At 45.6% G+C, this 72,089-nt stretch overlaps 3 long non-coding RNA genes across 4 annotated transcripts; 1 reads left to right on the forward strand and 2 right to left on the reverse strand.

Annotated features, from left to right (window-relative positions):
- Positions 1 to 9,331: 9,331 nt before the first annotated feature.
- LOC306669616 lies at positions 9,332 to 10,825 on the reverse strand. The gene is made up of 4 exons (XR_013766173.1): positions 10,471 to 10,825; positions 10,222 to 10,335; positions 10,019 to 10,093; positions 9,332 to 9,624 (listed from the first exon to the last, which is right to left on the reverse strand). It is a non-coding gene; the product is annotated as an uncharacterized lncRNA (long non-coding RNA).
- Positions 10,826 to 27,474: 16,649 nt separating this feature from the next.
- LOC306669598 lies at positions 27,475 to 50,009 on the reverse strand. 2 transcript variants are annotated; one of them, XR_013766165.1, is made up of 3 exons: positions 49,781 to 50,009; positions 33,827 to 33,975; positions 27,475 to 28,148 (listed from the first exon to the last, which is right to left on the reverse strand). It is a non-coding gene; the product is annotated as an uncharacterized lncRNA (long non-coding RNA). The 2 variants fall into 2 exon arrangements; XR_013766166.1 differs by having other exon boundaries at positions 27,476 to 28,148; positions 33,827 to 33,970.
- On the forward strand, positions 49,275 to 55,502 carry LOC306669599. Its single transcript, XR_013766167.1, has 3 exons — positions 49,275 to 49,682; positions 54,873 to 54,995; positions 55,423 to 55,502. It is a non-coding gene; the product is annotated as an uncharacterized lncRNA (long non-coding RNA).
- The last annotated feature ends 16,587 nt before the right edge of the window (positions 55,503 to 72,089 follow it).

The raw sequence follows: 72,089 nt of genomic DNA on the forward strand, positions 1-72,089 counted from the left end.
TAAATTTTAAGAAAATTGGTCTTATGCATTCACTCTTCACAGACCACCCGCCTTTGCTGCCAGGCTTCCAGTCATGCATGGCCAGGCCTCATGAGCTCCCCAGTGGGATTTCTCTCTGCCCCTTTCCTCATCTACTTCTGCCTCCTCATCTTGCCAGGAGGAGGGTAAACTGGGAAGATTGGCCTCATCTGTCCCAGGAAGCTGTTGGAGGAAGCACACTGCCCACTGGCTGCATGCTATGACAGCTCATGCGAATCTTGCTCCACAGCCTCAAAGTCTTTCTCACTTGTGTGTGTGTGATATGAGCAGCCCTGAGTGGCTGAGAAACCATCTTCCAGGTCGAAAAACTAATGTGTAGATTAAGCAATCTGGAGAGTAAGAAATCTCCAGCAAGGGTTACGATGAGAATTTAGGGCACAGAGCACCCAACGTTCAATGGAAAACAAACTGCTCACATCCAACTCAGGATAGGTCACTGTAGGAGTTCTTAGGCTCATCCTGTGCACTGCGAGTTCCCAAGAGAACCAGGGATGTATTGCTTCCCAAACTGACTTGCCTGAGAACTCAATGGGGTGGAGGCAGCTTTTGCTGTAGTGTTCTGCAGTTCGCAGTTAGAGAAATATCAGTCTGTGGGTCTTCTGCATAATGTTAATTCAATAACTTAATTTCACTCCATAATTGATTCCTGACTACTCAAAGCACAGGAGCTTCTTAGAAACACAGAATCTGCCTGCCTCCCCATCTTGAGATCCACAGATTCAAAATGTGCTTTTTCATGATATCCACAGGCATATCTGTCTGAGACGGTTCAGGACCAAAAGGTGTCAATAAAATGGAAGTCACTATCCACGTTTTATTTACTCTCTTATAGTGTGCTGGCTTCCTGAATGCAAGAAGGTCATGAACACTGAGTTCAGGAAGCAGCAAATATATTTGAATCTCGGGCTTTCTCACACTGGCAGCCAATGGAACGTGTCCTCTGTGGGCAGCATATTGTAGTGCGGGCTTAACGTTGACCCCAAACAACTGGGAGCCCCACCCAGGTTCCTCCTAGGTCCTTGCTCTTTTCCTTTTTAGGAGCGGATGCAGTCCCCTCTCATGGCCACAGTTGGAACCTGAGCAACGTGCAGCCACATCCCATTAGCTAATAGCGCTGGGCCACAAGGCCCCTGGAGAGCGGCTTCAGCTGGGACACACACAGCTCAAGTCCCTCTAATGGCCCAGTCAGCTGTCAGGGCTGTAAACACATTTCTTCCCATTCAGTGCCGTTTGCCCCTCTCTGTGACCTCTCACGGCTCGGGACCCTGGCCACGTGGCCCAGATGGCATAATCTGTCAGGCCAAAGCAGGTGACAGTTAGACTTGCTGTTAGGTAATCAGTGACTATAATTAGCTGGGGTGGAAGCGATAATGGGACCAACTGCAGGGCTGGGGGCAGGGAAGGGGTGGGGCTAGGGGAAGCTCCAGAGGGGTGGGCTACCAGCAAGGGAGAGGGGCTTGCTTCCTCCTGCCCCCTTCGCCCTCCCCTTCCCTTTCTCTCTCTAATATTACGTTGTGTAGCATGTGGAGCGTGCATGGACTGGGGGCTTTATCCTCAATGAGGAAGGTCAGGGCTGAGCGCTGGCAATTCAGTAAGTGAGCTGTTTGGCAGCTGATCAAATTTATTTCAGGAGCCATTCCAGAAGCCTAGAGTTTGGTTTGATAATTAGTTGGCTATAAGGATCTTGTGGGAGCAAGGGTGGGGGAGGGTTGTAGGAGACTAGACTTGATTCTTAGGGGTCAGACATAGCAGCACTCACATACTGGTCCTGCCGTTCTCTCTGTGCCTCTGATAGCAGCAGATCCCAAACCCACTACCTGGACACATTGCTGGGGTTAAGTACATACCGCTGTGGATACTGCCCCAAAGATACTTAACTGAACTGGGGGCTCTGAGGGCCTCACTTTCCCCCTTCTTGATAGGTGTGATGCTGTACATGAGATGGCTAAAACAGAACTAGTCAACCAAGACATCGCCAAGCGCAGGTCTCACTGGTGATAGAGGAACTGAGTTACGTTCATCAAGGAGGCCGACAAGTGAGGTTGGCATCCTTTGTGAGTTACATCAGGAGGAGAGTGGTTCCTTCGTTTTCTGAATCAAAGTGCAAGAGAAGGGGAGAGCAGGCAAGGAGTAAACACTGAAGCTTTGTGTTTATATGACCCCTTTCATCAGATTGGGTCATATTTGCTTACTTGGAACATAACTTCAGTAGATATATTTCCATAACATCTTTTTTTTTTTTCAGTTTTCTATCATAGATTGTCTGCTCATTTACAAAGAGTTCTTCTCCAATTTATTTTACTACTACTCTTTTTCAGATGAGATAACTTACATAGCCCAAAATGCATCTTTTTAAAATATAAGTTCAGTGGCTTTTAATGTATTTCCAAAGTTGGGAAAACATTACTATTACTCAATTCTAGAACATTTCCATGTCCCTCAAAAGAAATCTCATATCTACTTGCTTCTCCTGCCTACTGGAGCCCCTGGCTAATAGTCGCCAGATTTCTGTCGTGGTGCCATGAGTTATTGACCCAACTCCTCACAGTGAGTTGCTTACAACCATCTATGATTTCAGAGGCTACTATAATGATCAGTCTGTGAAATTCTCATCCAATTAGATTATACTTTTTAGGTCAGAGTTAATGCACACATGCTTTTTTTCATCTAAAAAAGAGTGTCACATTTTTAAATGATGTGGTTTCGGGAAAATTCAGAATTAAAAAAATCTCTAGATCTGCAGAATTTTAAACATTGGGGATTTTCCAAGGAAAAGACCCAAAAAGACTTAACAGAGAATGAATGTGGTCATTGCAAAATTGCTTGTGCAACTACTGCCTGTGGAGTTTGCCAGACGTTGGAAATTATGAAATTATATTGCTCTGCAGTTGCACAGTAGAGGTTAATTCCTGACTCCATCCTTTGAGTGACAGTCAGAATTGTGTTCTGTGTCTGAACAACATGGGGACTGGTTCTGGTCATAATTTCTAGGACTGACTTGCAAATTTGACTTAAAAAAAGATCTTAATCTGTGCATTGTTTCACCAGTCTTGAGAAATCATCTACTGGGTCATTTACAGAATGGAGGTCAGAAGTTTTACATGACATAAATGATAGGCAAGCAACAGACCATTTGTGGTGTCGATTTGGCACATCTATTGTCTGAAAACGTCTCCCTTCCAGTGCAGATTCACCTCCTGCAGGCTGCTCACCCCACCTCGATCTTTACCTGAGGTTCCGCATCTGGAAACCAGAGACAGCTGTACCTTAGTGAAGAAGAGAGGTCTGAGGTTCCATATGTCACATGTACTTGTGATGAAGGTTGAAAAAATGTATGAAATGAAGCTGGGAGTGCTCAACAGTTATGGTCTGGCAGCGTGGGTCTGGCCCTGAGGTGGGGGCATGGAGCCCACTCCTGAGGTAGGGACAGAAGAGATCTCAGCAGGCTCCATCCAGCATGCCACATTAGGGAAAGGGAAGAGCTGGGAGTGGAAGTGACTTGTCTGGAGTCTCTGCCTGTCAGCAATAGAGCCTAACTTTATCTACTCACTTTCTGCTTGTGTCCCTCCAAGGCAAAGTCTGCAGTGGCTGGCTCAGCAGGAGGCAAAGGCCAGCACTCTATTTCTGCACTCTGTGCTCCTGGGTTTCCCTTATTTAGCTTTTGTTTTAACATAGTGCAAAGTTTGTTGAATTTTCTAGCAATGTCTACCACTTGGATGGACCACATATTGATACTGCAAAATCAGGCACTGAGACCTCAGTGCATTCTAACAACTCAGAAATTTTGTCCTTGTGAGGGAAGCCCATTCTTGTTCATTTCGCAGATGTGGAAAACAGAGATGAAAAAAAAAAAAAAAAAAAACCAACAAACAAAACAAACAAACAAGCTATGTCCAAGGCCACACAGATCTAAAATGTGTAGAACTTGAGAAAACAGCTCTTAATCAAGAGTTTGGCAACTACCTGGTTGAGGAGTATGGGTCCAGTTCCTTAATCCTCTGTCTTCATGTTTTCATCTGTAAAATGGAGAAATAACAGACTGGCCTTAAAAGGATGAGGCAAAGATTACTGATGCTTATAAAGTGCTTGGAAGAAGGCCTGCCATGCAATATGAGCTCAGTAAATGTCAGTCTTAAACAAAACAAAATAAGAACCAGTATAATTTGTATGGTTTGTCAGCTTTTAAAGCTTGTCTTCTTCCTGCTGCTCCCTGATACCTTACTAGGACTCAAGGAATAGAATTCCTATTTGGACACCCCCCTGCAAGAGTAAAACCTGTAAGACATCCAGAAGCGTGGCCTAGTTAGGAAGTACACGCACTCACACAAGCCTAGCTACTTTTAATAGCTAGAAAGAGCCAGAGAAAATCCAATTACAGATGAATCGATCTCTTAAAAAGAAAGGGGGAGAATAAAAGAAAGAATGTTGGAAAGACAGAACCAAATTACAGCCGCATAATAGAATTAAGGGTCTGTAGAACAAACTGGGAAAAATAACAAAGGGATATGGAGTTGGGGGCTCCTTCACGGCTCCGTGATGATTCGATTCTCTCAGGCCTGAGACTCCCGAGTGGGTGGTATTGGGCCAACGCCCTAAAGAAGTGAGCAGATCGGGAAGAGCCAGAATCGTGTCTGGCAAATCATATTGTACAGAGAAGCCAACCACCGCTGCCCCCACCACGTGTGGTCTCTGGAAAAAGACGATCGTATTGGGGTTAAACATGCTTGCAGCTAAGGATGAGAGCAGGGGGCCCGGGTTTTGGATTGCAAAGGTACAGCCTTGCTTCGAGGTTTTCTCTTTCCTGAGAAATGGCAGGGCTCTCAAAGGAACGTCTCACTGTTGAACAGCATCGCTCTCTCGCATGCAAACACTGAAAACAGCACGAGCACTTTTAATTTTATTTATTTTCTATTTTGGGGGAGGGGGCGAAGAGAGGAAGGTGGGGCTGTTAATCCGGCAACAACCTCTACAGCTGTGTCTATTATTGGTGGGTTCTAGAATAACATCCGTTGCGCTGTATTTATGGAAAGGCCTCCTTAACTAGGCCACATAAAGAGCCAGCGCATCTATAAATAAATTAAGGAGGCTGCGAGGCGCGGGCGGCCGCCCCTCTCCTGGCCCTGCCGCGCAGCTGTCGTCTTTGTGCGCGGCTTCCCTGCTCCATTGTCAACGCCCGCGCGCCCGGGCGGGGGCGGCGCGTGCGCGGCGGGCGCACCTTGGCCGGCGGCGTCTGGGGCTGCGCTCCAGTGGCGAGGCTGTGCTGCTGCGCGGCTGTGGGCTGGCCTTGCTGGGCCCTAAGGTTCCAGCCCCTGACTCGGCCCTCGCAGGTGACCTGCCTGCGGTCACCTCCTGGGAGCCAGCTGCACCAGCCTGGGCTCAGGCCGGGCTGGGCTGACAGATGGTGGTGTTGGAGTGCGTGGGGGAGGGCGGGGTGATGGGAGGACAGCGCCGAACACAAGAGCAACCAAATCACCCTGAATATGTAAGACCCAACAGGCCAAAGGTGGGGGCGATCGGTAGGCCAGCGGAACTTTCCCCCAGACCCGGGAGCCCCGTCTTTTCTTTCCGTTCTTCTGCCCGTCCTCTCTGGGACAAGCACAGAGGATCCTGAGTTGTAGCAGGTGTTTTGCTGAGTACTCAGATGGGAGGTTTAAAAATAAATAGTAAGTAAAATAAAATCGTAAAATTGGCAACCCTTCCCACTGTTGAAATGGGGCAGGGAACTTCCTGTTGTTTGGCAGTCATTTCTGGGTTCTGTGGGACTTCTGACTTGAAAAGAACTGCACCACTCAAAGAAGGACCTTGGATCTGCAACAGCAGTATGTCCTGGTTCCTCAGGCCCCAGGACCCTCTGAACAGAATCTGCCCTTTCACACGATCCCCTGTGGGTTCCCAGGTACATTCCCTTTGAAAAGCTCTGGCCTGCAGTACTGGTGGTTAACCCTGGCTGCACATGGAGATCACCTGGGGTTGCACTGCATCCTTCCCAACAGCGGTTAAGTTCTGAGTCCCAGTACCTGTGAACATAACCTTATTTGGAAGTAGGGTCTTTACGGAAGATCAGAATCAAATTAAGTCAGTAGGGTGGGTGCTAATGCAACATGACTCTGTGCATATCAGAGAGGCAGACACACATGCAGAGAACGTCATGTGAAGATGACCTCGGAGGTGGAGATGATGTATATAGAAGCCAAGGAATGCCAGAGGTTGCCAGCAACCACTAGGTACTGGGAGAGAGGCACACATTCTCCCTTATGACCTCCAGAAGGAACCGACCTGGATACCCTTTGATCTTGGACTCCTAGCTTCCGGAATTCCAACAGAAAAAATACTGTTTAAGCCACCAGATTGTGAGATTGTGATACTTCATTATGGCCACCCTAGCTAACCAAAACACCCAAATACTTCCAAGAACAAGCCAGGCATCTGAGCTTCATCTGAAATATTTGCCATCAGAATACACAGGGGTGGACCCAATGGACCTGCATTTTCTACACAGCCCGTGGGCAATTCTGAGGTCGTTGGGCATGTGGGAACCAGGGACCTCATCCACCCCATGATCCAGCGCTCACTTCAGCCTTACAGTGCCCTTCCTGAGAGTAGGGGCTCGGGTGTACCAATCCATTCAGAAACTTCAGGGATGGAATCATTATCCAATGGGACGGCTAGATCCATCGTGGAAAGTTTTAGTTGTTTAGCGAAATCTTTATTTAAATATAAAGTCCCCTGTGATTTTCTCCATTAGAAAGGAGGACACTGAAGCTTCAAGATGTTAAGTGACTCACCCAAAACCAGTCACTACAGGACTGACGGTGAATTTGAATCCAGGGAGGGTGTCAGAATTCCTTTCTGACCATTTAATATACCCAGACTGCCCAATCGTTTACAAAAAACATCACAGTGGTGAGAGCAGGCTTCCTTTGGTGCTGGGAGAGAGGCTCCAGCATAGTTCCTTGAGGCTCGAGGCTCTGGGATTTGCCCAGATGAGTTGGAAGTGGAGGCCAGAGAATGAATTCATTTCTTGTTTAAGTGCCTGCTCCTGACCCTAGATCCTTAAGTGCAGGTCTCTCTTAAGGGCAGGTCTCTCTTGCTCCATGGTCCTTGTGTTCACGCCTTTGCAGTGAGATAATAGGTTCTGCCTTTGCTACCTTATAGCAGTCTTGAGGGTCTCCAGTGTGATCACAGATGGGGACCACAAATTCAATGGCATGAGAAGAGAACTTATAACTGTTTTCACGAGAAGACTTCTCACCAGGGCGACTCTGGCCATTGCTCCTCCCAACCCATCATTTTGATTTCCGCTCAGTTTCTACCAAGTTGTTTCCAAGCTTAAGTGGAAGTGGGACGCACTGGGGAGGACTTTGAGGGAGCTGTCAATCCAGTCACCTACTCCCTTCCTTCCAGGACACACCCACAATGGACCTGAACTCCAGATCAGGAACTACGTGTGCCCCCTTCCAGTAAAGAGCAGCTGAGCTTCATTTCCTTGGGAGAGGGGCTTTCCATTTCCTTTATCCCTTAGAAATCTAGATTCCCATTCCCCATCCATCTCATCTATTCGGAAGGATCTGACTTACTCAGGCTTTAAAAGTCCTGATATTGTTTTGATTCCTACCCCCCAATTTTTTAATTGATTTTTGTACCCATTCATTCTACTGACGTTCCCTTGGAGTTATTAGCTCTGTTCCAGGTACTCTGAGCACATGGTGATTCTCAAGGCTGTTCTGCTCACAGGCCTCACAGCTGCCTTCTCCCTCCCCTTACAGTATGGGGGAGTGCTCTTATTCCTAGCTGTGTGACCTTGGGGCAATTCACAGCCTCTCAGAACCTGCATATTCCTCTGCAAAATAAGGTCAGCGCTACAGACATAGAATTCAATAAATATCAGCCAGCCACTATTCTAAGAGCTTCATTTATGTCAATTGTTTAACAACTTTAGGGATAAATATTATTAGTGTCTCTCTTTTATAGAGGAGGTAACAGAGGCACAGAGAAGTTATTTACAACACATCACAAAACTCATTGCAGAACCAAAAGTGAAGTCTAGACTCTTTGCCTCCAGATTTCAGGTCTACATTAACCTATCTTCCTAAATTGTCCCATAAGTATGTCAACTTATGTCTGTGATCAGACAGAGCTATTCAAATTAATGCATGGAGCAGGAGGAGGAGTGGGGAGGAAGGGGAGGAGGGGAGAAGGGAGGAGAAGGGGGAAGAAGAACAGCAAATTCCTTTTTTTAGTAAAGAAGTCTGAAATTCATCATGGGTCTTCTTTTTAAAACTGCACATATAGCACCAATTTTCTGTATTAGGAGAAAATGAAAGGAAGATGTTGAGAAAATATAAAGGATGAGGTTTTTCCCAATTAAGGGATTTAGGGAAAGAAAATTTCAAATGCCTAGTATATGAGAGACCCTGCATTGAATATTCTCATATGAGTAACCTTCTATCTATCTATACCTACAGAGAGAGAGAGAGAGAGAGAGAGAGAGAGAGAGAGAGAGAGAGAGAGAGAGAGAGAGATTGAGAGAGTTATATATAGATGGTATGATCCCACACAGTTCAGAGGTACTACTGTCCCAGTTTTATAGATGAGGAAATGAGGTGACGTTGACATGCCTAAAAGGTTGGCAAGTGGCAGTGCCTGAGTTTTAAGAAAGAGCTGTCTGATTCCAAACCAGGGCTCTTCTTATGCTTCTCTCGACTCTTGGGCAGACAGGAATCAGCAGTTCTCCTCTGCAGTTAGAATTCACCTTCTGTCCCCTTCAACTTTCATTTATCAGTGATTTGTGCAGCAATCTCTGTGTGCTATTTATCTACAGATCATTGAACCAAAACAATCCCACAGTCTCTTCTGTCAGGATCTGTAGTTTTAAATTATTGTATAATTTTATCTTCTCTAAGGTACAAGATGTACCCAAGGAATCCTCACTTTTAAGGGTGAAGACATCCGAGAGGCTTCTCACTACCCCTGCCCGCCGTCACTGTCCTTGTGAGAATCTGGATTTAAGTGTGCTTCCTGTGCCAAATAGAGTAGGTCTGTTCAACCCGAAGGTAGGTTGGCAAAGCCAGAGGAACCGTTCTAACTTACAAGTCTTTCAGGAATAGGTAGGACACAGAGAGGGATATTCCCAGTTCTCCTTGCTGCTTGGACAGATTTGACTTCTCACTGTTTTGTTCTCTGTTAATATAAGACATTGAACACCACAAATCAGAATTAGGATGATGTGTGTGAAGTTAAATTCGGCAAAAAATGGACAATGCAGTAAAGTTTTAAAATGACTAAAATTAAAGCCATTTTATTTTTCTCCTTTCTTTTGTAAGAGAGATATGTAAATTCTACTAAATTCCCTGCGTTGTACTAGGTGTTAGATTCTTGTGCTGGGTTATTCCATTTAATCCTCATGACTGCCCTGAAATGAATGTATTTTTGTACAGAAGTGACATTTTAGCATATTTCATTTTGCTATAATGAAATGCCTGAGGCTGGGTATTTTATGAGTAAAGGAAGTTTATTTGGCTCTTGATTCTGGTGACTAAAGGGTCCAAAAAGTGTGGTGTTGGTGTCCTGGTGAGGGCTACTGGACTGCATCAAAACATGGTGGGGAGGTAGAAAGAGAATTGTTCATGTGCAAAAAAGACTAAGCCTTGCTTTATTAACATCCCACTAACTTCCTCCAGAGTACGGGCATTAACCCTGTCAGAAGGGCAGAAACCCATGACCTAATGACCTTCCACTAGGCCCCACTGCCTGAAGTTTCCACCACCATAACCCTGGTGGGGACCGTGTCCAGCACCTGAACAAATGGGGGACAAACCACACCTGAACCACAGCACACTGAATTATTTGAGATAATATATATAAGAAAGCAAGTCCAGTCCAGGCCTGTAGTAATTGTTCAAAGGTGGGGATCATGATTGGTACTTAAAGTCCATTTGGTGGTGAGGAACGTTAGGCTCAGAGGGATTTAGCAACTCACCTATGCTCACACAGCTAAGGAGTGGTAGAGCAGGGATCCAGCACAGACTTTCTGATCCCTAAGATCACTCATGCGCTTACGGCAGCAGAAGTCACACATTGGTGGGGTTGGGGATGGGAGGGAGAAAGACAAAGCACAACTTTAATCAATTTTTCTGAAGAGATCTAAAATTCTGGTTCCCCAGGACCAGCCCTGTCTCTCACCTGTGTGTGTCTTCTTAGCTATTTTCCCGCCTCTAGTTATCTAGAGTCACCAATAAGAGGCCCCCATATAGTCCTTTATGAGCTTCTGGCTCCACTCAAAGTCTTCAAGGTAACCTGTGAGAAACCGGAAGGCATCATTTCCCTGGGCTTCAGGTCTTTCTCAAGCCCCAAGCTAATGAGACTTCCCCTCCATCATGACTCACAACCATCTCCCTCCCTGCCCCGTGGCTAACTAGGCTTGTGACTCACCCAGGCTTCTGACAGTTTCCAAAGAACTATAAATTTGAGCCCAATCCTTAAAGGTCAAGAAGCGCCATGGTTAACCCATCTTCCTCCTCCTTGACCAAGGGGAACTCCATGTCCTTGTGGGTTTCCCCCATCAGCTGGCAGCTCCCTTGGTGCTCCCGCACTGAGGCCCTTAGTCAAGGGGGTATCCCTAGGTCCAGTGAGGTCAGGTTGCAAAAGCTTCAGGACCGAGACCTTGGGTGAATTCTGGGGTTTTGCAAGACAATTAGAGACTGGAGAAACCAAGTCCTCTGTCAAGTCAAACTTATTAGGAATCCTGGCAGAAGCAGGGGGCCCCAGTGCTGTGTCATTGCCTGTGGTTTCAGGGCCAGTTATAATTAGCAGATGGCTCATCCTGGAGGAAAGTGGAGAATGAGCCTCAGAACTGGGCCCCCTGCCTCCTGTCTGGCTTCCCTCCAGCTTGTCCATCATCATGTCACTCTCAGGCTTAAGATCTTTAATGACTTCCCTTTAACCTCTATTAAACAAGAGGAAGAATTTTTTATAGCTTAACTAAAAAAGAAAAATTTTCTTTTCTCCTTCTCCTGCCTCTCTGCTTTCCCTCTTCAACTGTCCCTGTGTCCCTATGGCTTAGTTCTGCTGCTGTCTCTTTTGACTTGCCAGACTGGGCTGGGCACCAGGTCTGTGCCTCTGTTAAACACCTTGGAATTCCTCTGAGCCCAGTCCTCACTAACCTCCACCATACTCTAGCTTTGCATTTATTCATCCACCTTCTTAACCATGCCTGAGTTCTTCAAGGGACAGGGCCCTGTTAGTGCTAGCAACATCAGAGCTAGCTTACCTGTGTGTCATTTTATGCTTGCGGAGTTTCATTGGAAATGAAGAAAAGTCATTTCTCCCTCTTCCAGAAGGGTTAACTAATCTGTTCTGCTGAGATCTGAATTTTCTTTATTCCTAATGAAGGCAATTGATAGCCTTTTGGGGTGTCAGGGAGAAGGAATAGGCAGGACACTTTCCTACCCAATTCCACACCTTTTTTTTTCACTTGAAGGCACAGATCCACTTGAGTTAGAGTCTAAAGTGGAAAGTGGCTTCTTCGACCAGCTCAACTCACCTGGTGAGTTGGTTGAATCTTCGGGTGGGTCAAGGCATCTCGAGGGGAATGTGTACTGAGTTGCTTTGGTTGAAATGTGAACTTCCAGAGGCTTTCTGGTGGCTTGTTAGGCCTGATGGTTGCATGCGGTGGCCTCAGCAGCATCTGAGCAGTTGCAGTGGGAGAAATGTCTGCCGATATAACCACCCACTTTTTGGTGGTTCATGACAGCTGAGCGAGTCAACAGCAGGGACTGGAAATGAGAATGAAGACTTGTCTTCTCACCCTCCCACTCTGTCCACTGTTGTTCTAGTTCTAGGAAGCTCTAGGTTTCCTATATTCCAAGTGAAAGAGGGATCCCATTAAAAAGTGACCAACACCGAACTTTCTTGATAAACAAGGCTTCCATGGAGTACTTCTCTATACCAAAGAATCTCAGTGAACAAATAAGGCACACCACTAAGCTTGCAAGTAAACCGGCTGGGATGAGAAAGGCTTCAGTGCCTTGATATAAAGGGTGCTGACCCTGGGCTGGAGCTGGAATGCTGAGGTAGATAGGTCATGGCCCTTCCTCAGGGTGCCCCCTTGCAGCCTTTGTAAAGACCAGATGGTCACATAATCAGGACTCTTGGGTATACACTGAGCTAGAGGGAATCACTGAGGGGACATAAACTTAGCCAGGACCTAGGGAGGCAGGAAAGGTTTTTCTGAAGCTGATGGTTCTTGAACTGGTCCTTGAAGGTGAACATTAACAGAGTTTGTAATTAAAAAAAAAAATAAGTAGAGTGTGCCAAACACCATGAGGCAGGTAGGGATAGACAGAAAGGTGTGTGAGGAGATTGATGTGTGACTGGGTGTTACTGGCAAGTGACATGTGTGATATTAATGGTGGGAGTTGAGAGTAGAGGGTGAAGAGACAGAGTCAGGATGCTCTGGACTTGATTTCAAGGATGATGGGCAGAAAACAAAGAGTTTCAGAAGGTCAAATTTCTGCTTGAGAAAGATACATTAGTGAGTGCAATTAATTATGGGGTTATGACAGATAAATCCTGAATTCATTAATGCCATGCAAGATTATTTCTCAGAAGCATATATTCTAGTTGGCGACAGAAAACAATCTGCTCAATGAAGTTACTCAGTCTCAGGTTGACATTGGCCTTGTCATTTTCAAGACATGGCTTCCAACGCTGTCTTGTGACTGACACTGAGTCAGCAGACCAGGCAATGGAACAGAGAACAGTGGTGCAGAAAGCTTTGAAGGATTAGGGCAGGAGGGGGGCACAGGACCCCCATCTGACTCCACTGTCTGGAAGTAAGTAGGCTCAGTCACACGACTACTAATGGCAAGGCAGCCTGGGAAACATGGCTGTAGAAACAAATAATCTCCTCTCTGTCCTTTATTGTTCTGAGTTGGAAAAGACCTCTGTAACAAAACATAATCAACAAGAAAAAACCAAAGAAGGTTTTATCAACATACATATGTCAGCTGGGGATATAGCGCAGTTGATAGGGTTGGTAGAATGCACAACAAGGTCTTGGGCTCAATCCTCAGCACCACCAAAAACAAAACAAAACAAAACAAAACATACATATGTCCATGTGTCCATGGTGGATGTGCATGTGCATGTCATGTGTCCACAGTAGATGTGCAAGGAAAAGTGAGTGGATGCAAAGAGGTGGCATTGAATGCAGGTTCAAATGCCTTTGTCCACTTACACAGCATCAGCACAAAAACACAACGGCCTGTGGAAGACCAGTTATGGGGAGACTCTCAGTGCTTTGGTTGGAATGTCCCTTCAGAACTCAAGTGGACATTTAATTGGTATTGTGATCATACTAAGAGGCAAGGACTTTGAGATAGGATTAGATTATGGAGGGATGTGATTTTGGTTATGCTGAATTTGTATGGCTTATGGGAAAAAATGGTCATCTGAGTACAGTCTGGGCTCAGAGAGAAGACCAAATTAGGCAGTGGGCTGATTAGGGAAGATTAACACTTAAGAAGCCACACAAATATGATTTTCTAGAATAAGAAGGAGAAGACAGGGAAAAAAATATAAACGGATGGCAAGAAGGGAGAAGGAAGGTAATTATCCAAAGGATCCATAACATAGAAGTATTCTGGAGAATTCTCCTTGTCCTTCTTGAGTCCAATGTACAGGTGATCATCCTTGTCAAGTGTCAGGATCCACATTGGTGATGACAGAGCCACTTTCTACTCCGAAGGAACTTGAAGTTCAGTGGGGAAAGCCTTGGGTCAATCATGGATGACTTTTCCCCACATCTAAGAAGGTTTCTTTTTCTTTTTGACATTTTTGATGAACATATATTTTAATTTCATATTATAGTTGTACACATCTATGGAGCACACTGTGGCATTTTGATGCAAGGATGCCTTATGTGATAATCAGATCAGGATATTTAGCATATTTGTCACTTCAGGTATACATCATTTCTTTGCATTGGGTACATTGAAAATCTCCTTGTTAGCTGATCTTAAATGTCCAATTCATTTTTGCCAGCTATAGTTACCCTACTGTGCTATAGAATGTCACAAATTACTCCTCCTATTCAACTGCACCTCAGTACCCCTTCACTATTAACTCTCCATCCCTCTCTGCTCTACACTCTTCCATGATTCTGGGAACCACAATTCTATTTTCCTTGAAATCAACTTTAGCTTTCACATATAAGGGAGAACAATCTGCATTTGTTTCCTTCAGTTACATTCTGTTGCAGCAAATGACAGAATTTCATTCTTTTTTATGGCTGAATAATATCCCATTGTGTATGCATACCTCATTTTCTTTATTCAGTCATTCGCCAATGGACACCTAGGTTGATTCCATATCTTGGCTATTGTGAATAATGCTGCAATAATCATGTGAGTGCAATCATCTCTTTGACATACTGATTTTGTTTATTTAAATATGTACCAGTAGTAGGATAGCTGGATCATATGGTAGCTCTATTTCTACTTTTTTTTTTAGGAACTTCCATAATTTTTCCAGAATGGTTGTACTAATTTACATTTCCACCAACAGTGCGGGGGGTTCCCACCAACAGTGCGGGGAGTTCCCACCAACAGTGCAGGTAGTTCCCACCAACAGTGCAAGGATTTCCGTTTTCTTCACATCCTCTCCAGCATTGTGATTTTTGTCTGGTTGCAGGTTTCTCTCTTCCCTGGTGATGGGCCACCAAGAAAGACATTTCTATCTATGTGCCAAAAGTTCAACCATTGCAAGCTCATCATCTTTAATTAGGCTTTTTACCTTCTTTTCTTGGAACTAACATGGGGAAGGGAAAAGACTGCCTTTGGAGGTAAGCTATAAAAGGTGCTGTCCAGGAGCTGATAGACCTTCAGCTGGGGACCTGTATTCTCCCATTCTTTATTTAATGGGAAGAATGATACCAACTCTGCGCTGAGAGTAATCTGCATAACTGAATGGAAAGTTGTTGATCTTAAATATTCCATACTTCAAAATAAGAATAATGGTAATGTGATGATGATGTTGAGGATGATAGCAGTTCACAAAGAGATCATGCCAGGCCCCTGGATCACTCCAAGTGATTTAAAAATATTATCTCTATTCATCCTCAAAACAACCCTGTAAGACAGAACTCTGATTACCTAATTCCTTTGAACAGGTAAGAATGCTGAGGGAGAAGAGACCTTGGTTTGAAGCTGGAACTAATTCTGGATGGTAACATTGGAATTAGCTCTGAACAGATCCCTGAGGATGAACAACTCAGGACCCAGAGGACTGCGCAATTGGGAAAGCATCCATCTCCCGCTGAGCAGGGACCTAGAAATAGGAAACAGCTCGGGGTGTTGAAGTATGTGCACTTCCTTGGTGGGAGAGAAATGGAAGACACATCACTCCTCCACGTTTACCCAGAACTGCAGAGAATTCTGGAAACTGGACCAGGCTCCAGTTTACCTTCTTCTGTTCCTGGCCTTTCCAATCTCCTGGCTGACTCCAAGAGGGGCAGAGTGATGAATGCTGAATGGGCAAAAGTTTAAAAGAAGTTTCCTTTACTTACCATCCTTCCCATACTATGCATGAGTAGTTTTATGCCTGCCTAGCCTCCATTTTCTTTCTTTAGATTTTCCTTAAAAATAATAAGTGGGTGTATAAGCATATATACAACCACTTAGATTTTTAAATTTTTAATTATTTTTCTATTTATAATAAATTTACTTAATTGGCCACTTTTTTTTCTGTTGCTTTGCAACTGAAGAAATTTAACTAGTATGTGTCCTCTTCTGCCTCAGTTTTTCCACCTATGAAGTGGGGATAGTAAAAACTTGCTACTTACCCTCAGGAGGTTGTGCAGATTAAAGCTGCATGTCAGTAAAATGCTACCGGATGCTTGCCTGAAAGCTGTTGTAGAACTACAAAGTCTCGTCCTCAATCCTGTCTGTACTGTCAAACAACTTTCCTTACAGATCATAAAGCAGCTTTTATTCTGAGAAGAAGTCCCTCCTGTCACTGTCTCTGTGAACCGTCCTGCTTGCTGCAGTTCCAAGGCTCCATCCAGATAAAAGTCCAGCACACCAGCCTGAGCAGTAGCTGCTTGGTACACCCTGTGGTCATTGTGCCTTATTTAATAATGAGGATATCAGCTCAGTTCCTCAGGTTGTCACTTGGTTAGTTTCTAGGGTTAAGCTCACATTCTGAACTCAAATCAAAATAACATGTAAAACCTCACAATTTCAGAGTGGGAAGAGCAGCCTCTAATTAGAGCATTTGGCAATAAAAAAAAAATTTAGAGAGATATAAACCTTTATTTCACAATTCTGTCATAATTTGCTTTTTATCAGACATGTACTGGGTTTCAGAGTTTTAAAATACTGGGGAGGCTAGATGCTGGGTGTCTTCCAGGCTGGAGCACACACGTGGTCCCTCCAGGGCCAGGGGCTCCTGGGGTTCCCAGGCAGCGCAGATCTCTGTGCCAGTTTGACTTAGAGCCACCTCCTTTTTGGGGCTATCAGTTCTTATTTCATGCCAGATATTCGCTTGAGGCTACCTATGCTTCCAAATGAGTTCATGACCAGAAGTGATATGCCATATGCTGAAGAGCGCTCCCCCAAGATGTGCTGCCTGATCAAAAAGTTTCCATCCCAGGATCATTCTGGCTTATCCATGGCAATAATGGCTTCTACCCTGGGAGGAAGATGATGGCCAGCTCTGCTTCTGGGATCCTTGCGCCGACCGAGGTGGGCACAGTCATCGTTGCACCCCAGGCACCAAGAGAAGGTACAAATCTTATTTGTGTCAACTTCTCACACACTACTGGCAAAACTGGAAGCCACACCTGCAGCTAGGTACACTGCCATGAACTGCCTTTGACCTAGAGTGTTGTCAGTGCTGGAGGAAAATCTCCACAAGACATATTTGTTGCCTTGTGGAATAAGGAGAAATGATGGAATGTGACAGCAATGTTGGGGACCAAAGGACCTATGAGGCTGGGTTGGCGCGAAATATCTGATCATCTGCTGTAGAGAAGGTCCTCTCCATAGACAGAATACAAGGACATTTGCGGCTATGGTACCTGTCACAGTCCCTGTCCCTCACTTAAGTTATTCCACCACTTGTTAATCTCTTTCTGAGGTCTCTTTCTTTTTGTGGTTTCATGCTGTCCAATCAATCTGCTTTTACACCATCAGAATAACTGCACCCCAGGATTCTCACTACTAGAGTCAACCCTACATGACTCCTGAGTTATTACTTATAAATGAACCATTTTTTAATAATGTGCAAGCATTATCAATGCATGCTCAACATTTGCAAATGTGGAAGTGTAGAAACTACCTCAGTATTTCAGTAAACTCGTGGACCTACAATGACTGTTCTCACATCTTCACACATTCCATTTTCCTCTGGTCATGCTTATTTCACATTTGTTGATAGAGTTTTTCTTTGCTTTTTTCTTTTTATATTACATTACAACTCTATCAGTTATCTATTGCCACTCCAACCCTCAGTAGGTTAAAATAATGACCATGCAAGATTACAGATGAGTTCAGGGGTTAGTTGGGAGGTTCCTTAATTACTCTGGTCTCAGCCAGTCTAGGTCATGGGGAGAGAGAACAGGAGTGACTTTGTCCTCAGTCCCACCTATTGTTCATGCAACTTACAAGGCCAGCGTGGATTCTAGGGTGGGGAAATAGATGAAGTAGATTTTACCTCTGGTGGTAAGGGGCTTCCATGTCATTTGCAAAGGTCAGGGATAGAGGAGGAAAGAATTTCAGCTAGTTTTCCCAATCAGTATAGCACACTGTCAAGTACACTTGTATGGTTTTATAGACATTTGTAATGGCCACATAGTATTATACTGAGTGATTTCATTGTTGTGGTTTAATTGTGCCCCCTAAACATTCATGTGCTGGGACCTTAATTCCTCAATGTGACCCTGTTAGGAGTGGGCCCTGGTGAAAATGTTTGGGTCATGGAGAAGGAGTCCTCATGAGTGGATTAAAGCCTTTCTTGAGTGATTTCTTGCTCTGGCGGGACTGGCTTAGTTACCCCAAGGGTGGGCTATTGTAAAGCAAAGATACCTCATGTCTTTCCTCATCTGCATGCACACTGTGACTTGCAGCAGGACAGGTCTTTGGCCACAAATCGAGTAGATGCCAATACCAAGATCTTGGATATCCCAGCTTCCAGAACCATGAGCCAAAATAAACTTCTTTCCTCATAAATTACCCATTCTGTTGTTACTGTGATAACAACAGAAGATGAATGAAGACAATCATCATAGATAATTTTAAGTATTTTCAATATTAAGACATTTAGGTTTTTCTATTTTATTTGCCAGGGCAAAATAATATGGGACCATAGAAGTTAATGCTTTGTTTAAGGATTTATAAATATTCCTATTGGTTTATTTTTTATACTTGCAAAGAATTTTCCAAAAGGCCGACACCAATTTAAGTTCACATCTGTAATGGTTAATTTGAATTGTCAACTTGAATGGATTAAGAACTGCCAAAGATTCAGAAGCTTCTGGGTGCGTCAATGAGGGTGTGTTTAGGAATGATTGGCATGTGGGATGGTGAACCAAAGTGGAGATCCTCCCTAAGTGTGAACAGCACTGTCCAATAGGATGGCTTAGGTAGAATAAAAGTTGGAAGAACAAGGAAGCAGCAGCAGATGCAAGCTCAATTCTTCTTAAATGGGTTCTTATATCGGACTTGTTTTTTCGTTCTTCCAAAACAGACTCTGTCACTGATTCTCCAGGGAGTTTCCAGAAACCTTCAGTATTGGGCTAGGGTAGCACTGTTGATACCTCTTGTTCTGGGGCTTTAGCCTCTTGGAAAGCGCAGCTACTGGTTCCTCCAGCTCTCTGGTCTGTAGACAGTCATTGTGGACTGTCCAGCTTCTGCTTGTGTGAGCCAATTTAATAAATCCCCTTTTATAATCATACTTCCTGTTGATTTTGTTTCTATAGAGAACCCTGACTAATACAACATCTGTGGTATAGGAGTGCTTATTTCACTGCCCTGCCACTAATATTAAGTCTGTAAAAAACAATCTCTGCTGAAACAAATAAGGAACCTCTCCATTTCCCGATCTTATCAGTGTAATTGGCATTTTTTAAACTGCTTGTGCAGAAAGAAGAGAGCAGAAAGAAGTCCACAGCCAGGAGAGCCTGCAGTCCAATGGAGAGGGCACTGTGCCTGCTGTGCTGCCCTCTCAGTTATTCACGATGCTTATCAGTGTGGACACGCTCTGGAGTCACTTAGTTAGGAAATGCACTCTGCCTCCTGGACTTCACTATTTTCCTAAGTGATTTAATCACAGGACTCATTTTTGCATCAATGAACACTTTAGCATAACTGTTTTGAGTGGGTCATTTTGGGGAAATGGCATCCTAATAAAATATAGCTTTTCTTCAAGGTAGGAATTTCAGACTCCCTGGTAAGGCAGGGTTGGTAGACACAGCTGAGATTTCTGATCCTTCCTACAATCACACTAACCATGAAAAAGAAACAAAACTCATCAATGGAAATACCCAACATGTCTTTCCTCGCAGTCCTTCTCTTTGCAGAGATGTGTCCATGAGCTTTTAGGCACTCAGGGACACATTCTTTGCTGAAAACAGCATTCCAACTTTTTTCTCCTTCTCAAATCTACCCAGCAAAACAAATTCTGGCCCCACTGCTGAGGGGCTGGCCTTTGTCAAGGACTTCTCTGCTCCAAGTGTGCTCTGCAGAGCAGCGCAGTCAACAACACCTGGAGCTCAGCCACAGAACGGTTCAGGCCTTCAGAACCCAAGTCTGTGCTTTAACAAGATGTCCTGGTGACTCCTGCACTTTACAAATTTGGAAGCACTGCAGGGGCCACCTGGGCCATCTAAGAGATGTGTCTCTTCCTCCTGTTATTTGGTCTCTCTGAAGTCTATTCCAGCCACCACCATGTACTGCAAAGAGTTACCTGGACATGTTCTACTTTCAATCCTTCAAACTGTCATCCAAGCAAGGTCGCAACCCCATTCTTCTGGTTCCTTCCCAGAGGTTAGACTCACTGGAAAAAATAACCAAACCAAACAACAACAACAACAACTGCCCCCCCAACACCAAATATGGAGGCAGAACAACATGGACAAATAAAAGGAAAGTATTGAATCAAGTCTGGGAGGCAGGATACAGACTCCTGCTCCTGCACAGACTCATGCCTGCCTTCAGATCAGTCATAAGACTGAATCCATTCCTCAGTCTGTCTTGGGGGACTTGCCCCAAATGGCCTGCACAGTGGTCCAGGGCTCTCTCCTAGTCTCTCCTCTGTCCTGACTTATGAACCCTGGTGTCTCCAGGAAAGAGTTTCTCACAATTCACCTCATGGCCCTCATAGGCCTGAAATAATCTTGAGTATTCTGTGGTCAAGAACCAGAAGGATAGATCCTCAAGCCTATCCCTGCTCCACCCACTTTCCTGTGTCATTTCCTCAGATGACTAGTAACAGGCATCAACCACAGGCCTCAGCGTTCTTTAAAAGAGACCCTCCCTGAAGCCAGCTTACAGGGAAGTGGCTTCATTGTGGCAGACCTCACAAGGCCCTGTGTCCAATAGTCATATGCATCTGCCACATGGGGTCATTTTTAACAGCTTCTGGTCTAAGGGTCATTGGCTCAAGCATGAAACATGACTTGGACAATAGGAAGTAAGGATGGCAAGGCATGGAAGCCACTTGGAGTTATAAAGCACCGATTACTGCCTTTTCAGTGAGTTCTCTTACTAAGAAAGCATTGTCTGGAAGTTTTGAAAAGCAAGGATCACAAAGAGACATCCTTCTTGGGCCACTTATTAGCTGTGTGAACTTGGAAAAGTTAATTCTCTCATCGGTAAAAGGAGGATAAGGGTGACTCCTGTCTGCCAGAGCCAGAATTGGCTGCAAAAAAAAAAAAAAAAAAAAAAAAAATGGAGCCCTTTTTGAAAGTGAAGAATTTCAAGCTGACCTTTCTGAGTTCAGAGTCCCTCACACTAGGCAGGTGGCACGCTGTGAAGATGGTTGCTGTGCCCAGGAAATGGTAAGAAGGCAACACATTCTAGCTATAAATAAAGACTTGACAGGTATACCGTGTTAGTGGTGTTTAACCAGTGGAAGAACTGAGGCTCTGAACCATGGCCCTGTCTGCCAGGGCCAGACAGCTGAGTGGCTGAGCTGTGACGAGGGCAGATGGTCTCTAGAGAAGTGTTAGTGGGGAGAAGGCAACTGTGTCCCTGCCCTACTGGAGGTGGAGAGGGCTCAGGGATGCATCCATTCTGCTCTGTGAGTTGCAGGAAAGAGTTGCAGGTCCATTTATGTGACACCTGCAGACATCCACTGGGTCAAAGCAGGGCTGAGAGGCAGTGACCCAGGATCTGTCTGCATGGAGACTCCCCAGGAGAGTTTCCAGCTAATTAAAACCATGTCCTGTTTCTCAGGTCTCTGGTTTCCTGAGCCCTTGAGTGACTCCATCACCATGTCCATCAATTTCTCATAAATCTCTCTGGATAGATCCACATGGATGTGTTCACACAGTATCAATGGGAAATCACAAGGTCTAGTTGTAGAGTGCATTAAAGGAGGAAGGGGCTATCAGGTCAACATCCTTACCTTCTCCATCAAATCTCTGCCCATCACTGCCCAGCAAGGACTTTCCAGGTAACCAACCTGCACCTCCAGGCACCCCTGCACCTGGCTCATTATTCCCTTCTGCAACTTATTCCTATCTAAATTTTACCATCCTATGACTTATAGTTTCCTTACTATTCATTTGTTTATTGTCTGTCTCCTTGACTGGAATGTCAACCCCCTGAAAGCAGAGCCTTTGCTCTGTTTTACTGTTAGCATACAATTAATATTCAATAAGGACTCATTGCATGAATGAAAGACCTCGTCTAGCAAATAGTTTGCTCTGAAGCAATGTTAAACATCGTGAGTGAGGTGAAAATTATTAGTGTTTTGTCCTTCCGGGACACACACTGCCACCACGGAATCGAACTCCACTCCATAGGACAAGACATTAACCAACTTTAAAAGACTCTTCCAAGACTCTAAAGGCTTTGAAAAGCTCTAAGTAAGAGTCAGGTGATTTTGGAGGTTTTAGGATCTTTTGGACACCCCTCACCAAACAGGCCAGTGGAGTTGTCCTTCAGATGTGACTAAGGGGTGTCATCCTTGAGTGTGACATAGTCCACTTCTCTTTCAGTTGTGAGATGCAAGAATCAGAAACAGAGATTTTATGCCTAGTGTAGGCCATGAAGATTCTTGTGACTGTAACAGGTCCAGGAACATCTTCATCTGCACTTGTACAACTACCAGGCAACAGGTGAAACTCCGAATCCTAGCGAGACAGAAAGAGCCATAGCTTATTATATGGTACGGATCCATTAAAAAAAAAATGCTGCTAAGTCATCTCCAGGATATATAAAGAACTCAAAAAACTTAATATCAAAAAAACAAATAACCCAATCAATAAATGGACAATAGAACTGAACAGACACTTCACAGAAGAAGAAATACAATCAGTCAACAAATTTATGAAAAATGTTCAACATCCTTAGCAATTAGAGAAATGCGAAATGGCAATTTTCAAGAATAAAAGTAATAATATAAGTGTTGGCAAGGATGTGGGGGGAAAAATACACTCATATGTGGCTGCTAAGACTGCAAATGGAAATTGCAACCATTCTGGAAATCTCTATAGAGATTCCTCAGAGCACTTAGAATGGAACCGCCATTTGATCCAGCTATCCCACTCCTCAGTATATACCCATAGTACTTAAAATCAGCATACTATAGTGACACAGCCACCTCAGTGTTTATAGCAGCTCAATTCACAATAGCTAAGCTATGGAACCCAACCTAGGTGCCCTTTGATAGATGAATGCCAAAGAAAATGTGGTATGAATACACAATAGAATATTACTCAGCCACAAAGAAGAATGAAATTATGGCATTTGCTGGTAAATGGATAGAAATGGAGACTATCACACTAATTGAAATAAACCAGTCCCCTGAAAAACCAAAGGCTGGATATTTTCTCTGATATGCAGATGCTAACACACAATACGGGGAAGGAGGGAAAAATAGGAGTTCATTGGCTTAGATGAAGGGATTGGAGGGGGGATGGGAATAGGAAAGACAGTGGAATAAATTGGACGTAACTTTCCTATGTTCATATATGAACACACAACCGGTGTGACTCCACATCATGTACAACCACAAGAATGGAAGTTATACTCCATGTATGTGTAATATGTTAAAATGCACTCTACTGCCATGCATATTTAAAAAGAACAAACAAACAAACAACAAACAAAATGCTGCAAAGTGGCTGCTTATTGAGGATCCACTTTAATTAATGAAACTTTTTTTAAATTTTTTAATTAACTTAAGAAGGAATATAGACACCTCCTCACCCTGAGTGGTGTCTTCCCTCTGTGTGGCTAGCATAAGGCAGGTGGTTACATTTGGGCCACATGGTCAGGGAAATGTGCCCTGATGGTGGGACATTTTAACATCCCTGGTGTTCACCTTGCAGGCTGGTGGGATGACAGGTGGGGGCACTTAGTGGACAAGGGATGTGCTCTGGGCTTCCTTCCTGACCTGCATTTGAAGAATCTGGTAGCTCTGAAGTCACTCTCAAGCAGTGAAAAGTTACTGCCTTGCGGGGATGAATGACAACAGGGGTGAGGGCTCCCACTGGGCGCTCACTGCAGGCCAAGGTCTCTGGTGCAACGGATGACCCATTGGCTTCCCACTGACTCTGAAAGATCAGGAGGTGCTGCCGCCATCCCAAGTGCACAGATAAGAGACTGGAGCTTAGAAGATTCAAAAGTCCCTTCCAAAGCCACGGGTCTCACAGGGAAGTCAGGGCTCATCTGGGGATTCTGACCCTGCCTTAGTTTGCCATGCTGCCCCCATAGTACACTGCGGACTTGGTGGTTTAAAAACCAAAATGTGTTTTCTCACCAGTTCTGGGGGCTGGCAGGATGGTTGTCCATGAAGCCCCTTGCAAAGGCTACCCTCTTACAATATCTCCAGGTGGTTGTACACCCTAGGGAACTTTGTGTCCCTGAATCTCCTCTTGTGAGGACTCCAGTCAGATTAGATTAAGATCTACCATAACAGTATCATTTTAATTTCTATCACTCCTTAAAGGCTCTACTTTCAAATATAGTCTACTTCTTGTTGCGCCTTCACAAGGCAGAAGGAGAGACAGAATCTTTCTCTTTTTATAACCTCACAGCCCTATCAAGTTAGAGTTCCCCCTTAGGACCTCTTCGCCTTAACTACATCCTAAAGACACTGTAGCGGATATGCTCACGCTTGGGACAGGGTTTCAATATATGAATTTTGAAAGAACACGGCTTAACTCATAATAAGCCCCCATAGAGGGGGTCTATTCTTAGCAAGTTTACAAGCTAGAGGATGAGAGCCAGGGACCACCACATGTCTCGCTGATGCTCACTCTCCTTTTGGTCAAGAAGGGGCTTTCAGACTTCCTTAGACACACAGGCAGAGGCAAAAGGGTCTGTCCTTCCTTGATCTCCTATGGCCAGCAAGCTGGGGCAGGATAATTAGTTAGCTCTTCCTGGGGAAGACAACTCTTGGGCAAGTTGCCCAACCTCTCAGGAACTCTCCTTCCTCATTTGTGAAACAGACATAATGATAGTGCCCAGCTCCTGGGGATATGGTGAGAATTAAATGAGATACTGTAATTGAGTGCCTGGAACATGGTAAGCCCTTAATACATTTTAGATGGCATGAAGGAAGTGGTATTTTGTTTTCCATTAGTTACTTCCTTTCAAAGAGGCTTTAGAATATTATTAAATATCTCAGTTTCCTATAAGAGCATTTTCCAAATCCTTTGTTCTTGTTATTCTAGAGCCTAAGGACCCTCTGCTCAGAATGAGTTCTAGAATCACTTATGTTTGTAAATATACTTATAATTTCTCTCTCTTGGCAAATTAAATGCTCAATAAAAATCTTGTTCGACTTGGTTTCACATTTCACCTTCTAAGTGCTTTGATATAAAGTTTATTTTTCACACAGCAATGGCTGATATTCTTTGGAATACACTTTGGAAATGGCATCTTATATAAGTTCTCAATTATTCCCTTATATGAAGTTCCTAGATCATATTACTGATGTCTCCTGGTATACACCATAGCATGTCACCCAACCACATCATTAGCTTCTGCATTTTAACTCACCGAGACCCCAATATGAGATGACTTCACCTCTAGGCAGAAGAGACTGTCATGGAGGGGAGCATTGGATCAAAATCTTCTGCATTTCACTGACCTTATTTGTAAGTTCAGTGTGACAAGTTAGGGAGCCCTGAGTTATTTCTACTTTTAAACTCTATGAAATTCTGAAAGAGTGGCATTAAGGTTGGTGGAGTTCCATGATATTAATAGAGGAACGTGTAACCTTATGGAAATAAGTGACGACGAGTCAAGTGAGAACAGAAAAGGCTATTTCTTCAGGGTGTGCTCTAAGCAGATGCATCGCTTGTGAGACTCGAAGACAAACAGAGGCCTGGGGAAGCATTCAGGGGGGAAGAAGAGGTGGGCGCTGGGCTTCCACTGTGCCCTAGCCGTAAGTATTGACCTGGGGAACCTTAAGGTGGTCTTATGTGAAGCAGGACACCCCGTGCGTTTGGGGCGCCTATTTGGTTTTCTCTAGCTGTTTCTATGTCAGAGGTAGAAACAAAAATTAGGGAACCCAACAGTTACTAATCAAGTCCTGGCCATTGTGGACAATCATTTGGCTTCTGGGACCAACTACTAGAGATTCCCGAACACAGCTGACCCCACTTCCTGTTAGGCTGATTATGGATGACAGGCTCCTGGACGGGGGCCGTCCTTGGTAGGTCCCTGAGCTGCTGCAGCTGGAGAGCCCAGGTGCTGTTTTAGTGTGTGGTTTGACCATTGTATGTTTGCATATTCCGTCTCTTACCCTCATTAGCTCTTGGGTAAAATTCTCAGTTCAACTCAATCCAAACATCCAAGTTGAAAGGGATGAGTCTGGATCGCTGTGAGTTTCTGATCCACATGAAATCACGGATCTTTTCAGAATTTGTTTCCTGTCGTTCATCAGTGCTACAAACCATTTGTTAAATGCCAATTGTTTCCAATACTGGAAAGGTTTCTCTGGAACATTAGTAGGACAGGTATGACAGAACTCTGCACTTGAAGTGGCTCCGACGGTGACCAGTGGTAGGCTCACAGTATTTAGCTGCCGGTGCTGGCTCTCCCCAGACAGTCAATTAAGACTGGCCTGGACTTCATCTATACGTCTCAGAAATTTTGGAACTATTCTCAGGATCTCTACTGATTTTATTTTATTTTTTAATAAAAAGAGAAAGAAGTCCCTGTTCAGTGGCCCACACACTCTGGCCTGTTTCCTACCAGGAACCTCTCTGTGACTACTAGGGAGGGGCGGGGGTCCCTGGCATCCCCACGTAGTAGCTGTGGAGGATAAACAGTAGAACATGTCAGGTTGGACAAAGAAGAAGGAGAGTCTCAGAGCCTCCATCACTGGTCCCCAAGAGACCGGGACCTGGCTGCTTTGCTCTGGCTCTTAGGTCCTGGTGCCTCCCAAGTGCCATCTCCCTGGGTGTCCTGCTCCCTTTTCCAGACCAGCCTGCCCCAGGGCATGTGAGCAGTCAAAGCCTTCCAGCCTCACCGTATGCTGACCCCAGAGCAGGTCCCTTGGAGGAAAGTCCATGCCCCATTGTCCTTACTGTGTCCATTCCCACCACATTCGATTTTCAACCCTGGGTTCAAGATCCAGGCTGAAATTCCGAGGAAGTGCAGTGCAGTTATCAGACCCGCAGGGTGGGACGAAACAATACCCCTTAAAAATGCCAACAGCAAAACATTAAGTGAAAAAGTTGAATATGAATACAGATAAATAGCAAGCCTTTCCTAGTTAAAGCAAGTGAATCAAAAAGGCAACAAAACATGCCTTGAAACAGTGTCAGAAAGCAGACACGAAAGTTAACTTATTATCACCAGGATCGGGAATTCTGGGTATATATTCTTTCTTTATGGATTACTATACTCTCCAATTTTCCTGTTAAAAAAGCGTGTATGAGTATAAAATCAAATTAAAAATATTTTGTCCAAACACTGCTTTGGTGTGTTTTATTCAGAAGAAACGTGTATATTTGTGTTTCAGTGTCATCCTTGGAATTGACGGAAGGAAGATTCCTACAGATGGGGTTTGAACCAGACCATCACAGTTACCAGAAACAGGTAGAAAATAGAGGGAAATTTGACATCCGAGGGCCTTGAATTGTTCTGGAAACTACTTCCCTTCTCACTTTACTTTGCAGGCAAAGACTTTTTTCCTTGTTTTAAATGTTTCCATTTTGGAGCTCCTAAGAATTATAGTTGTTCTAATCTTTAATATACTTAATTTTCAAAACCTGAAATTTGAAGTAGAAATAAAAACCCTGAATGTATTTGAAAGTCGCTGATACCTTCTTTTTCACATAGGACAAATCCATTGCATCTCATATTTATTTTTATTGCATCTATAAATCGATTGGGACAATAAAAACCCAGAAACCTGAACATCAGGAAGAAATGGAGACTTGGGCACAAGTTGGTGGTAAGTTTGAAATATACATTTGTTCCAAGCCACAGAAGTGCAGAGTGTGGCATCTTTTCCTGCTTCGTAATGGAGGGAACAGTGTCTTCTCTGATGGGCAGCTGGTGACTTGGTAATGCTGCTGTCCATGCGTCTTTGCAGGGCAGAATCTCCACTTCATTTTCACCGTTCTTGTTCCTGTTGATATTTGCCCCTCCTCCCTGCTGGGCCACCTCCAGAAGTGTGAGACATCAGGACATACTTTTTTGCATTTGCCATTGGACTTATTTTTTGCATCTGCATCCGACTTATTTTCCTCTGGGCCTCCCACAACACCCCTGGCTTCTCTCCAGCAGCCATGATAACCTGCTCAGGACTCATTCCTTTCCCTGCCTGACTTTCTTTTCAGATTTTAAGCTCTTTGAGAGCGGGGATCAAACCTGTCACCATGATGTTCTGAGCAGTCATCACGGAGCCGGGGCTTCAACACACTCCTGAAAAGAATAAGTAAAACCAAATGAAATACTAACGGAGAGTGCTTTTTGCTGCGTTTCAAGTGCTGTTTTAAGCACCTTACCTGTATTAATTCCTATCATCCTCATAAAACACCTCGAAACACTTCTACTATTACCGCTGACGTGTGAGTGAGGTGGAGGTGCGGGGGGCTTGCAGACGTGGCTTCAGATCAGCAGATGTTCAAGGCTGTGCCTAGCACCTCCCCCAGGGCTCCTTGGGGTAGGATGGTGGGGACCACCCTGACCTGGATGAGGGCAGAAGGGGACTGCTTGGCCATGGCCACATGTCTACACAGTGACCTCCTCTCTGCAACTCCACCCAGACTACCCCTAGATCCTCACGCTGTGGTGTGTCAGGGTGCCTCTCATCCACCCAGATCCTTGGCCACCGGGACAGGCTGATCCAGCTGCACACTTGTCATCGGGCCCAGAGAAGCAGCTGCTGGCATTCTGGCCCATTGTGAGCATTCATCTCAAACCCAGTGCTTCTTTTCCTCTCTGGCCTCTCTCCGTGTTTTTTTTTTCCTGTCCCCTGAGTCTCTGGGCTTTAATTTTAGCTCCAGGTCCTCCCCTTTCCATTTAGCAATGGCCCTGCTTTCCCTGGGTGAGCCTCACTGCTTTCAGCTGGCAGCCGGCACTCACCCTGGACTCTCCACCCCACAGCTCCTGGCAAATCTCCTGCTGGGCCAGGCACCACCTTGAGCCCCAGTGCCTGGCGTGGGCGTGGGCGTGGCCTCTAAGGCAGGGGTGGGGTTTTCCCTGGAGTCTCTCACTTGACTCTGCAGATAAATCGTGTGACAGGCTTTATGTCTCTGGTTCCAGAGGGGCAGTGGGACAGGGTGGCTGTACAGTTTTCATGATCAGATTTCAGATTTAGGCTTATGGTGGCTTATCTCCCCAGTCCCTCCCGTCAGCTCTCTGTGGCCCTCGTCTGGGACCATTGCACACCCACACCTGCTGCCAGGGAACTTTCTCACCCCCCAGCCCTGTCACCCTTCATCTCTGACTCCTGCTCATACCTTGGGCCTCAGTGTTGACGTCACTTCCTGGGGAAGCTGACATGGCTAACCCCCACCCCAGCCTGGGTCACGTAGGAACGTCCATTCTCAGCATCACGGCCCATGTTCACGAAGGGCTCCATCTGCAGGCGGCATCTCAGCTTTATGAGAACGCGCTCCACTGATTCCACACAACAGCCCTGAGCACACACTATTTTTATCTCTGTTTTGCAGAGGAGGACATCTGGCACAGGAGAGTTGGGAGTCACGGCTACGATGATGCACGGTCCTTAGTGGCAGAGCCAGGTTCCGAACCCAGGCTGGCTGGCTGGCTCTGGAGCCACACGGTCAAGCTGCTCTTGGCTGCCTCTGGGTAGGGCATTTGTCATGCTGTGGTGCCCTGTTTGGATACTTCTGTTTTAGGTGTAGCTGTACCCTGGCATCAAGCTCAAATCCTGGCAAGAATTAAGCTCAATTAATGCCTTTGGTGGAATGAATGCCTAAATTCTAGTTAGGGATATCAGAGATCTCACATATTGGAGTAATACATTCCTGATTCTTGATCTTGTCAGATCAAGTTTGAATAAAAACAAGGACGGCTAATTGACTGGTGTCTGGGCTCTGGGCTCCTCTGTGAGTTCTGTGTCAGTCTGAGCTATTCGATCTGAACGTCTGAGCGGATGGGGAGGCATCCTTCCAGCCCCCACACTGAGTACAGCTGGAGACTGAGGCTGGAGCATTTGGGTGACTTGTTGAAGGTCACACATGGAGCAAGTGACAAGCAGGATGCCAGGCTGCCTGGTTTCCAATACTGTGTCCTTTCTCTGCACCTGGCCAAACAGAAACCACAGTCACATGAGGACATGTGACTTAACACACACGTTAAGTCCTGAACCGATTTGATCACAACTTCGAATAGCATGAGGGGACTCGTAGCATCCCTGGGTCTGTGATGACCCACAGAAAGCACAGGGGTCTGAGAGAGAGGCCAGAAGCACCTGGCTGTGGAAAGCCTTGGGGTGTTATGCCAACAGAGGGGACTTTCTTGCTGTGTGACTGCCCACAGCACGCCCATGGCTTGCTCCTCTGGTCTCCAGACCACGAGCTCAATCTTGGAGGCTCCTTCCAGCTTGAAGTGGTAGCACTCTTTCTCCCGGTCGCCTGTGCTCTGAGCTGGGTCGTTCTTGCCCCTCTGCCTTCCTCCAAGACGCACTCTGCTGCTTCTTCCCAACCCCCACCACTCACCAGGATCACCTCAGGTGGGGGTGGAGCTCACCTCTCTGCTTGCAGGTGCAGAGGCAGAGCAGTATTTTGGGGTGAAATCCAGATGCTTCTCTTGGCTTTTCGGGAGACTGGAAGCAGTTACTTCGCTTCTCTAAGCATTCAGTGTGAAGACTAGAATCACCACTCCTCAGCGGGTGAGGACCTTAGCAGGACTTTGAGGATGATTGGATGTCAGCAACGTTTTCTCTGTAAAAGTCCACGCAGTCAATATTTTCTGCTTTCAGGGCATATGTTTGTTCTCTCAGCTTTGCTGTTGCGGGGCAAACTCTATCACAGACAACATGTAAACAGACAGATGTTACTTTGCTCCAATAAAACTTTACTTATAGAAGCAAGTGGCAGACTGGAATTGCATCCCTCACCCCCGCGCTGTGCTTCGCGAGCCTCAGCAGTAGATTATGAGTCACGTTTTTGTTTTTCTATTTCTACTTAGACAAATGTTAGGCTGTATGTTCTGTCTTTGTCTTTCTGTCCATCTCTCCCTGTCTCATTCTTCCTTCTGCAAATGGATGTTTTTATTGACATCTCTTCATCCAGGGTTCTAAGCACATGCTGTCATAGATGTACTTGAAGTGCTGATTGAAATGAGATAAGGAGCCCTCCCTCCTCATTTCAGGCCCAGGAGCCAGATCTGAGGTCCCCATGTGCTGTAGCCAAGGGGCCTGGCACCAGGGGAGATGACGGCCTTCCTCAGGACCCAGGGAGGCACAGGCTGGGAGGGGCCTTGCCTTCTGAAGACACTGTTTTGACACTAGTGAACATCTGCAGCTGGCACATGGTTTCTGGCCAGCAGGCCTGGTGTGTGGCTCCAGTGCAGAGGTTTCCTCCTCATGCCGGCCACAGGGTTGCCTCTGCTGCCAGCAGGATCATTGTTCTTGCCATTGTGTGGAAGCAGGGTGCTGGGCATTGTGAGCAGGGTTGGATGCAGCCACTTATCTCACAAAGCTCAGTAAGAAAACAGAAAGACAAAGGAGAGGAGAGAAGACAAGAGTGTCTGCCACAGGTATGTGTTGGTTTGGAAATGGAAGTGACCTGCTGAGCTCAGGCTGTCGGGTCAAGGATGATATTTTCTGAGTCGCTCTGGGCTTGGAAGGGGACTCATGCTTTTAGATGCTGGTAACTGGAACATGCAGAGGTTTAGTAAAGCATCTGGCAGTTATTCTGCTAATCTCAGTGTCTTGGCCAGAGGCCAGGAGGAAGAATACTCTTCTCTTAATTCCCAGTGTGATTCCAACTGGCCTCAGCTGACCCCAGCCTCCAGAAGCACAAGCTAAATAAACCTCTATTCTTTATAAAGGTCCCAGTTTGTACTATTCAGTTATAGCAACAGAAAATGGATGAAGTAATAGCACCTATTACCTGCCTTCCACACCTGACTCATTGGACCCTCAGGAGCCACACCACCCCGGGTTGCAGAGGAGGAAGAAGGGCTCAGAGGAGCCTACCTGGACAACATCGCACAGCTATGTGGAAACAGGCTTTGCTCACCGTGCTCTGAGTTTCCAGTTGGCCTCACGGCACGGGCACTTGGCCGGCAAATGGTGGAAACAGATGAGGCCACAGCCTGCAGGATACTGGGTGGGGGAGTGGGTGAGCGTCAGTCCAGACGGTGGGTGTGGGCACACTGCCTTCACCTGGGCCATCTCAGACCCACCAGAGGCCAAAAACAAATTACATAACCTCTCTAGGTCACAGCTGCCCCAGGCTGGTGGGGGCCCAGGAGAGTCGCCTCCAGGAAGGCCCAGGAGAGCAGGCCCGTGGCTCCCGCTCAGGCCTCCCAGCGCTTGGATGTGAAGAGGCAGGCATGTCATATTCAAGAAAAGCAGAGGACGGAGACCCAGAGGCCCAGGAGAAGCCTCCACAGTGCTTGGCTCTGGGTTATAAGAAAAACTACACTTTTCAAATGACCTGAACCTTTCTTTGGGTGTTTCATGCACTCAAACCCTTTGGAAAGACCCTAGGTCAACCTCTCCAGGACTCTCTGGAGAAGAAAAGCAGGAGGGCATTGCACGTGGTGTCTGGGGAGCCCCCTTGCTGTGATTCCCAGGATAACTCACCAAGCTCAGGGCAGGAGCCGCCCGAGAGCCTGCTTCCAGTCCAGCGTCCCCAGCACTCAGGGGGCTGTGGCAGGGCCGGGCTTTGAACCTGCGTGCTTCCAGCCTCACCCTGGACAGCTCTGCTGACTCTACTGCAGGGGTCTCTCCCCTTGATGTCACAGGGCAGGTGTTGCATGACTGTCACTGTTGCCCGGTTCCCTCCTGCTCCCTGACTGCATCCACAGAAGCGCTTGCTGTTCCCAGACCTTCTGAGATCCTGATCGCCATTGCCGAGGCTTCGTGCCGGCCTGGATTTCGCTTTGCAGAGTCTACACGTCCATTAGCACTCTGTTCACATGTTTTCGTCCTTGGAAAGCTTTTCTTATTTTTTGTGGGCTGCTGGATGGCTTCCAGCCTGATCTTCTGGAATTCGCTCTCGCTGATCTGCTGCTTCCCCTTCATCAGTCAGTAGCTCCCCACTGTCCCTGAAGGTGCCTGGCTTGCATGGTTGGCTCCGCCTGCCTCTTGCCATGGCTCCCTTAAGTCCTGCCCTGCTGGTCTCCCTCTCACGCCCCAAGCTTCTTCTCATTCTCTCACTGCCTTCCCTTCTCACATGCCTCCCCCTCTCCCTGAAGCCCTCTGTCCTCAGTGACAAATATTTCCTCCTTCCCTAGAGTCTTGGTTTAACCACTTCTTCCCCAGGGAGACACCCTAGAGTCTTGGTTTAACCACTTCTTCCCCAGGGAGACACCCCCATCTCAGAAGCCAAGACAGCCGCCATGTCCTGGAGACACTGTGGTCAAACTCATCACTCTGTGCTGCTGCTATTTATGAACATCCCTCTTCCCTGGAAGACAGTGAGCTCTGCCAGGGCAGATGCCAGGCCTGGTACGTGCAGAGTTTCTGGTTCTTACCATGTAGGTGGATGAAGAGTGGGGACAGTGGTCTGCCCACAGTCCTGGAGAGCTACGGGTGGAGTCTTGGGACTCCACATTCCCCCTCCCAAACGGTCTCTCCAAGTCACCTTGTCCCTGGACCCTGCTCACCTTGCAAGCTTATTTCCTCCCCAAATCATCTTCACTGTTATTCCCACAATAGGTCTTGTCAAAGAATATAGGGAATGAGCCTCTGTGCTTTTATTTGCCCCTTCCAAATATTTGTGGTCTCTTACACTCCTTGTATTTGTCTGCTAGCCAAGTTATACATTTTAGCTCCTTTAGACTTTCTCTCTTAAATAAATCTCTCCATACTCCCGTTGGACGCCCTCCAGTTTTCATAGTATTTGTTTTCCCCCCTCCTGCAACTTCCTTAAGTACCATTTAAAAAAAAAAATCCTTACATTTAAAAGCACTGATTTTAACCACACGGTTCAGTTTAAGTCCAAAGACAACTCCTGAGCTTGTGTCTGGGAAAGAGAGATGAGCTCAGCATAGCTCCAGTCTTCACAGAGCTATGGTCCTCTACCTCTGGATTCTGCAAGCACCTGTGCTGGAAAAAAAGGTGACAGGACAGTTCTTCATAGTGGACATTCAGCAGGAGTCGAGCCCCTTGTCCCAGCCCAGGATGTTGGGGGCCTCCTTAGAATCATCCCATCTTTTCTCCTCATTTCACAACGCCTGACTTCCTGGCCACCCATTTCTCGGAGAGAACAGATGTGGCCATGGATCAGTGTAGTTTCTCTTGTGCTAGGTTAGTTCAGACGCGGGGTAAGGGAACAGAGTCAAGACCCAGACTCCAGGAGTTGGGTGGAAGCAGGCTTGTGGTAAGCAGCCTGCAAATTCGTTTATTGGGGGAACAGCTATACATTTTATAGGTTTCTTGCCCAATCACAATGCGCCATGGGGGATCAGACCACCAGATTCTATATGGGTTCCCTTGGTAACAGTGAGTCAACTTGGGGCAGTCGTTTACCTTCCTAGGTAGCCGAAGCAGAACGCTCCTCCCTGCAAGTTTTCCTTACACACTTGAGACATTCACTGCTGCCAGTCAAGAACTAGGATTTCCCCCAACAGGTCAAAGACTTGGTCTGGGGTTAGGTTAGAAAGTTGTATACTTTTGAGTTAGGAAGTCCTGAGTTTAAATCCTGATCATATTTATTGTTAACCTTATATTTGGGAGCAGGATTTGCCAAGCCCTGGTCTTTCCTCATCTATGAAATGAAAATGATGGTTCTGTGTTACAGAGCTCTTGCAAGAATAAAATGGTGGGACAAACCAAATGTTTCCGGTTCAAGGGCTCAGCAAGCCACAACTCCCAAATCAATGGAGTGGCATCTCAATGGAGTGGTCTACCTCTATTGCGGCTGCACGGTGTCCCTGCTAGTGGCCATGCATGTGAATTGCCGTCTTCTGTTTCGGTTACCCCACAGCTTTAGAGAGGTTTAGGCAGGGTTAGCCATTGTCTCTTAAGACTGGTGCAGGTGCAGCCAAGTGAGGAATATTGGAAAGAGTTTTGTATTTGACCAAATATGAAAGATGCATTTAGATGTGTTATATCTTCTTTATAAAATACCTTGGTTATGTCAGCCAAACATAAAAAACAAAAAATTGCCATTTCCAGTGGTGTGTCTAGCCTCGACTCCACCTATGCATTTGGCTGTCGGACTGGGTTTTATTGAGTCCTCCTTGGTGCCAAACACTGCACTAGTGAGTAACTGATGTAGCTCCTACTTGATAGGAGTATGTGAGGGTGCACAAACACTGAAAGAAAAAATCAGAGAAATTATGGGTCAGGGAGCAAAGAGGGGTTGCTGAGCCTGCTTACGGGATCAGGGAAGGTGACCTTGGGAAGAACATCTACTAAAGAAATTTCTGTCTTCTCTAGTTCAGGTCAAGGGGTGAGAGCCTGATTCTTTGATGCACTGTGGAATGTCAGGCAGTTAACCTTTGATTGCTGTCTCCCAGGACCCTCAGGGATGAAATAAGGAGGGAGGGGGCAGGCACTGTTACCTGGGGGAACTCAGTGCAGTGGCATGTACCAACCATATAGGAAGTTTTCTGTGCTTTGCCTTCTGACTTTCATCTTGCCTTCACCTATTCTGTTTATGAAGTTCGGAATGATGTCATCAGGGTTACAGAATTCCTGAATCCCTATCAGGGATGGTGAACTGAATATGAGTCATTTTAGTTCATTTTCACTCTCTTGCTATTTAAAAATTAGCGCTTCAGGCTTTCTTTTTCCATCAGTTGTACAGGTGTTTCTTTATTGTGTTTTGCTAAACAGAATTCCCCAAATGGTTTCCAGCATCTCATCTCTATAGCATCCTGCAGTGGTGGGTGTTTTGTGGCTCCTTCTCCACGGAATTCTGCCCAGGACACCTGTAAGCTTCTCATCTTATCTTTTGACCCTCCTTATGCATTAACTCAGAATCCTGAGGAGCTTCCTCTAGTCTCTGCATTTTTCAAGAGTAACCCAGGAAGTGCCTCTTGCCCTCTTCTAGTCTCTGAAAGCACTTCCTTGCAGTAAGGAAACAGGCAGTTCCAGGAGATGAACAGGACAGAGAAGGCACATTTTGGTCAAGAGAAACTGAATCCTCATTGACTCTTTGGCTGTAGGCTACTTAATTTTCCAGGAATTTATTTAAAAACTGGAGATAGGAATTACAGACTTCAACGAATGTACCTGGGCTGATTCAGGTCCACAAGAAGCAGCCACCAAGACAGGATTAAACACATGAAGCTTCATTAGAGGAAATGCCAGTGAGAAAGGAAGTGGGGTAAGAATTTGGAAGGGTGGGGAGAGCGTTAGAAGGCAACACGAGTCTGCGCTCAGGGAAGGGAAGAAGGAGAGGAAGTGGGTGGAAGAACTCCAGACTACTGTTTAGTCTGTGGAAGGGTGCAAGGCTTTTGAAAGTCCTCAAACCTAAGTTGAGGACTTCCCGATGAAGAAGTTCTGGAGCTCTGGGTCTACCAGGCCCTGGTGACTCTGATGTCCTCTTGCACTTACTCATTGGGGGACTGTGGTTTCTTTGTAGATGTGATGGATTCCAGGTGCAGGCTGGGGTGGGATCGTGGGTGAGGCCCCAACAGCACCTATTACATAGAGCTTTCTAGCTCACAACTGGATCAAGTTTGAACCTCTGAAATGTGAAATCACAGTTCATGTAGTCCTGAAAGTTCCGGCTAGGTATTACAGAAGTGTCATGAGGCATAGAGAACAACCACCTGGCAAAGACTGTATGTTCTGGGGTCAGTATAGACATGAGTGCTAGCTAACACTTATTAAACCTTACTATGGTACAACTGCTGAGCTGAGCACTCTACATATGTTGACACAAGAACTCTATGAGGTCGTTGATATTTTTTCTCATCTTACAGAAAGAGAAACATCTAGAGAGTTTTTGCAATTTGCTCAACAAGTTCACACCTGTTGCATAGCTAATAAGAAGGGGTGCTGACTTATGAACCCAAGTATTCTGTCTGCAGGGCTCACTGTTAAAGATGGAGTTGGAAGGAGTTGTGGAGACACTGTACATTCTTCTTTTCTAGGGCTGCCATAATGAAGAATCACAACCTGGGTGACTAAAGACAGAAATTTGCTGTCTCACAGTTCTGGAGGCTAGGGGTCTGAAATCAAGGTGCTTGTAAGACAAAGCTCCCTCTAGGAGAAGGCTCTAGGGAAAATTCTTTCCTGGCCTCTTTTTATCTCCTGGTGGGGACCACCCATCCGTGGACTGCAGATGCGTTACTCCAAAGTCTGCCTCCACCTTCACAAGGGATTCTCCTGTGTCTCTTCCTCTCTCCTTGTAAGAGCACCAGTAACACTGGATTAAGGACATGCCCTAATGACCTCATATTAACATGATTACGTCTTCAAACCCTATTTCCAAATGAAGTCACATTCACAGGTATCAGGGATTAAAACTTGTCAAGGAAACAAATCAACCCATAATGGACCAGAACTGGACCTACACAGCACTGGACCAGAAGCAGGGGAGCTGAGATAAATAGGACATGGTTCTGCTTTGGAGTCAATCATGGTTTAAGGGGTCACTAGGGGAGATTAAAAAAATGAGCAGCGAAAGTGAATCTAGTACCGTCTGTACTAGACTAGCTTCATTTACAAAGTGCATCTCTTCCAGTAGTCTGTTTGGCTCTCTTAATTTTCACATTTATCCTTATCTTTTGTCCTCGTATCGGTCATTGATTCCTGAGGCTGGTTACACAGTAGTGGGATGAAGTTTGATTTTCAATGATGGCAATAGTTACTTTTAGATAAGGATGGCTTCTTCCTCTGGGCTTCAACTTTCTCATCTATGAAAGATTCAGCAGGACACATTGGTGGATCTTAACTCTGGCAATCGCTAGAATCACCTGGAGAGAATTTAATGGCTATTGAGGCCTAAGCCCACCTCTAGACACCCCAGTTCAGGTATTCGTTGGGGCCTAGGCATCATATATATATATATTTGTACCCAGGATTGAACTCAAGGACACTCATACTGAACTAAATCCCCAGCCCTTTTTTATTTTTTATTTTGAGACAGAGTCTCATTAAATTGCTGAGGCTAGCCTTGAGCTGGCAATCCTTCTGCCTCAGCCTCCCAGGCGGCTGGGATTAAGGAGAGTGCCACTGCACTTGGATGCATGTTAATATTTTTAAAAAACCTTTTTATATTGTTCTATTATGAAACCAGGCTAAAGACTATGGCCCTTAAAGGTTTGGGAGCTCACCGCCCTGTCACACTTGGGTTCTAATGAGTTATGTTATGGGGCGCAACTTAAGAACAGACCGATCACCACTGAGAAGTCCAAATTTGAGAGTCTTTATTAAGCCGGCTGGTTGACTGTCTCACACAATGCCCCCCAAAATGGCTATTGGGAGAACAGCCCTGATCACAGGGTTACAGGGGTTCTTATACAAAAATCACATCAATCATAAGTGTCTGTTGTTATGATTCGAAATTATAAGCTAACAACATGAGATCATCAACAGAGGGGGAAGTGGGTCAGAATGACCCTTACCTAGGTACAAACTAAAGAATGGTTACTAACATCCACACAATCACTGTTCGCATGGTACATTGTTTAGGAGCAATAGGAATCAAAAGAGAGCAATTCTTTACTACATAGGAGTTGCCATTGTATATTATTAAACATGTCACACCAAGTAACTGATCATGGGTACAGAGGTGGGGTGTTCCCATGGGAGAAGCTTATTTCCTACATAACATGGAGTCTCAGAGCAAAATGGAGTCTGTTTAGTCATTTCCCTTAGAGTCTGACCTATACCATTCTCTTGGAGTCAGATCTGTTAGCCCATCACAAGTTATACACTTCCATTCCCAGACGAAAGGTATTATGGACGGAAGGCTTATCTCCCCCAGAGTCCACACTCATTCCCAATGTGTTGTCCTTTGGAAAGGGGTCTTTAGGAGGTGATGAGGTCACGAAGGCAGAGCCCTCATGACTGGGTTGGTGAGAGGACACTGAGAGAACTTGCTTCCCCTCCGTCTGCTCTCAAACCACAACCGGAAGCAACCAGGAAGAGAGCCCTCGTAAGAACCTGGCTTTGCTGGCAGCCCGATATTGGACTTCCAGTGTCAAGAATTGTGAGGAGTAAATCAGCCACTTAAGCCACCTCGTCCATGTAGTTTGTTGACCCAGGCACATGGCTTCCGTCAGGGAGCCCAGTGCTGCTTCTTCCTGTGCTTGAACGCCCACAATGCAGGCCCCGAAAGCATCACTAAAGATGTTCACAAAACGCTCCGCTTAGGGGGAATTGCCAACAGGTTTAGGGAACAGATCCAGAGACGCTAGCAGTTGTGAATTAGGGATTAATTGCCTCCTGGCAGAGCCGGCCCTTTGATGGGCCAAGGCTCAGACACTATGAAGATCACTTGGGTAAACAGGCTTCCTCCTTTGCTGGGCTTTGGAATCCAGGTGGTCGGGGAGCTTGGGGAAAATAACCTGGTTGGTGGCCAGAAATTGGAGTGCTTGTGTAGGTGGAAGGCCAACAGAGTCGTAGAAAGCTTTAATGCTTTTTAAAAAATCATCTTTTCTTTGTCATGACTCTAGGCCAGACTGTTCCTAAGTTAAGAGCTCAGTCTACCTAGATTTCAATTCCCTCTCTCTTTATTTCCATTGTGACCTTGGAGACATTCCTTAACTTCTCTGAGTCTCAGTTTTTGCATCTGATAAGTTAGTAGAATAGGGGGATGTACATCATTGGATCGTTGCAACACCTGTAAGGTTACAGGCAAGGATGCTTATGAAGTGCTTTGAAGGGTGCCTGGCAGGTAGACACCTAATAGATGTTTGTTGTTGTTGAGTTGTTTTCTAGTTATTATTGCATCATGAGCTTGTAGGTGACTAGGACAGAAACTAAAGGGCATTTACAGGAAATAAGTATCAGATGTTGGGCTAAGCAATAACAGATACAGGCTCTCAGCCAACGTGTATAATAGTCATGCAGGGTAGGTAGGTATCAATCCCTCCACTTTATAGATGAGGAAATTGAGGCCCAGGGAAGTTAAATAACTCGCTGTAGTTTGCACGGTGGTGCCTGGGTGGAGTCTGACTCCAACCACGCTCCCTCCTTCTGTAGTACGTATATGTGGTGAAACTGGGTTAAGAGGAACTGGGTTAAAAGGAAAGGCGAAGCGGGAAAGATTTCATAAAGGAGCAGCCTAGGGTGTGGTGTGCGTGTGTGTGCACACGTGTGTCTGCTAGCAGTTATCCCCATCAGAGGGTCTAATTATGAACCTCTTACTGAGATTTCAGAGTCTACGCCTTGGTGTTGGGAGCTGGAAGGAGCAGCACTGCGTAACAGGAGGAGGCGATGGCACCTGGAAATCTGTTTATCACTCCACCATCCTCCTGGGGCATGTCATGGGCTACAGGAGATGCTTTGGCGATCCAGCACCAACCAGAGCCCTGATTTCTTTGTTACAGCTCTAAGTCAGGCTGTTCTGAAGAACTCAGGCTCATTTTGTCCACCTGGATTTGAATTCCTCCTTCATCTTCTTTTCACAGTGACCTTGGAGTTGTTACTTAACCTCTTTTTGAAATTTTTTAAAAATTTTATTTATTCTAATTAGTTGTACATGACAGTAGAATGCATTTATACATTTTGACAGATCATATATAAATGGAGTGTAACCTCATTTTTCTGATTATACATATTGTAGGATCACATTGGTCATGCAGCCATGCATGTACATGAGGTACTAATGTCTATTTCACTCTACTTAACTTCTTTGAGTTTCAGTTTCTTCATTTGATAAATGGGCAGAACAGGGGAATGTGCATTATTGGATTATTGTGATATGATATAATATGATATGATATAATATACCTGCAGGGCCTTTCTCAAATCAAATTCAAAGTCCCAATAGGAGTTTCTTGGAAGAGAACCAAATTTGGCCTGGTAGACCTGAGGACAGACTCTCAGAGGGTGTCCATGGATTTATTGATTTCTTATTAACACTAGTTCAGTTTACCCATGTATGCTGTCCACCTTACAAAGGCCAAAAGCAACACCCTTCCCTCTTTTATTTATTTAATTAAAATATTTTTTTCTCCAACAAGTAAATCAGAATTATCTCATGGTTCCTATCTCCAAATATGGCCTCTCAGCTTGCTGAGAAAGAGCCCTGGATGCTTGGTGTATTAGGAGGAATTACAGTCTCCTGTGAAGATGCCCACATCTGAATCCCCAGAACCTGTGAATGAATAAGCTTAAATGGCAAAGGGGACCAAGGCTGCAGATGGAACTCAGTGTGCAAGTCAGCAACTGTGAGATGGGAAGAGAATCCTGGATTATCCAGGTGGGTGCCATACAGCCAAGAGAATCCTTTGAAGTGCAGAGATTAGGAAGCTATCAAGATGGCAGCACGAAGAGGACTGGACCTCTAACCTACAGGACTGTCCAATAATAAATTAGTGGTGTTTAAAGCCACCAGGTTTGTGGTAATTTGTCATAGCAGGGATCAGAAACTACCCACTTGACATTCACAGGGAAGTGGCAGGGTAGGGAGACTGCCAGAGAGCTGGAGCTGAGGAGGGGACAGTGTGAAGGTGACACTTGTGGCCTGTCTTAGCACAGGGAAGCATGGTTTAAACAGGAAACAAGGTAACCAATAGGTTCTTAAATGACAGGAGAGTAAATATCTACTGGAGATTCATTTTGGGAAGCTGGGAGAGCTTGGGTTTTAGAACTGAATGATCTGGTTTTCTATCCTGACCTTAGCACTTGAGCTCTGTGGTCTTGGGCAAGTTATTTAACCTCTCTGGGTCCCAGTTTCCTCAACCAGAAAGTACTTCCTTCAAACTCTCAGATTAAGATGTCCAGTATCCCATTGATTAGCTGTAAATTTAGCTATTTGCTAACTAAGCCACTGTTCTGAGGATTTATAACATCAAAGAGGAGTACCCAGAACAAGAAGAACAAAAATTGATGACTGATATATTCTTCAAAGGTTACATACCGCCAAGTTCACCACTGTTTTATTTCTCTAAACTAAGCCATCAAACACTCCTAATAAATGAATCTACATTTAGTGCCAATGCAATGCCATTTAGCAAAAGCTTCAAATGCAGGGAGTAAAATTTTGATGGGAAGGGAAGATGGCACTTGAACCAAGAAGACTCAGGATTAGGTCTAAGGACTGAAATATTCTTTGCAAGAATATACATCTAAATGAACCTCTATTTCTCCCTTATGACTTTCAGATCTTCTCCTTAATCATCCTACCCACAAAATCCCTGAGTGTTACTTCTTATCTGTGCTTCATGCCCAGCAATGATGGTGATGTGGCAGGAGGGGTGACAAATGGGGCCGGGACATCCGCATTGCCTCTGAGTCAGCATGCCTAGCTCAGAACTCATGGCTGTCCACCTCTGCCCCCAAATCTGCTCCTCCTGTGCTCCTCATCTAGGTGAGTGGCACCACGCTTTGTCTGTTCCAAGTCCAAGACCGAGCCCCACAATACCAGTTCTTGGTGAGGTCACCTCCTTGCCTCTTCCCACCTGTCCTCTCCACTTTATGCTCAAATCCCCATTGCTTTTTAAATTTTTTTTTCCTAAAAGGAAAAAATGTTGCTGTAGTGCCTCCAGTTTCACCCCAGCTGCAGCATGAACTTTCTAAGTTAGCAGAGTCACTGTGTTAACTTCTTGCTTAAAATCTTTCAACAACTTTCTGCTGCTGATGAGTGCCGTGGACAGAACTGTGTCCCCCTAAAATCCGTAGGATGAAGTCTTAACCTCCAGAATGACTGTATTTGGAGACAGGGTCTTCAAGAGGAAATCAGATGAAGTGAAGTCATGAGGGTGGGGCCCTGATCTGATAGGATTAGCGTCCTGTAAGAAGAGATGCCAGAAAGCCTGCTCTGCCACGCCAGCACCCTGTGAGAAGGTGGCTGCCTACAAGCCAGGCAGGGATCTCTGCCCAGAAACTAAGCCTGCTGAACTGGATCAGGGACTTCCACACTACAGGACTGAGAAAGCGAATTTTCATTGTTTAAGCAATCCAGCCTATGGCATTTTATTACAGCAGCCAAGGAGACCAATGCATTGAGATAAAACCATTGCTGGAGGGTTCTTTCCTTTCTATCCCCACCCATCTTGCAGGTTCCCCCACCCTTGGGCTTTTCCCACTCATCACTGAGGTTCTGGACCTACAAGGCTCTTTGTGTCCATGTCCTTCCCTTTGCAGGGAATAGCCTGACTGGGTTCCTTACATTCTTCATGATGTCCCTTAGTACATGTTATAATTCCATCTTGTGTTCTCTTAGTACTTGGCATGAGCCTGCTTCACCACAATAAAATACAATTATTCCTTGTCCTATGTCTCCCAGCTGACAAATTGAGGATAGAGGGGGATCTGTCTTACTCATTGCTGTGGGGTGGATCGTAAATGTTCCCCAAAGGCTCATGTGTTAGAGCCTTATTTCCCATCTTGGTGCTATTGGGAGGAGGTGGGGCTCAGTGGAAGATCATAGATCATTGGGGATGTGTCCTTGAAGGTGATAGTAGGTCCTCAGCCTCTTCCTCTGCCTCTCTTTTGCTTCCCCACCATGAGGTTTTGCTCCATGCTGTGCTCCCTGATTTCTGTTCTGCCTCACCTCGGGCCCAAAGCAACAGAATCAACTGATGATGAACTGGAACTTCAGAAACCCATGAGCCAAAATAAACCTAGACTCTTCATATGTTGATTATCTCAGGCATTTGTTACAGCAGCAGGGTGCTGACTAACACAGCATCTTTGCTACATCCATGGAATTCAACACAGATCCCGGCTCCTTGTATGCTTTGCAGAAGTGTCATTGAATGGATGAGTCAGTGAATGAATGGCCAGAGAGCCAAAGCTTCCCCTATTTTGATTGTAAATCCCCAATCCCCCCATGGCCTGATACCTCTCAAGTCTTGTTTAATTCCACCTCCTCTTGGCACCAGTTACAGGAGCTGTCAGTTGATTTCACTGGGCCTCCTGTCTTGGAGACATTGTCCATTCCCTTCCCTCCACCTGGACTGTGTCCCCTGCTCAAACCAATCATAACCCATGACTGGTACCCGTCTTTCAACTAGTGGCTAAATGGTTGCCCTGGAAGGTTTTCTTGACCCGAGACAAGCTCACCTCCCTTATCCTTCATTCACATAGCACCTTCTGTTTGCTTCCAAATTCTTACTCCAATGCGCTGCAGGGTGCGTCTGTGATCATAGAATTAAGGTTGGGCTTCCTGACGAGGCAGTAATGTCCCTGGGAGCAGGATGGTTTTGTTTGCTTGTTTGTTTTGTTTTCAGCTCCCTCTCTGCGGGGCTTAGAACCGTGCCGAGTACACAGCACACGCTCATACTAACACTGCAAGGTGCTAGATAACGGATGGCTGCAGATACACACTAGACTTGATTTGAGCCCTTTTTTCCTACCTCATTTCATTACTTGAAGTTATCTAATAACACGTCGGCATACATCAGACCTCGTCTCCCAGTGGCTTTGCCCTTGCATGGCTTGGTTTTCTGTCCACACTTGAACAAAGGCTGACTTTCTGGCTGTTGCACAGCAGGCTTGAAGGTGAAGGCCATTGGTGTTGCTCCAGATCCCTGCAGGCCCCCTAAGACAAGGGAATGCCAGGAAGCTCCTTCAATGGGGAGACCTGGGAGGAACTGGAGCTTGTGCCTAGGCCTCTCTGTAGGCAGAACTGGCCACAGAAAGGGAAGCATGTGGGAAGAGCAATATTGCAGCCATGGGAAATTTTGAACCCACCGGGTTTGGCAGTTACGAGCCTTGGTTCTGGGCCTTGACTTATTCAAAACCTGACTCCGTCCTGCCTGGCGTCATGAGCCCAGGAACACTCTTTGCTTTAGTTTCTCATCTGTTGAAACAGAGGTTCGCCGTGGTTCCTACTCAGCAGGTTGTTAGGGGAATTGAATGGGTTAAAATGTGCAATGGGTTTAATAGTGCCTGGGAGGGAGGATGCATCTGGAAAGGCTCACGCTCGTGGTAGCCACTCTTGGTGTTTTTGGTTTGTTATGGTGTGGATGTGAGGTGTCCCCAAAGTTCCTATTAAAGCAGGGACATTCAGAGGTGCAATGATTGGATTGTGAGAGGTCTGACCTAGTAACTCCACCCTAGTTTCAATGCACTGACTGGGTAGCCACAGTGGGCAGGTGGGGCATGGCTGGAGGAGGTGGTCACTTGGGGTGTGCCCTGGAAGGGTGCATCTGCCCTGTGACTGCTTCTTTCTCCCTCTCTCTCTGCTTCGGGCTGCCATGCGGGAAACAGCTTTCCTCAGCCACACCCTTGATCCCTGATGTGCTGCCTCACTTTGGGCCCAGAACAAAGGAGTCAGCTGTCTGTGGACCAAGATCTCTGAAATCATGAGCCCATATAAAACTTTCCTTTTCTAAGGTGTTCTTGTCAGGCTTTTCGGTCACGACTACACAAAGTTGACTAAGGCGTGTACATCTAGAGAAGCATCCATTGCTGATTTATTCCCAGCCTCCCCCAGGAAGAGAGGAATAACCAGACCATTTGAGAGTTAGAAGGAGGAACGGACCTGCTTGGGAGCTTCTCTTCCTCTTAGGGACTATCTCGGGGGACTTGTACTCCACGCAGCTCCCGTGGAATCAGGTGTGCCCTGACAGTGCTGTGACTGGTGAAATCTTCAGGCTGGTTCTGGGATTCAGTGCAAGGCAGATCCTCTCATGTAAGCTCAACGGCACAGTTTGGCACAGTCTGCCTGACTCTTTTTTTTTTTTTTTTTTTTTTTAGTCCAAATTGGTTTGGAACTTAATCAGGGTGACTATTTACTGGGTCCTTTTATTGGGGGACAGGTATTAGGGATTTAACGTAGGGGTGTTTAACTACTGAGCCACATCACCAGCCTTTTTAAATTTTTTTTATTTTTATTTTGAGACAGGCTCTTACTAAGTTTGCTTAGGGCCTTGCTAAATTGCTAAGGCTGGCTTTGAACTTGTGACCCTTCTGCCCCAGCCTCCCACATCATGGGATAGCTGGTGTGTGCCACCATGCCCAGCTGTTGGGTCCTTTTAAAGACCTCAATAAGATCAAATTTAAATTGAGTAGAAATGCATGAGAACTAAAGGCAGGAGTCTTACTGTCCCATGAAGAGAAAATTCATGCTGAGAAATGGGAAGATCTAAAGAAGGGATGGTCAGTGTGAACAGCAAACCAGGGTCTCCGATGAGACTGTGAGTGTGACATTCCTAAATACCAGAATCCCTAAACTCCTGGAGCCACAGGATGCAAATGCTGATACTCAGGAAGTGTCATGACAGCTGTTTCCATCTATAAAGGAGCTATTATTAGCACAGACCCCCAGCAGTGAATCTGAAGAACAACATGAAGGAAACATGTGCAGAAGCCAAGAGTGTGGCACAACGAGCAGGACAGCTCTTGGGGTCCAGAGTACTTCTATTAGAGAGACATACACAATGGACTGCAGGACCAGGCAAAGAGAACAGCCATTCACAGGCAGAGGAGCAATCGTGGGTGGTATTCGTCTAGCATTGTTAGGACCCAGCTAACTAAGCCAATTGTTTGAGATGATTTGTAAACCAAACCAGGAGAACACGTGCAGCAAGGACTGGGGGTAGGAGCCTGAGACCAGGGGAGGCTGTGCCAGGGCAGATTTGCGTGGCAGTGTGAGGATGGAGAGAGCGACCAGCAGACTTGGTCAGTGCCAATGGCAGAGCAATGCAGTCTGCACAGACTCTGCTCTGCCATGCCTGGCTAAATGTTTTTGGGTGGCAATCAGATGCAAATGGTTGACTGTAGTGTAAGTATTTAGTACTGCAGGAGTGAATAATTTTGCTTAAGGCAGTTGTTTAGTGAAAAACTTTTAATGTTCTATACCTCCCAGTGCAGGGCCCAATGATTCTTAAGTAAAGCCTGGCGGTTTGTGTTAAAGGGCCCACCAGGTACATGGGTCTAGAGCTGGGAAGGCCACATTCAGCTTTAGTCAGGTAGCTGGTGGGCCTTGTGGGCAAAATCACTAAGCTCACAGACACTCTTCACAATGTTATATTTTAATCTATGAATAATGGTATTCCTAAGCATGGAAGTTAAGGTTCTCATCACAGAACATGTACTTGACCAAATGTTCAAATTTCACTGGAAATAATACCACAGTGGGACTTTGGAATAGGATGGAAGATCCCTCCTCTCCTTCCTTCCTCTCTTCCCTCCTCCCTTGTTTCTTCCCTCCCTCCCTCCTGTTGAGAGGCATTGTATGTTGGGTATCTGAGAAACCAACTCAGAAAAACAGTTTAACAGGCAAATGTTTATTAAAGAGTTTCCTTGGAATACAGACCTGCGGAAGGTAGAAGAAGTACTAGGACTGGGTGGGTGGAGAGGCTGAGCTGGGACACAGGCCTGACCGCCTGTCCAACCCCACAGAGACCCTGGAGCTGGGGTAAACCTCCAGAGTTGTCCTGAGGTAGGCCAAAACGGCTGGATGTTTTCTATAATCTCACATTAATCCATCAATGGAGATGGGCCTGGTGGGGAGGGTGTGACCTCGGATGACCTTGGATGACCTTGGGGCATCTGCAGGGAAAGAATTCCTGAAGGGGCTTAACAGCTGCAGACTTCTGCCCTTTGTACTCCCAGGCTTGGACAAGGACCCAGACGGTGAAGGGGCACATCGCAGGCCACCAGAGGGCCCTAGTGAAATGTCTGCGGGAGACTGAGCCAAGGTTGTTACGTAAGACAGACATGAGGGAGGGGCAGGGAAGGCCCGAGAGTCAAGGAGGCCACCGCAGTGGGGCTGCACAAATCTGGGACTCAGATGTTAAGGTGAGAACAGACAGGGAAGAGGTTGAGAAGCTCATCTGCAGTGGAGACTTACAGAAAACCCTGCACAAAGGATGGGAACCAGGAGGGCACAGGGACTGGATCACGCACCTGCACCTCCAGTGCACCTTTGAGTCTAGCTGTCTGGACCCTCCCAGAACTGACAGAACCCGCGGCTACAGTATTCCTTACACATTTCCTTTTAATCTCTTGGTTTTCTTTGTTAGATCTAGAGGCAGCTGGGTGTAATTAATTTCTGTATAATTAATTCAAATGCTGGCTTTCACTAGTTTTAATGTTTGATTCTGGTCAAGTTTTTTAACCTTTCTGAACCCCAGCTTCCCTATCTGTAAAATGGGATCAATGCTATTTACTCTTCTTTTCCGTCATAATATTAAGAAGTACATCACAAGATTGAAAAATGTTCAATGAATGCAAAAAAACAGCACAGTGCCTCATACATATTAGATTTTCAACAAAGTCAGTTTTCTTCTCATGAAAAAGCAGACTAGATCAAACATTCCAGACTGTTCCATGAGACCCAATTTGAATAAGAATCTTGTGGGAGAACAGTTTTTGGCTAGCTTTCATGTGCAAAGCCCTTGTATTGAAAATGCTTCTGGTTTTGAGGTACAGTAAATGCACACAACATTCATCTTTCTGCTCAGACTTCGTGTGTTGAAATTGCCTGGAGCAAAATTTCATGGCTGAGAGCTCTAGAAAATGGCATTCTAAGTCTGAAGTTCTGCATGAACCTTTACATTGCAGCCCTATTTAAAGGAACATCTTAAGTCTACCATGAAGCGGCGTTTGGGGCTGATGTTTTTTGAAGGAGAGAAGAATGCAGGTAGCAGGGTTTGAGTTGCTTTGTTTCAGAGGCCTCCGCCTGAAACAGAGCAACTAGAAAAGGTCTCTGATAGAGAATGCAACAGGGAGAGGAAGTGTCTGGGGACCCTGTAATGTTCAGGCCTCTGTCCACCCAAGTGTTGTGCCCACAGTAGGAAGCTCCTTCTGCAGACAGCCACAGCCCCTGGGCACATCTGCATGAACACACACTTCCCTCCAACACACTGGGTCGAAGGGGCTGTGTTCTGACCCTTATCCATTAGACAACTGACACAGAGGGCCTGGGGCCAGTACTTTTCTATGGGCTAAAATACAAATTGTCTCATAGCTAAAAAAAATTGCAGCTTCTAAGAGAAAAATGAATATGGCAATTTAAAAAAGTAAATGATAAGTTAAAGTTTAAAATTTGAGATTGTATCAACTGGTCTACTGCATCTCAACACATGCCCACACATTTATCATTTATGTAATATAAATATGAAACAAATATATTATATTATATATTTAGATAATATAATATGAAACAAAGCTTCATAAGAAGAAAGTCAGTAATCAACAGTAAAACCAATGCAGAATTATTTTTATAATTTTTCACACTTTGGCAAATGAAACAATTATAGTTAATATGGAATGCAGAGATTTTTATTTTCATATCAGGGGCCTCTGAAAGCATCAGTGCCCAGATCTTTCAAAGTTCTAAAAATGGACCTTGCTGTGGCAGCCCCTGAGGATGTCCCTCCTGGGGAAAGACCCTAACCCAAGGAAGGTAAGGTAAGAATCGCATGTGGAACATGAAGTGAGCTTGGTGACACATCACATCCTCAGGCCAGGAGGGTTTCAAAACCAGTCCAGTTGGTCCATCTATCTTGCAAGAGGTCGGGCACTCTGGCCTCATGGAATGCAGCTCCGTGCTCAGGCCAGCTACGACTCGCACCATGGGGGACCGGGGCCAGCTCTCAGACTGAAAAGAAACTCAACTGTGCAAGTGCAGAGTGATTTAATCTCTTCCCAACTGTTTTGTGATTCTCTTTTGCAAAGAAACTAATTCTCTCAGACTCAATTGAGGGCAAAAAGAGCAGAGACCAATGGGACAGGTAAGTGGAAAAACAGGTAGCACAAAATCAACACGGAGTGCAGCGCCAGCCCAGTAGGGCTAGGACCAGCTCTGGGATGCGCTCCGCATTTTACTTACCTGCTCCAGCTGTGTCAGGGCAAGAGTTTTCATTAATCCTCCTGCCCTTTTGCCTGGCTCAGGCAGGAAACGGAATTGGAAGGTGGAGCAGGATGTCACAGTCGCAATTTGTTTTTCTGAACACTTGGAAAAATCTTGACATATTAAGTTTGTCTGGTTAGAATTTTGGAAGGAAGATTCACTTTCAATGGCAAGGCTCAGAGGAAGTGTTACTTCTGGGGATGATGGTTCTCTGCACACAGCAGAGGTCATCTATTCCTCCCCGGAGGGAGTTGATTCTGTCCCTCCATGAATCAGTTACCTTAGCCAAACTAAAACCAGACCTGTGTATGGTGGGACAAGGTTTAATTACAAAACTAGTGCATCGTAAATTCCAGTATTCTTATTTTTCTATATGTGCTCAGGTATTTATCCTTCCTTGTTTTCATATAATAGAGGAGGATTGAAAATAACAGCTATTGAGCTGAGTGCTTGGCTAAGTGGCTACAATTCTATCATTTACTTTCCACCTTGTTCTTACAAATTAGGTTGTATTGAGCCATTTTGGAATTGAGAAAGTGAAGCGCAGGAATGTTAAGAGAATAACCAGAGGTTGTAGAACTGCGGGGGGCAGAGCTGAGATTCCCAACCGGGGTTCCCAGACACTTACTCTTTCTCATAGCACAGAATATTGCTTTTAACTGTTCTCATTTTCTCTCCTCTCTTCCCACATGTTAAGTTAAAATAAGGCAGGCTACTCTCTCCTCTGTGATCCCGTTATAACCCATGACTTGGAACATGGAACAGGTGTCTGAGAGGCTGAAGCATCTGACCATGTCCTACCCTCCTCTCCACCCTCACAGAAAGAAGCCCCCACTCCTGCCCTGCTGGCAAACCTCCCTGCCTTCTCTCTCCTGGACAGACTGCAAACGCCCAGATGCCCACAAGAGTAGCACCTGCCTGCCTCCTGCCTCCTCTCCTCTCCTCCTGAGCCCTTTCCCAGAGCTCCTTCCTGGCCTTTCTCTGCTCAGCTGGATTACAATATTCCCCTGCTGCATAAATATGCAGGGCTACGATCCTGCACTTGAGATTGAAGGTCCCCAAATCCCTGAAAACTAAGTTATGCCCTCTAAATTTTGACACCTAAATTCAACTGGTAATAAAGCTATTTGCAACTGATAAGATAATTTTCACGTTGTTTGGTTTTCCATCTTTTTATAATATTTAGAAATTATTTTATTAATATTTACATAGAGGCTGGGGAGATAGCTCAGTTGGTAGAGTGCTTGCCTCACAAGCACAAGGCCCTGGGTTCAAATCCCCAGCACCGCAAAAAAAAAAAAAAGAAGTTAGAGGCAACATTTACATAGCATACAGTGATACATGAATGCCTATGTGTGGTTTACAAAAATCAGTGTATTTCCATGCTTGGTTGAATGGTATATATATCTAGAAAGGTGTCCTCTACGGTATGTAGATACAAGCAGAAAAAGTGTTTCACCACTGCTTCTACTAAATCATGATAAACTTTTGTTCATAATCAAGGTTCAGAAAGTAGGAGTATATTTGATTACAGGGTGCTGCCTTTAGCCTCCTAGGAATGGGACTATCATACACAGGCCATGTCATTTAATTAAAATGAAGTGACAACCTGCATTATGAGACAACACTGGCTCCAAGGTTCACTTTTATTGTGTCTTATTTAACCTAACCCCAACTGATGGAGATTTTAATGACTTCCAACCTCTGTTCTTACAAACGATGCTACAATGAATATCTTGATGCAAGTGTGATTCCATATATGTGTGTAAGTTACAGGTACAGGTGTGTAACTTCTCACAGGGATTCCTTGGGCCTAGTGCTTGTGGAGTTAGCACTTTGATCGGTTTTACCACCCTGCTCTTCTGTTCTCAGCAGCATTGCTGAAGCGTACCAATTTTCTCCCTCTGCTTTTCATGTACAATGAACTCTCAGTTATTCAATGCTTCATTAGCTGAAAGTCCATCAGCCAGGGCTGTGTTCTCCTGGCTTGCTGACTGTGGAAGCTACAAGGGATTAATGGCAAGAAGACCTAGTGGAGCTGAGTCTTCTTTGATTATAAGGAGGATTTGACTGCAGCCTCATTCTTGGAAAATAGACAGCCCAGATATTACTAGATGATGTTTAATGGTGAAACGATGTGACTGGTCTTTTAGTCACTATGCCAAATGCTAGGCAGTGATAAGACTGTGGATTATGAGGTTTATCTGAAGCCGAATCATTGCAACTTACTGTTTTAGCAACTGCAAGTTTACTCTGGTGAACCGGAATCGTTTAATCAGGATACAAGTTCTTGACTGGACCACAGAGCTTAGGGTAGAAGGACACAGCATCTGGAAAGGATGTGGGCAGGCATCCTGGCTTTGCTGTGCAAATCTAAGCAATTCACTAGATCTTCCAGAGATTTGGTTTCCTCACCATTTAATTAGAATAAATATTATCCTGCATGTCATTATTGTTAGTAGTCATATTGCTATAAAATCAGATGAATGTATTTAATGTTTCCACTCTGTACATTGTTTGTACTCTACCAGGTACAGAGTAGAAACTCATTAAAGGAGTTGTTTTAATATTGTGATCCTGAGCCAAAACAATTCTAGATGCTCTTTAATTCTTTAAATCTGGCAATAAAACAGTTATACCCACTATGCTAGATCTGTTCAGAAGATTTATTTGAACAGATTTATTTATTTGGTATGAATGAATAAGTTTTGAAGAGGGAAAGTTCTGGAAGATCAAGGAGACAAGTTATGCTGACCAGTTTGTCCTGATCTCTTATGAAACAGGCATCATGTGCTCTTGTCTGAGGTGATCAGGCCATAGTTAGATTTGTTCTCAGAGTGGATGTGCCTTTGTGTAGGACAGGCTTTGGGTGTGACCCCAAGCATGCAGTCTCCCAAAGGAGCAGAACCAAGGAGCCTCTCAGCAAGCCACCTCTGTTCCTCTCTTTATCCTCATGTGGGGGTAATTATAGGTGTCTTCCAACTTCCCATTATAGCTACCTATACATTTTAAATACGTGAATGTAAAGCAGGGATTACTCTCTCTACCACCATGTTTTTCCCAATGCAAGGAATGAAAACAAAATTTACATTAGATGACCGGATGCTCCACCCTCACGCTTAATTACTAAGTCATAGAGTTTGTGATTCAGGGATTTCTGCTCCTCGCGCATGCTCACAGGTTCTTTGCACTGCCATGAAGGGAAACAATATTGGTAATGTCTTCTGGAACCAGGAGCTTTGGAGTCTAGGGCTATGGCTGCTTTCAGTGGAGCTGTGCTGACGAGGTTCAAGTCCACCTTTGCCACTTCCTCTGGCTGTGGCTTTGGGCAAATTATGAAAACTCTGCACCTCCCTCTCCTGCTCTGTACCATGAGGATGAGATGATATTGAAATCAGCCCAGAGGGGTTGTTATAAGGATGAGAAAAACAAAGCAAAAAACCACCCGATCACGTGAAGTGGTCAGAACAGGGACTCCCGTGTGACGGACATTCAGTAAATGTCAGATAATATTCCTCATTCCCACATGACTGCTTGCCACGTGTCAGGCATTGTGCTGGAAAGTGGGAGATGAGGAGCCACAGCAGCATCAGGGTCTGTAATTGGGTCCACAGTGAAAATCCCTCTCCCCTGTCACGGTTTTGCAGCAACTGAGAAAGAGCTAAGGGCATCAGCGGATGGAGAACAAAATGCTAGACTTATTATTGATGAAGTCTATGCAGATGCACATTTTTTAGAGTGAGATTGCAAATGGACTTACAGACTCCCAGATCCCTGTCGGGGTCTTGATGTAGCCACGCTGCCAAAGTCTACGTCTCCAGCCCAGACCCTCTGGAAAGTGGACGTACTAACCATTTCCTACCTTTCTTTCTTTGCACTTAGCCATTCTCGTGTCCTCAGGCGTCCCCCTCCGTGTCAGCCAGGGACTGAGACACCCACGGTTCCCTCAGCCAGGTTGCTCTCCCCATCCCTCCCCTCTCAGACAACCCCTGACACCTGCTCCTGGCCCTTTTATGTTCACCTCGTGGCTACTTGATGTCCTCTCCCACATCAGAAGGGAAAACTCTCCAAGGTGACAGAGCCTGTCTGCTTTGGCTGCCATTACAGCCCTATGCCCAAGCCCTGTGTCCACATATGGCAGTGTCCAAAAACTGTTTGGAGAATTTTAAGTTTCTTTCAAAGGGTTCTCCTAAGGACCAAAGAACTCATGTATCTAAAGGACTCTTATGAAAGACAATGCACAGGGCTGGTGAGGATTTGGAGCAATCGGAATCCTTGCACACTGATGTTGGAAGTGTAAAATGGTGCAGTGGCCAGGGAAACAGAATAGAGGTTTCTTGAAAAATTAAAATCAGAATGACTGTATGATCCAGTGACCCCACATCTGGGTATTCATTCAGAAGAACTGACATCAGGATCCCTTCAAGAGCTCTTAGCTTCCTAATGTTTATCGTAGCACCATTTATAACAGCTAAGATGTGCAAACAACCTGAAAGTCTGTTCCCAGATGAATGGATAAAGAAACATGGTCTATACATAATAGAATATTATTTAGCCTTAAAAAAGGGTAAATCATGCCACATATGACAATATGCATGAACCTTGAAGACATGTGAAATTACTGACAGACATACTGCCTGACTCGACTCTGAGGTATCTACAATGATCTTACCCCTCTTTCTGGTGACGGTGAGGAGGACAAGAGAGACCAAGTCCTCAGGGCTTGAGATTCTCACAGATCAGCTTCACCCAGTGACCACTGCCATCAATTGGCGAGTGACTGAATCTCAGATGGAAGTAAGAGGTGGAACAAGGGACAGAAAGGGAAGAGGTCTTTTATCTACTAAATCATTAATTATGTGAAGTCCAGAAAAGGGAGTGTGGTATGTGCTTAGAAAGCACCGAGGAGCTTCAAAAGATGCCTTAACTCTGAAGAATTTTTATGACCATGGTTCAGGTTTTCTTCAGGATGAGCTCATAAATGAAATGGAAGAGAAGAAAGCTATCATTAATTGAGTGCTCACAAATTCTCACGTAGTGACCTAGAACTTTCTGTTTCCCACCTGCTCAGGGTCAGGAGGTGGTGGTTGGGCATGTCCCACATCTGACTACTGGCCCAAGGGGAGGACATGAAGTTCCTGGGGCAAAACAGGCTCTTGTGACTCTGTGTTCCCTTCCTATTCGTTCTTTCCTGGTAAGTATTGAAATTCACATTTGTTTGCTGCTTCTATTTGACTTACTTTATTATTTTTTGACCTTTATTATTTTATTGTGGTAAGGTTGGCAAGATGAGGCTTACTAATCTTACCACCTGGCGTGGAGGAGCAGTAGCTGGAAGCTCACCCCTGGTTCTGTCACCTGGACCTGCTCCCTCTGTGCTAAACCTGCACGGGGCGGGCAGTTGGCTGGGGTACATTGCTTGGCTTGGTGTCTCTGTGGGGAAGGAACTCCTTGGTAGATTGTTTCCCAATATCAACAAAAATGTCCCCAGTGCGTAGCTGGGGTCACACAGTGTCCCCCCACACAGCTAAGGTCTAGCAGTACTGTCTGAACATCGTGACACTTAGATTTCTGTTCAGAATTTCTTTTTTTCCCTTATATTTCCCATTCTTGTCTCAAAGAATGAAAACTCTTTAAGAATCGTGAAGAAAACTGACTACCAGAGAAAAACAGACCGATGGTTGTGTATGCCGAAGAGAAATCAGCGGGTCACATCCCCGCTCCTGTGACCTGGAGGGGGTGCTCCTCTGATCTCACTGAACAGTGGGACTTAGCAGAACTTACCAGATCCCTGGGAAAACCCCATAAAGCTCGGGACCTCCCTCCCACTCAGCACGACTCGGTTTGCATTTTCTCTGGGCCATAGGCCCTGTCAGCCTGCCTCTGGGTCTCTCCTCCATCCTCAGTGTTCTTCTGGACTGTCCCCTCCTAGCTCCTGGGTGTCTATTTCTTCCTCTGGGCTCCTGAGAGCAAGGGGCTGTGGGAAGAGCCGTGGTCTGGGGATCAGACACGCTGGTTGGGCTGCCTGCAGGGCTTGCCACTGCCACTTCCTGGCTCTGTGACCTTGACCCTTTGTTTCTCTTCGGGTTATCACTTGTGGCTCTGCTCTCTGTAAGGATTACATGAACTCCAATGTCACAGTGCCTGTGTGGGAACGGGTGGTAGTTGTGATCAGAGGACAGCTCAGTCTTGCATCCACCGTCTGAAACTGAAGGTGTGAGACCAGCTAATCTCTGGAGCTTTCCAGGTTCCAAGTCTGATTCCCAACTGCTCAACCCCCTGGGCTCTCCGTTGTCTTGCTCCCCGCTCTACTGCACCCCTGCACCTTCCATGGGCCCGGGCCGGGCTCCCGGAATTGAGGACCCTCCCGATGGGTGCAGAAAATGCTTTCTGAGCAGCAAGACTGCAAAGACTCATGGTGAGGGAAGATGGAGGATTCTAAAACAGGAAGTATTCATTTCCTGAGGGAGAATGAGTCCTTCTGAATCATCAAGCTGGGACCTGAGGTGACCTTTTGGGGTGGAGCCAAGCAGACCAGCCCCTGGGACATCTGAGAGTACCAAACACCCCTCCTGCTCTCCAATCCACTCCCTGGCCCACTGGACTATTTTCAGCTTGGAAGTCAGGTTTCATTAGCATCACGGAGGAGTCCTCTGGGTCTCCCTGATGACTGTGCAAAGAAATGAGCCTCTCCCAGGAAGGCAGGGCACTGGGAAGACAAGCAAGTCAGCCTCAGAGCCAGGGGCACCGGGGGCTCCTTCCAGTCCAGCTCTGCCGCTTACCTGCTCTGGGGTTCAGCCTTCATAATCTTCTTTTTCCTAACTTGCACATTTGAGAGTAATAGTAGATATTTTTTTGTCTAAATATGCACTTTTTTTAGCTGCTGCCAAATTTTAAAAAAAAATTTGTGTACTGATTAGGTTGTACATGACAGTAGAATGCATATATACATTTTGATTGGCCCTACATTCATGGAGCTCAATCTCATTTTTCTGAGTATACATATTTTTGGATCACATTGGTCTTGCAGTCATATTTTAATGGTGGCTTTGAATATCACATGATATATTGGCACCAAGTCACGTTCATCATAATCATGCAAAGTAGAAAAATAGGTTTTGCGTAACTCAGTATGATTTTGGCTGCATTCAAAATTGAACACTTTGCAAACAAGAGAAAAACACTTTGCAAACAAGAGAAAGTGGTATGGGGTGGTGTTTACATGGATGTCCACTGACTGCTTTCAAAGCCTGCTTCTGCCTTTTACTGACTGTTGCCTTGGGTGAGTTTCTTACCCACTCTGTGTCTCATTATTTTGATCAGAAGGGAAATGAAGGAAGTAATGAATGGGTAAAAATTTGGTCCACTAATGAGTGATGATGGATGTTGATGAATATGGTGACGTGGGCGTGTGTAGATGAGGAGAGATGATTGACAGGTCACCTGATGGATGGATGGACTGATCAATAGATAAGTGGATGCTTGGATGGGTATATAGAATACCTATAGTGGTGAAGTTCAAATGAACACATTAATGTAGAATGACATCTGGCATCCTGTTTTTTTCAGGGGTCTTGTATAACAATAGTGGTTTCCGTGCTTATCAGAATCCAAGAGTCTGGTCAGCCTTGGCAAAACCTCATGGCTTTCTCCTCAAGGTTATAAAAGAGAGGATAGTGCAGCTCCAAGCACCAGACTTCATACAACAAAACCCAGAGCAGGAAAGAAATGTTCTTTCTCCTCATTTGGCTGCTGCTTTTCATCCCCAGAAGACTTCAACTTTCCCTTCTTTCTCATGGGCCAGAACTGGGTCACTGGCAGATGTGATGAGATTCTGTGACATAGGCCAGTGGTGATTTGCCCTCTGGGATTGGGCAAATTGCTCCTGAAATCAACTCATAGTACTGTTGGCAAGGAAGAGGGGGGCGCCTGCTCGAGAGGCACCTGACTGCTTTGGATCAACTTTGAGAAACAATGACACTGGTCTCAGGGGGCTAAGGTGACTAGCCTTAGTCACACGGCCTGGAGGGTCGGATTCTCTGACTCCCTGTTGCTATGTTCATTCCACATGTTGCTCCCTGTTGACTAGAAAGAACCAGAAAGGTATAGAGTATTATTTGGGGGTTAAGGGTTCATGGGCCGCTCCTTTAAGAGTAAATGTGATATTTTAGGAGGGAAATGGAAACTTGGGACTAGAAGTAAGCACAGGAACTTTAGGTAATTCCTTCAATCAGCAGGCCACTTCTTCATGTATCCATCCATCTGTTCACCCACTCATCCATCGGTCTGTCCATCACCCATCCAACATTCCAGCCAGCCATCTGGCCATTCATTTCTTCCTTCCCTTTTTATCCATTTGTTATTTGTTAATCTATTTTGCATCCTTTTATCTACGTGTCCTTCCATATATGAACCCACTCATCCTAGCGTCCATCAGTGGGTCCATCTAGCCATCCATAGGTCAGGTGTCTTACCTGTTTTCACACCTACCTGCTCACACATTCTCTCATCCATTTTTATTTCTATTCATCCATTGCTCTGTGCATTTTCTTTCCCCTCCTCCTCCCTCCCTGTAACTCACCTACCCAGCCATTGCCCCTGACTCATCATGCTAGGTTTTGGGTAAGGAAACAGTGAAAAGGCCTGTTCTTGACCTTTAAGAAGTTCACATTCTGTTTGAAGAGCAGGCAACTCCAACACAGTGCATCCAGTGCCACCTGGGTCTCTTAATTTGTGTGTGCAGTGCTCAGGTTTACGTGGCCTTCATGGTTGGACAAAAAAGAAGAAGTCAGTCTGGCTCTGTCTGGAGATCCACAGGGCTGTGTGGCTACTCAGTGCCCAGGCTGAGGCCATGCAGAGCTCCTGGTCCTGATGCAGAGAGCAGGTCACCCAGCACAATGTCTCTGGAATGAGCAAACTCTCTTGCCGTTATTCAGATGTCTTAACACACCGAGTGCATTTGGCAAAGTGTTCTCCCTTGAATATTTAAAATCATGTTTTATTTAAGGGAAATGACTTTCATAAGTTTCTGACCTATTTGAGCTTTATATCATTGTAATATTCTTTAAGAGCCAATTCGTGTCCAATAAGGCTTTTCACCTTGTTTAATGACTTTTTAAAATTCTCTTTTCTTGCAATCAAAACTGTATAAGCCAATGCGAATGCCAAGGGGTTCAAGTTCGGTTCAGAGTGCTCAAATCATGAATTCTGAGAGAATTTTAAATTGTCGAAATGAGTTCTGCTCATCTGTATTCAACTCTGAGTCCCCAGTGGGTAGCCCTCTGTGGACTCAGCATCAGACATCATCTGAGGTTGAAGGACTGGACTCTTCACTGAACATTTCAACACAATTTAGGACAATCTTGCCTTATACCTGTCAGTCTGTCCCAAACAGAAAACTCGGGCTAATTCTGAGCCCCTGAGAAAGAAGAATGGATGACTATGTTAGTCTTTATTATGCTGCCTTCAACTTGATCTCACGTTATATCCATAGGAGTCTTGAGCAGTAGATATTCTCTCAATGCTACTAATATAACTCAGGCTCAGAGAAGTGAAAGAAGTTGAATAAAGTCACTAGACTTTATTTATTTAGTCACAGCTAGAAAACGGCAGAGAAGGCTGTTAGGTCTTCTGAAATTATTTCTTTCTGTACCCTCCTTGCTCCATAAACTCTCATTAAGATACATTTAGAACTCCCTCCCAGGTAGTCAGGGATTGAACATGAGCATGTTACCCCTCTGAGTCCCTCCTTCACAGTGTAGGAACTGAAGTGTCTGAAATGTACTTTTCATTGAAACAAATACCTGAGATAATCACATTTTAAAGAGAAAGGGCTATTTTGATTCAGAGTTTGAAGTTGGTCCATTCCTTTTAGGCCGTTGGTGAGTTTGCAGACGGTGCTGGCGAAATGTGCAGTGGAGCAAGCTGCTCACCTCTCGGCCAGGACTTGAAAGAAAGAGAAGAGCCCGCATCCCATAATCCCCTTCAAGCGCACGTCCCCGTCCCCAGGGACCTAAGGACCTCGCACAGGCCCACCTTTCAGAGGTACCACTGCCTGCCTCCCAGAAGCACCACCTGTGGGGACCAAGCCTTTGAAGCATGGAGCTTTGGGGGCGCTCCCCTTCCTCTGTCCCCTCCCGTTCTTCCTTCCCTGGTTTCCTGTTTCTCTTTTTCTTTTTTGAATCTCACACCAAAGCCCTTGCGGCACTCCACCATTTGCCAGGACCTGCATTAGGACCGGGGTGCCTGATATTGGCATGGAGTCTGTGCAGGCCCTGCAGCCGGGGAGAAAGAGAAGAGGTACAAGGGGAGGGCCAGGCGTTGGTGTGCCTAGGTCCCACGAGGTGAGACCCAGGTGTGTGACCTGCTCTTCCCTCCACCCCTCCTCACCCCTGCACTCTATCCCCTGAGTACTTCTGCACACCACTGTCCTGGGACTGACCTGTCTGCTGGGTGAGGATACACAACTGTTTTCCCAATGGTTTGTTGTCCAGACTGGAGTCACATTCCTGGATCTGTAGGCTCCTCTCCCACCTCCAGTTCCTTCTTCTTCAGAACATGGCCCTTGCACCAGTGGTATTCACTTGTTAGAAATTCAGAATCTCAGTTCTCACTTGGCTTCATCTACTTTGCGTTGCTGTAACAGAATACCTGACACTGGGTAACATATAAAGGAAGGAGGTTTGTTTGGCTCAGGATTCTGACCCATGGTGCCAGTGTCTGAGACCCCTTGGTTGCTTCAAGTCATGGTGGAGAAGCAGAGAAGAACCAGCTATGTGAAAAAGGGAAGCAAGACAGCAAGGGAGTCGGAAGGGGCTCCCTCTTTAAAACAACCCACTCTTAAAGGTATCAACCCAGTCCATGAAAGAAAACATCAATCCCTCCAAGGGTGGTGTCTCCATGGTCTAACCTTCTCTAAAGGCCCCAGCACCTCAATACCATAACACTGGGACCAAGGTTCTGGCACATGAACTGGGGGATGGGCACTGAAATCAAATGCCAACAGCCGCACCAGACCGGCTTTCCTAATGAGTCTGCACTCACCAGTTAGTTTGGACATACCCAAGCTGATTCATGGGTGAGTACACATTTAAGAGGTGCTGGTCTTCCTGTATCACATCAAACAAATTATGTGATGCCCCCCATCAATCTCAGTTTACCCATCTGTAAAATGGGGTACAGAACTTTCCTCTTAGTGACATTTGAAATTATAAATATTAAAGGTGTAGCTCAGGAGCACAGAGCACATATGAAAAATGCCAGTTTTTACTATTATTATTTAGTTTGCATGATAAGGACCAAGTTTTGCATGCTGACTCCCGGGTTACAAAGCACTGCCTGTTTTCTTAGTGGCCCTCACACCACCTTGTGAAGCAGATGAGGAAACAGACTCAGAGCGAGTATTTATTTATTTATTCATTCATTCATCTTTTGAGATGGGGGATTTGCTCTGTTGCTCAGACTGGCTTCAAACTCATGATGATCCTCCTCCCTTGGCCTCTTGGGGAGCCAGAAGTGCAGACTTACACCACTGTACTGGCTCAGAGCTCACATGAAAAGTCCAGCTAAGGCTCCAGTTTCAGAGGGAAGCAGGGCAAAGATTCGCGCACAGTTTCCTTTATTATCTTTAGGCAGAGACACTTCCACGGTGGAGCAGGGATGGCAGGACGTAAGTCTACCCGATTCCTGTTTCAGGTCAGGCAGTCCTTCCATACAGAGAGCTCATCAGCTTGCCAGATGGAAGGACATAGTTGGGTATGGCTTTTCAAATAATATAAACCCTCGATCTTGACTTTTAGTAGGCATTATCATATCCATTTTATAGATATAAGGCAACTCGAAAGCAGAATTTTGGTGATTTTTTTTTCCCCAAGAGTGTTAACTCGTAAACAGTACCTCTGGGGGCAGAGAAATAACCATGAATTCTAAAGGTTGCTCCTGAGCCGTGGAAGGGTAGAATGGAGGACGGGCGTTTCCGGAACCATGCTACATGACCCTCCCCTTAGTGACAGCTCTGTGGTAGGGTCATCCTAGAAAAAATGGAAGTATAATAGCATCATCTAGCGGGTAGCACAAGAGAAACTCAATCATCCCGGGCTCAAGTCTGGGTTGCTGAGCGTGTGACTTAACATCCCCGAGGCTATTTCCTCCCCTGTGGAATGAGGATCTTAATACCAATGGTGCAGACTTGGTTTTTCCTAAGGTGCATTCTCGTCTTGCTCCTTAAGAGTAGAACCTCACCAGACGACATTTTCCAGCTACTCTTGTAGCCACTAAGTATCAGCCAGTGATAAGCATACTAAAGGGTCACAGGTCCCTGTGTGGGATTTTCTTTTAAACTTGTGCATCCCACTCTTTTCCCTTATTCTTTGTCCTTTTCTCTCCCTGATGGATGAAATGCAGTCATAACGGCTGGAGCAACAACAGTCATTTTGGCCCATGAAGAGACCTGAAGAATGAAGATCATCCAGAGTGGCTAGATAATTATGGGGACAACGGCCCTTCACCAAAGCTTCATGGGGGTTCATTCCAGGGAAACTCCTGCTCTTTAAAACTTTTTGAAGCTAAGTCAGCATAGTAGCTTACTTTCTGTCTTAGAACTTAGAGCGAGAGAGGAATAAACTTTTGTCTTAAGTCACTCACCTTTTGAGACTCCCTCACTTTTAGCCAAACCTCACTCGACTATACAATGTTCTTTTTAGGGCTGTGTGAGTATTGAGAATCTTTTGTCCAATGTTCCTGACACATGGTAGACACCAAACAAATACCGTTGGTATTATAGTGTCACCTAGCATTGTTCATTTCACATAATTTGCAAGTTATTGAACATTCTATTAAATAAAATTCATGTTCCAGGAAAAACCACAGCTAAAAATGGACTATCAGGTTATTCTTCATGGAGAGACTTGAAGATGGTCCTGAGCTCTATTCAGCACAAGTCCTGCTTGGAACCAAGGCTGGTCATGCTAGAGACCAGCTTCTCCATCTGCTCTGCATTGGAGGTAGCTGCTCTCCTCTCCCTAACCCAATTGGCCAGAGGTAGGAACAGAGGCCGGGGGTTAGACCCCGCGCATTCCACCATGCTCTGGCTCCATGGTCGTGTAGGTAATGGCTCTGCTGACTACCCAGATCAGCCTAGAAGAGAAAAATTGGGAAATAAAAGGCCACTGTGGGGACAAAGGAGTAGGAAGGAGGAGATGGCATTTATGTAAGTCTAGTTTTTGAGAACTCAAATGGGGCCTTGTTTTTCTGCATCATTACTAGTGGGTGCACAGATTCAAATATAGGTTGAACACCCCTGTTATCTGAACTACTTGGCACTGGAGGTGCTAACGATTTGGAGATGTTTTTGGATTTGGAAATATTGCACATACATACAGGTGAGATAGGACTTGAGTCTAAACAAGAAATTAACGTTCATTTCATTAGCAGTTTCTGCACATAGACTGAAGGTAATTCTATGCGATATTCTTAGTGCGCCTGTGTTTTGCCTGTGACCTGTTACATGAGGTCAGCTGTGGAATTGCCCACTTGTGGTATCTGAGCAGCAATCAAAAACTTTCAGATTTTGGAGTAGCTGGAACTTGGGAGTTTTAGATTAGGGACGTGAATTGTGCCTCAGGAAGAAGGTACACAAAGGTTATTATTAAGATCTCACGCTAACTTTTCCTACTTATGCCCAAGTTTGGGAGACAGCGAGAATGATGGCATTTATTGAACATCCACCTGAGTCAAGGATTCTCCACGTGGTAAATCCATAATCCAGTCCTCCTAGCATCACTGTAAAGCAAATATCGATCGTCCCCAGTTGGAGATTGGAAGAGTGCAAGCCAGGAGGGGAGGGAGAACATCCCCCCAGGGCCCAGGGTGAGGAAATACCAGACCTGGGATTCACACCAAGTCCTGACTCCTCGTCTTAAGCTGTCCAAAAACAAAGTCTCTTCAACACCTTGGAAAGGAGAACGTGTTGTAAGACAACAAACTTCATTTTCCCCGGAGTAAGCCTGAGTTTCTGCCTCCCTGTGACTAACAGGGAGCCTTGGCTTTCAGATCCCCGCCCACCCCTGAAGGCCTGGCTCCGCCCTCCGTGGGAGTCCTGAGTCCTCAGCACAGCACCACCCTGGATTAAATGGTTTGCTGGGCGGTGACAAGGCTGGCCTCAGGAACCTCATCCTGCCCTGCCCCACCCCCACTCTAGCAAGCACGTCAGCCACTGCCCCATGGCCCTCGCCTTGGGCCACCTGCCTGCTGCAGACCGGGAAAGCTCGAGCAGATCGTGGATCGCCCCTGTGACAGCAAGTGAGCAAAGCAAGGCCGGGCCACCTCTTCCAAGGACTTCTGAAGCAAATGACTTGCTGACCAAGTTTTTTCAAAAGGACAAGCCCGTACCTGGGCACTTCTGAAGGACTGCAGCAGCCTGTGTCTGCAGACTGAGCATCTGAATTCCCACGAGGGACTCATCCTGGAACGGGGGCTACAGTTCATCCTAAGGCCGTGTGGGGGATTGCAGTATGCGCATGCGCCTCTGCGCCTGCACCCTGGTCAAGCCCTGGTCAAGATAAAACTTGCTTCACCTTCCAACAAGCAGTGAGGCTCCCGCATCCTTAGACCCGAGCTGGCCTGGTGATGTGCGTCAGCCAATGAATGGCAGAAGGCATGGAGTGTGGGTTCCAAGTCCTTGCTCACTTTTTGAGGCTTTGCCCAGTTCCAAGGTAAACAAGCCAGGGCTAGCCCCTGGGATGAGGAAACTGTGGGGAGGGACAAACCACTGTAACCAAAGCCATCCCAGATCAGCTCTCCCAGCCTGCGGCTCCACTGTAGTCTCCAGGGCCATGTTTAGCAGTTATTGTTTTAAACTTGAGCATCACTAAAACACTGCAGAGGTAAAATGTGTAAGAAAAATAAAGACGGTGATAAAATCAATTAGCAAACTTGGCGATGGATAATTGTGGATCAGCAGCTGATACAGACACAAAAATGTGAACAGCTTTACAGCAGGTGACATTTGCTAAGCTCTGCTGAGTGGCAGGTCCTTGCACACTGTACCTCATTTCATCTTTACAGCCCTAAACTATCATTTCATTGAATACTTACTTGGTGCCAAGTATGGAACTTCATATACATCATAAAATGTAATCCCTGTACACTCCATCTGAGCTGTGTCTTATCATTTCCACCTTATAGTAAAGAAACTGAGTCCCAGAGTTTAGGTGCATTGCCTGAGCTCATAGTTCCTGGCTGAAATGTGGAGCTCAGGTCTGCTCTAAGGTCATACCTGTGTTCTCTACCCCTGGGCTTCCATCCCTGTAGCTTTCCAAAGGGGCACTTTTACAGCCTATTTTCAGAGAAGGACTCAAATTCCAGGGAAAGAATGCTCAATTAATAAAAGAAAGAATTGAGTTTTGAACCTCGGACTCCCTGACTCCAAAACCCAAATTCACTGACATTCCTTATTAAGAAGCATGTCCTAAATGGAGAAGAACATGTTTATATCCATGTTTTTTCTTTGTTTTAGAAACATGCTCTGCTCTGTTTGAGTGTTTTAAAAGCCTGTGTTTTGCAAACCCCAAGTTGTAACAGAAAGCAGGTTGTAGAGGAACTGGTGAGAGTTATTGCCCAGAAAAACCAGCTGGGAAGCATTTCAGTGTCAATCTTATTATTGCTTTTAAATTAACAGTGACTTCAAAACCCTTTGAAGTAGCTGGCAGGGAATGCCTAGATCGGGAAAAACAATCACTACAGGGTATTCTCAGCAGGCATGTGCTTTAAAACGTTCCTTCTCTTATGCCTTGGCACCAGGGAAGTTGGAAAGGAGGTGGAAGGATCTTAGCAGGAAGCTCCTAGCTGACATGGGTTGCCAGGAAGACCCAATTAGCCTGTTCCTCATGGTAGCAAAAACCCAGGCAGAAGGGATGAATTATTTGTGTCAGTGGCTGAAGCTGCTGACAACTTCAGAAACCACCCGTGTGGTCTTTCCATGTCAAGCTGACTGGAAGGCCCTGTGAGGCTTTGACACCAGGGGTTTGATGGATTCCAACTTGAGAGTAGAACTAAGTTAAACAGCATGGTGGTTCATAACACCCGACGAAGAAGTGTCAAGACAATCTCTGAGTCCCACCCTGAACTTTTATCTAAATACCTGCTCTGGACAATGTCTAGGACTGTGTTTGGAGCATACTTCTTATTTAAAACTGTCGACATGTCCTGGAACTTCCTTCTCTTCCAATAGAGCTCGCCCATTTGTTTATTCATCCATTTGCTCATATATCCATACATCCATCTAGTCCCCCAGCATCCATCCATCCATCCAACCACCAATCCAGTCAACCATCCATTCAACCATCCATCATCCATCCATCCATCCATCCATCCATCCATCCATCCATCCATCCATCCATCCATTCATCCAGCCAACCAGCACTGGATACCTTCCCCCTAGGTTTTTGAAGTTACCAGGCACTGTGGATTCCAGTGATCCCCAGGTGGACAAGTTATGCTCCTCCTCACGGTGTTTAAGTCTTGTGAAGTGTATAGAGAGCATCAATGGGTAGACCAAGTATGTGCATGGGTACCAACAGAGCAGGGATGTCATGATAATGTTGGAAAATAATCTGATATTTTTGGACAATTACACCTTGATAATTAACATAAGAAAAAATCACAACCTGTTTGAACTTTCTTATACATGATTATGCTTTAGGGGTGTTTTTACATTAAATTACCTATCTTAAGAGGCAATGCCATCTTAGGAAGGCTTGGGGTATCCAAAGTTCATCCTTTGTCCTTGTAAATAGGAGAAAGAAAATATTTAGCTAAGTGCTCTGATAAGGAAGGCCTGTGAGCTGTGAAATGAGAAGCACGTGTAGGTATCTGTATGTGTGTGGATTGTGTGCATAAGAGTGAGTGTGCGTGTGTGCGTGCGTGTGTTTGTGTGTGTGTGGTGTCAAGGAATCTCAGTGGAGAAAAATTCAGTCATTGGCTATTGTCTGCTCTCCTAAGGCCTAGGTCATGCTTTTATTCTGGATTCTGCTTCAGTTAATTATCGGTCTGTTCACTCAGCTGGTGCCCATCCTGCATCCTGTTGGCAAACTGACTGGGCATGCCGATGGCGTCCTACTGAATGCAGTTCACTGCCTAAGAGGATTTTCTGCATCAGAGGCAGAAAAACCAGAAGTGCATGTCCCAGAGGTGCCCAGGTGGGACTGAGCCCCGCAGTAGCCAGCACAAAGACCCACCTTTTGACCCCTGTCGCTGCCCCCATCCACTTGTCCACTCCTCTGGATGGTCTCCCCAAACTCAAGCAGCAATCATGGTCTCAGAATTTGCTTCTAGGAGAACCAAACCCAAGACCGATGCTCCCCTCAGGGCAGGGCGGGGTCCGGAACAAAACCTGGCACAGTGTTGGATTTCATGTTGAGCACATGAATGAATGAATAAATGACTGATGAGGTGGCTGATAGCCATCTTCTCTCTGAGTGTCTTTATGAAACCCAAGTGCATCTCCAAATAATGGCATTTTGAAGGAGTAAGATAAAACCTGCTTGAGGAACAACTGGCGGGGAATGGGGACACCAAGACGGAGGAAGAGGCAGAGCCTGCTGACAGCCTCCGCCCTCCCTAACTGGGATCTGCCTCCCCACCCTGCCTACTGAGACACATGGAAGCCTGCCTGCCCTTCAGGGCACTTTGAGCAGAGTCAAAGGCTTCATGGAGAGTGAGTCCGTAAGATAAAGACTGAGGGACCTGACAAGTCCTACACAGGTCTCAGAAAACCTTGACCTCTATCTATTAATTTATCTGATTTATTTGTTTACGAATGCATATTCACCCAGTAATTTAATTACCCATGAATTTGGCCATTCTTTAATTGACTTATCCCCTCCCTCTTTAGCCGACTCAAACACTTTGCAGAGAAACTGGTCCTTTGGTCCAAAGTCCCTGGAGACAGAATGCCTGGGTTGGCATCCTGAGCTCATTACTTAACCTCCCTGTGCCTCAGTTTCCTCCTACATGAAATGGCAATAAAGAATTTCCCTTGCTGAGAAGGTCTGTGACTACTGTGTATGCCCAGAATTCAAAGCGGTGCCTGTGCATATCAGTGTCAGAGTGACCTTCATCCTGTGTCTTTGACCTTCATCCTGTGTCTTGGAATCCATCAGGCTGTGCTGGAGAGTGTTCATGCCTTCATTTTCTGTTTCACTTCCTCTTTTCCTATCTCTAATTTTCTTCTCTGCAACAGAAGACCACATCGACATGGGGGCACATGGTGTGCAACTTCCAAATTGATCCTTAGATTTTAACTCTCATACATCTCTATACTATTAGCCCAAATAGAATGAACTCCCAAGTGGGCAATGTGGAGCCTTTGTGCTATTTCCACTTCCTTTGGGGGCTGCTCACCCAGCCTCCAAGCCACACTTTAGCTGCCTGGTCTCCCTAATGTAAGCTGTGCATAGACTCCTGACCCAAAGAATCTGTTCGATAAGGAAAGTTTGCTGCAATAAGCTGCTAAGTTTGGGGACAATTTTTATGCAATGACAGATAACTAATACACCAGCACCCTGAAATTTAGCTTCTATCTTAGTGGTGTAGCCTCAGTATGGGGTTTGTGTTCCAACTTCTAGCAGGCGATAGGTTGGCAAATGGTATTGCCACTGTATAGCAGGTGGCACCAAGTTTCCTGCTTACAACATCCTTATTTAATAAATAGTGGCAGATTTTAGATTATGTGCCTTGTAGTATCTCTCCTACAGGAAGTAAATGCTATATTTCCCATAGGAAGTAAATATTAGGTTCAGTTGCATCTAACAGAAACTTTCAACTGAGTGGAATGAATATGGAAAAAGGAAGTTTGCTTTAGTGTCCTGTGAAGAAAGGTGACAGGGGGTAGCTTGGGACTACTCTAGGGGCTCTACATTTCATCAATGTCAGGTCTCCTTTCTGCTCCTGGAGCATGGCACTCATCATCAGCACCACCTCGTGGTCCAGAATGGTTGCTGTGGGTGCATCTGTCACATCTCCATTCCAAGCCACAGGATGAAGCAGGTAAGCAGGTCCTCTGAGCTGAGTCAGCACCCTTGATGATTCTTGCCCCAGGTGTTTTCCATAGGATTTGTGTAACAGACAAAGGGTATTTAAAAAGCCAGAGGCCACGGAAGTCATCTACGCCAATATTTCCCAAGCTTATTTTCATTCTGCCTTCGTGATTTTTGCTACATGCAATTATTCTCGTGATTGCTTTATAATTGTGTAGTGAATTGTGCAGTGAAAAGCTATTTCTTTACATTTTTATGCCATCTCTACTAGCTTTACACAGTGTGTTCTTAAGTGAAGTTTCTTTTGAAACTTAAATAACTATATCTAAAGCTAAATATTGGGACTGGGGTTGTAGCTCAGTGGTAGAGCACTTACCTCGCACATGAGAGGCACTGGGTTTGATCCTCAGCACCACATAAAAATAAAATAAAGGTAGTGTGTTCATCTATAACTAAAAGGAACAAAAAAAGTTAAATATTATTACCTTCAATTAGAAAATAATCCCTTCCATAAAAGGGATAGAAAAATAAATAAAATTAAATAAAAATTATAAAATCCAGATTGTCACAAGTGACAGGATTTCATTCATTCTTATGGTTGAACAGCATTCCAACCTGCACTGTTTTCTTCTCCCATTTGTTCATTGATGGACACTTGGGTTGTTTCTATATTTTAACTTTTGTGAATGGTGCTGCAAAAACCAAGGAGAGCAGAAGTCTCTTTGACATGCCAATTTCCTTTCTTTGGATGTACACGGAACGAAAATTGTTAATCACTCAGGAAGCTGAGAAGGGTGGTTGCCGAAGGCGGGGAGACTAGGGGAGAGAGAGACGGGGGAGTAAGGGTCAGAGGGTGCTGAGTTTCAGCTACAGGAGTGAGGAGTCTGGTGTGCGAGTGCACCCTAGGGGACTGCAGGTAACAGTGATACGATGTACATTCCAAAAGAGTAGAGGGAAGGATCTGGAAAGTTTTAACATAAAGAAATGATAGGAGTTTGAGGAAGCAGATATGTTTAAGTGGATTTAAATATTACACAATATATGCATGTATCCAAACATCACGTTTGATGCATGTGCGCATACCCATCAAAAATAAACATAATCAGAAGCTGTTTAAAAGAGACACCATGTGGACTGCAGCCAGCGAGACCACAGGGCAGAGCTAACAAGCCCTGTGGAGAGGACATGGTGATATTATGGGCCCCCGATGCTGGATGTGGAGCTACAGGCCCTGTTAGCCCAGCTGGATGTAGGCGTTGCTTTGGTCCCATCCCCCTCTCTATGCCCCTAAATCTGTGCCCTATTTTGCCCTGTGGAAATGATGATTCTGTGCCTTTATATATTGGACATATATAACTTGTTTTTGATTTTTATAGGAGCTCATGTTGAGAGTTTGCCTTGAGTCTCCGAGGAGACTTTGAACTTGAGCTTCTGGGCACTGATGGAACTGTTAAGATTATGGGAATTCTTGAAAATACAATAAATTTATTTTGCATTACTTTTGGGGCCAGGGGAAAAATGTTATGGTTTAGATATTAGGTGTCCCCCACAAGCTCATGTGTGAGACAGTGCAAGAAAGTTTACAGGTGAAATGATTGGGTTATGAGTTTTAATCTAATCAGTGCATTAATCACCTGAGAGGGATTAACTAGGTGGTAATTGTAGGCAGGTAGGGTGTGGCTGGGGAGCATGGGTCATTGGGATGTGCCCTTGGGTTTACATTTTGTCCTTGGTTAGCAGTTTCTGATTCTTGGTGCCATGTCCCTCTACCACACACTTCCTCCATGATATACTGTGTGGCCTTGGTCCCGGAGCTATGGGGACAGCGACCTTTGAACCCAGACCTCTGAAACTGTGAGCCCCCAATAAACTTTTCCTCTTAAAAAAAAGTGGTTTAAAAATTATACATAGACAACGTATCAGCCAAAGCTCAGAGACAGTCACTGTCCTAGTCTCCTCTCTTTTCAAAATGAAGATGGCATGCTCCACACTGTGGCAATCTCTGGATGACCCAGAAGGATATAAAGAGAGGAACTTTCTTTGCAGGCATGGTGGGACACACCTGTAATCCCAGAGACTCAAGAGGCCGAGGCAAGAGGATCGCAAGTGTGAGGCCAGCCTCCACAATTTAGTGAGACCTTGTCTCAAAAATATATAAAAAGGGTTGGGGATGTGGTTCAGTGGTAAAGCACCCCTGGTACCAAAAAATAAAATAAAATTTAAAAAAGAGTAACTTTCTTGCTACACTATTAAATGTGATTTAATGTATTTTTTCCCACCACCCAAATCGTCTCAATTCACTAGAGATCTGTATTGTACACTTGGGAAGCTCTGTGGCATTCTTTTGACCAATGAGGTGACTAATTTTCCAGAGGCCCCATAAAGTTTTCTGGTTGCCCCTTGGTTCTTTGTAATGTTTGCAAAGAATTCATGACCCGACCTTACTGTCAGTATTTGGGCTCTATATCCACGTGTCAGCCTGTGAGCTCTCAGGCTACACTTGATTAATCCTTGTTCCTAGGCAAGTTTGGTGCCTGCCCAGAACCAACGCATGCAGTGCACTGGGGCAAACAGAGTTGCCAAGGATGGGTACAGAGAGGGAACCAAGGCCCGTGTTTCCTGGATCTTCCTTCACATCGCTTTCCAAGTCAAGGTTCCAGAGAAAGAGACCGGTTTAACACCAAGAACGGAGAGCAAAGGGGTTTGCCTTTTATTTTTAAAACAAGGTGACTGGGCTTTTTTCACAGTGAATACTGTGTCTATAATGGGAGAAAAATAAGCCATGATTCAAACTGGAACCTCCGGGAAGTTGGCTGGGGGACGATGACGGTCGTAATGAGAATAGCCGCCACTGATGGAGCATTGTCTGCACAGCAAGCAGGTGTGCTCCTGAGTAGCAGGGTTTGCTCATGAGCTGGACACAATCACTATTCTCATTTTCTTCTCAGGAAACTGAGGTTTCCACGAGAAATGAGAGTCAGCGAGTGACGTCGGCATCAGACGGTGTGTCTGCGCAGGTCCCCTCGGCTGCCCTGGCTTTGCTGCCCTAACGACCAGCACGAGCTCCGTGAGCCTCAGGCAGACGTGACCTGACCTGACAGCACCTCGTCCCAGCACCCCTCCTGGCCTGGGCCTGCTGCCTCCTGTCCTGGGCTCCCCTGTGACCTCAGCTCCACAGTGCCCATTGCCTCCGGTGCGTGGCCAGCCCATGGGACCTGGAGGATCAGCGCTGCCCCAGGCCAACCTTTGGTCCA

The sequence above is a fragment of the Sciurus vulgaris genome (genome assembly GCF_902686455.1).
Source record: "Sciurus vulgaris genome assembly, chromosome: 9".
Lineage (NCBI taxonomy): Eukaryota > Metazoa > Chordata > Mammalia > Rodentia > Sciuridae > Sciurus > Sciurus vulgaris.